This window comes from Medicago sativa, chromosome 8 (assembly GCF_051527215.1).
Source record: "Medicago sativa cultivar Bolivia chromosome 8, Bolivia_mono, whole genome shotgun sequence".
Classification (NCBI taxonomy): Eukaryota; Viridiplantae; Streptophyta; class Magnoliopsida; order Fabales; family Fabaceae; genus Medicago; species Medicago sativa.
Window position 1 is genome coordinate 25,327,953 of NC_140756.1, and position 72,089 is coordinate 25,400,041.

The following is a 72,089-nucleotide window of genomic DNA, read 5'->3' on the forward strand; positions in this document are numbered from 1 at the left end:
AAAGTGTTGTCATGGAGGTGATTTTTGGCTAGATTGAAGGTTTCAATTTGTTTGTATTATGAATGGTGTTGGAATCTTATCGATTGTATGGGAGTTCTGTTTTGTATCGGTATAGGTGGATTTGGGGTTTATTACCTTTCTTATTTTTTTTGCATGGTGTTGTTTTCTTTGTTGTTTAGGCTTTGTTAGCATGTTGCTGGTCCACTACTTTTAGCGGTTGTTTTGTTGTTTGTGTGCCCATACATGCAGGTGTTTGGGGTCTGGGAGCGTAATCGATTTTCGTATATGTTTCCCTGTTGCCATATTTTACTTCTTGTAATGGGGGTATGATAAATAAATGTGCTATTTAAAATAAAAAGGGTGAAAATCCTCTAAAGCGAAAAAAATCAAGAGTTTTTTTATGTAACAAACTTATGATTTACTGTGATATACCTACAATATCTACTTTAATTTATTATGTAATGATTGATATTGTCCACTTTACACTCTAAAGCGAGTTCATCACTTTAGAGGAGCCGGATCTGCATTAACTATCTTGTAATTGATTTCGTCAAAATAAACTTGTTGTGTGGTTAGAGAAAGGTAGAATTTTAGTGGTTTATAAACTTTACTAAACCCTATGGCCCATATTTAGAGTCGGACTAAATAGCTCGGAAAACGTTCACAATAGAATATTAAGGCTTAAATCCTACTTTTTATTCGGATTGGCATGCTGACCTTCATGGGTACGCATATTTTGACAATTCTAATACTTGCATGAATATAAAGATTTGAACATTATTTTTTCTCACACACAAAAAATAGTAGAAAAGATAATAATTTAATGTTATATATTTGTTTAATAATATGAATTGTATTATTTTTTTTTATCAAATGAATTGTTCAAATCTTTGTCTCCACCCACAAATTATATATTATGATTATTATAATATATAAATCTCATAAATTTATGATCCTAATCAAATCATAACTGAAACTACCAAAATCATTAATGCTATTTATTAACTACGTCAAACAGCCACAACTCATGGGTCTTAAGGTTCTTGATTGAAGCCTCGTTATTTTTTTGTGCGGTTTTGATGACAGGTCAACTTACGTGATTTTCAACTTATTTTTCAGTCATTTTAGTTAAGTTTTGATCTACTTCAGAGGAGTTTTTAGAAAAAAATTGCATATGGTTTTCAAGACATTTTGTAATGTTTTGATCCAAGCAATTATTAGGTTTTTGTATGTAATTCAATATAAAATCATGCAAATTGGCAAAGGAAAGCACCTCACAAGGATTCGGGAAGACAATGAATGTTGATTCAAGAGGCCTCTGAAGACATTATAAAGTGGAAAAATTCCATTACAAGTCTCAAGACAAGTTTCAAGCAAGAAAACTCTAAAAAAACCATGAAAAACCAAAAATCCCCTGGGAGTGCTGCCACACACCCCGGGTGTGAGAACCAGTGCTGAAAAAAGCACTAGCGCACGAGGCACACCCTCCAAAATGCGGCGCGCGTGCGACTCCGTGTTGTTTTTAACTGAGGGTCTGTGAGGAAAATCATAGTTTTCCCACCCAAATCACTTGAAAATCAAATTATAAATACAACTCCTCACACTCATAATGATTTATTCAAAATGAAGTGGTTCTAGAGGAAGGCAAGCACTAGGTGTTTCAAGGAAGAAGTCTCTTTCCTCATCCTTAGTCTATAGGGTATGTTTTATTCTTTTGTAATTTTGTCTTTATTTACCATGAGTAACTAAACCCTAAATGGATAGGAATATGAGATGAACCGCTATTTTATTGTTGAATCTTTTTAATTCAATTTTTTTTCTAGTTATGTTCTTATTTATATTTAATTTTCTTATCGTATGCAAAAGTATTAATGCTTTCACTAAACTAACGAATGTGACATACCTAGTTCGTATGATTGAACATTGAAACAGAGCAAACTCAAACTCTCTCTTCCAAACGTTGCATATTAATTTTATTTTTTGCTCCCTTGGTAAGATAGATGAGAGCTGCTCATATGTAGAACTACTGAGATAATAGAGAATATGTTATGAACTTCTAAGATTCCAAGACAAAATTGGAGCCTTTAGATGACAATTTAGGAATCCTTATTCTTTTATGTTTCAATTACCTCTGAGAGAGTGAGACCCCGTTCTAATATTTGATTCGTGTACTTACCAATCTCTGTAAGATAGTATACAATAAAATCTTAGTATGACTATTTTATATACTACGAAAATATTTTCTCTGTGAAAGAGGTATAGTTTGGGACGGAGCTTAGTACAAATAAAAAGGGGCAGCCGCCACCCATGAAATACATAGGACCCCTGTAGTACCCATGTGCATATTAACGTTCACCACCCATGATTTCATATTCACTTGGTTCACTTATACTAAATTTTATTTTTTTTATATAAAGGTCCACTCATATTCTCCTTTTTTGAGTGGCTGGTCAAAAAAGGAGAATATGAGTGGACCTTTAATCAAAATAAAACTGTGGAGTTACTAGTTCTTAGCTCAGCTTTAAGTCCTTCAAAGTTGATGACATATGCAATTTAGTTGAAAACTATTACAACAACAACAACAACAACAACGCCTTATCCCACTAAGTGGGGTCGGCTACATGGATCAAATGCCGCCATAATGTTCTATCAAAGACCATATTTGGATCCAACTCATTGACCTCTAAATCTTTTCTAATGGTTTCTCTAATAGTTTTCTTAGGTCTTCCTCTACCTCTTTTAACCTGACTCTCCTCCATTTGATCTACTCTTCTTACCACGGCGTCTACGTGTCTTCTCTCTACATGTCCAAACCATCTAAGCCTATTTTCTACCAACTTTTCTACTATAGGTGCTACCCCCACTCTCTCTCTAATGATGTCATTCCTAATCCTATCATGTCTAGTCTTACCACTCATCCAACGCAACATCCTCATCTCCGCTAAGCTTACTTTACTCTCGTGTTGGCTCTTAACCGCCCAACACTCCGTACCATACAACATTGCCGGTCTGACTGCTGTCCGATAGAACTTTCCTTTCAGCTTAAGTGGTACTTTCTTATCGCACAAAACACCTGAGGCTCTTCTCCATTTCAACCACCCAGCTTGAATACGATGATGTACATCAGCTTCTATTTCTCCGTCATTTTGTACTATGGACCCAAGATATCTAAACCGTGTAACTTGGGGTAGTTGAAAACTATTATCCAAAGGATTTTATTCGTCAAGAGAAGGTTCACTTGAGGATTCAATTGAAACATTATGAGGGTGATGTAGTAAAGAATTCTGAATTTCAAGATATCTCTACAATGTCCGAGTTATGCAGAACCTGGTCATTTATAGGAAAATCTACAATTTACCATTTGGTTGATAAAGTAATCCGTCTTGTGTTGACTCTCCCAATTTCCACTGCTTCTACGGAGCGTGCTTTTTCAGCCATGGAGCTTGTGAAAACAAGGCTTCACAATAAAATGGAAGATGATTTTCTTGCAGATAGTTTGACTATTTATCTTGAATAGGATATTGCAAAGACATTCACTACTGAAGAAATCATGGAAGAGTTTTATCAACTAAGAGGACGAAGAAAAACATGATTTTTTTTTTAGAGGAAAAGAAAAACGTGATCTTAATGGCTACATTTTGGTATTTTTTTTTGTCATTAAACTAAATTTATACAATTATTAATAGCAGATGCTTGTTATTGTTTATTTTATTTATCGTGTTGTATATTTTCGCCCCCCTCGATAAATTTTTCTGGCTCAGTCCCTGGGCATAGTATTATTTTTTTACTTTTTACGATATTGAAAAATTTGTACTACTAGTTAATAGTTTTCCCTTTTCCTCGTGCTCATTAATTTAAACTTTTGTAAATAATTTTTATCCTCTATCCATACATATATTTTCCAGTTCATTTATTTTCAGATTTAATCTGAACATTTTATTTGCAGGACCCGCTAGTTACTAAAGCACCATGTTTGGTTCCACTATTTGTTATAGATCTTTGGTCCATGTATGCATAGTTGTTGTCACACTATATCAAAGTTGTTTTTTTCTTCTTGAACAGCCAAATATTATGCATGCATGAATGAGAACATTAATGACAGTTTAGACCAACAATGGAGAGTAAAGTCATTCACAAAGCCTAAATTTTTGCAGACAAAGATCAAAAGGAGGTGTTTCACTAAAGACATGGAAAGAGACTAAAGTTAACTCTGTTGGTTAACCTGAAATTACAGAAGGACCACTTGTTTAATGTTGCAAAAAATTAGAGACTATTTTGGAATATCAATAAAGTTGACGACTTCCCTAAAAACCATTTTAAGTGTCAAAAGATGGGGACAAAGTTGAGTTTTAGAAGAACAGCCATGCAAACAAAGTTTATGTCATAATTTTTCCTGCCATAAAGTTTAAAATATCAGTTTAAGACGAACCGCCATGCAAACAATCAAAATACGCGTTGAATAAAATGATGGCTAATTTTTTTTATTATCAAAATTGCAGTTTTAACCTCCATAATGTACACTTTTTAAGCTAAAAAAGTCGTATATTGGCAGTTTGAACCGCTGTCATGACCACGTTTTACAGAAAAATGCACATGTTGAAAATATGTTCAGTATCTTGACAATAATAAGCCTACAACTGAAAAATACAATACAATCAACTGATATACATTAATAGAAAAAAGATCAATTGGTGGAAAGTATAAAAAAAATGTCGATTTAAGAATAATTTGCCAGAATTGCCACTAAATTTAAAATATTGATTTAAGAAGAACCGTCATGCAAGCTGTCATATTACGCGTTGAATAAAATGACGGCTAATATTTTTTTATTATAACGGCGGTTTCAACCGCCTTAATGTACACTTTTTTCAACAAAAAAAAGTGTGTATAGTGTGTATAGTGGCAACTTTTTTACAGAAAAAATGCGCTTGCGGAAAAAAATGCTCAATATCTCAATTTATTTTGATAAGTTAATGAAAATTAAATACCAGGAATGGCCTGAAACCAGTTACAAATTACAGTGACTGTTTTAAGAAAATATAACCCGGTAGAATCTCTATGTAATAAAGGTAAAATAAAACGTGGAGGCTTTGTCCACCATTGAGAATAAAGACTAGGCAGACTATGACCGTTTTTAGCTAAGGCATCAGCGACTGGATTTCCCTCCCTATGAATATGTGAAAAAGTACAAGAAAAAGATTGAGCCAAGGCTAAACTATTCAGCCATCTCACTCTCAAAGTCCAAGGAACATCCAAATGGTTAGAAAATGCCTTAACTACCATTAAAGAGTCGGTTTCAATCCAAACATCCTGCCACTACATCTTATCTGCTTTCTCTAGTGCATACGTGGCTGCGCAAAGCCTTCCAGGAACTTAGCTTCGCAGTGACTAATTACAATGCCAATAGCCCCACAAGAGGGTGAGCCATAAGAAGATCCGTCAATGTTAATTTTATGCTTCCCCTCCGCGTAGGTCTCCAAAAAACCTCACTAACGTGCACCTGCCTGCTAGAATGCGATCTGGAATAAAGGACGAACTTTGAAGTCTAGAGAAGAGGAATCACTAGCTCCAGATTTCAGAGAGGAGCTAAACTTAACTTCTGCAATGATGTTTCTGACCATGTTGGGGATATTGAGTTCCTTGAATTGAAAATACCGGTTGTTATGTTCGATCCAGATTTGCCATATGCTATGAATGATCACAGAAATCAGAATCTGCTGAGAGAATTTGCTCCCTTTGCTGATGCTGCTGCGTAACTGATAGACATTTATAGAAAAAAGATCCATTGGTGGAGAGTATTCAAAAAATCATTTCATTTTTTCAATGTCAAAGGTACCGAGTAAAAGTGCTGCTTCAAATAATTCTGCTTAATTCTATTAAAATGAAAAGAAATCCTCCACAAAGAAAAAATTAACAGAAAATGTAAACAACAGAAAACCATAGTGAATTAAAATTCAACAAAGTTATTTAGTTTCGTTACAAATGAATATAGAAATGCTTAGCTAAGACTAAAACATCAAAGATACGTAATAAACACAATCATATATCATTTTCATACATAATAAAAATTCATATATCAAGCGGCTCATGTCGTTTGTGAGTTATCAATAAAGAGGACACCCTGATTCCACAAATTGAGGCAAGTTTACATGTATTTCCATCAAATATATTTTAAATATTACACATCCAATGAAAGAAACTTAATAAGCATTTAACAAAACCATTCAATACTTCAATAAAACACATTTATAATTCTCAAATTTGATTCTCTTGTCTATATCATTCTCAGATTTGTAAATAAATCTGTAATTATTCCTAAATTACTTTACTCACTTCAAAACCCACAACACATACCTATAAATTAAATGCAATCTCTTGGAAAATATTTAAAACAGGGGAAATTTGCACAAGTTTTTATCATGTGGCATGATTGACAAATGCAACAATTTCTAGACATCTCATTCTTTAAACTACAATTTAACAGAGAAAAAGATTGCAATATCTCAAGAATAAATCAAGTTGTTTATGTTACAAAATATTGAATCATCCAATTGGAAAACAAAATTAAATTGTACTAAGATCGTGTACTTATTCGCCTGCTTGAATTGCTTAGGCATCAAGACAATGTGTATCTAGGTTTTCTCTTACGTTGCAATAAAAATTCGTTACACTCTCAGTGGTAAAAAGACTTGAATAGCAGAATCATTGAGTGGTAAAATATACTATAATTTTGTCAACTGCGTAAGGCCGCCCTTTAAAAAGGCATATGTCTCCGAAATTTGCTGACATGTCGGGGATCACCTTCCAGTTCTCATGTCCGAATTTCAAAAGTACCGAATATGGGGGAGAGATTAACGCGCCAACAATGAGAGGCTTTTTTCCATGGCACGTAGCAGCAACAACCTTTTTAGGGTACAACTATTCACCACTGCAGAGTTGCTTGTTTACTGTTAAGTCAAAGTCCAAGGCATAACAGGCGCTTCCTAAATGGAGAACATGTAATTTGTTGTAATCCAGCACTAAACCGCAATTAAATGTCTGATATTGGGGGAGTAGGTGAAAGTATTTGGTTTGGCCACGTGTGTTTTGGCTAGTACTTATCAACCAAGGGCGTAGGGTTAGGGTCTGTTCTTCTTGTTGTGGCGGTTTGATGAGGAATATATTTTGTTTGGAGAGGTACCAAAAAGATGTGGTGTTGTTGTTGGTATCAATGTCGTTCGGATCAGTAAGAACTTGTAATTTGAGGAGTGGGTATTTGAAAGGTAAAATTTGATAATGATTGGGGATTGAGGATGAGCGCCATGTCGAACAAACCGATCGACATCGAATGAGATTGACTTCGTCGTAGAGTCGTTGTGATATTATATTCAGAAGTTCCGTTGGGAGTTTAGACCAGGAAACCTCCATGGATGCGAGTAGCAAAATCTACAATCAGATCCATTCATTACACTATCAATAAATATAAAAATGAATGTAGAATTCGATGATTAAACCCTAAACATAAACAGAAAATCTAAAGTATAATTTCGCATACCGTGTTTATACCACCATCATTTTGAGCAGCCCATTATGTTGGAATTTCTCACTTTTTTAATCAAAGAAATCACACTCGAGTTGAAGTTGACATAGAAAAATAAAACGATGTCGTCACCAATAAACCACCATAGAAAGCAGATTGTAGATGACGTCAAGAAATTAAAATCATCATGATCAAGGACTAGCATCAGATCTCTCCAATGAAGATGCAGAAAGGAAATTACAGTTTAGTATAAATTAGAACCAGAGAGAAGAGGTAAATGAAATCAGATCTATTGAAGAAGTAAACTGTAACACCCACACTAGACGTATCTAGAAAGTCTAGCATGTGCGTTAGTTTAGTACTGGATACATTAAAAATTTACAACATAAAAACTTTGTATGAATATATGATACAACAAAACGCGTTCGTACATTATCAATACAATTCATCTTTACTAAAGTATCACAAATACGTCCTTGAAATCCATAACCATCATGCTGCGAGTACGAACGAGTTCTTGCGGAAATATCCATCTGGCTACTACCTTGATGTCCAACCTGTTAATCTGCAACAAATAAGGATTGGGATGAGACATAATGTCTCAGTGAGTTCCACCTAATCCTAGGCTATAGGCAACCACGGGGAAACCTACGGTCACCATGTGTCTACAATACAACCTGGCGGTTGATTATACGTGTGTGGGGACTTGCTTTCTTAGACGGTAGTGCATACTATACCGTCATAGGTTCATCTTACTTGTTATAGGTCTTACTATCATCATGCGTGTCATGGAGGTTAAGGAATCCTAGAACCGCAATCTCAAGATACGATATACGCATCAAAACTTAACATACATATTCATGACACGGTCCTAAACCGGACGATAAGGGAAACCTATGATCGTCATCGGTATAACATTCATAACATACTCTAATGCACGACTTGTTCTTAGCTAACATCATATCATGCATAATCATAAACATTCATACATTCACAATATCAATGTTGAACAATCATTCATTATCTTGATTCATTTTACGGAAAGTCCCGGGTGGAGTAACCCCGAGTACAATCCCATACATACCGAAAATACCTAGCTAAGGTAATCAGACTCCCTCAGTGACGTGCGGGCCCCTCTCGAAAGAAGCTTATCCCGTTCTCACGTTACCTACGTCTTACTTACTCATTTACCACGGATCCTTAAGCGATCCTAAGTGTGATAAACTACACATACATATCATGGTCTTAACATTCATAAACATTCATGAAAGGTTTCTAACCTATACATGCATACTCGTTTACCTCGGATCCGGGGTCGATCCGATTAGTAGTAATCTACCTTATATTCATTCATGTTCATATCTATTCATACGTGAAGAGTTTGCTATCAATTCACGGCTTATCTTACATACTTAATCATTCTTAGTCACGTGCGAAGAGAATATACTTCCCGTCTTAACATACATAAGGTTCATGCTTAACTTCTAGTTCTCAACAAGCTATGTCGAGGCTCTACGTTCATTCCCTTTCTTAGTTCATCACTACCCGGACATATTGCATTTCATAACATCTCATGTGCTATTCGTCAATGAAATTCTTGATGTTGTTCATGCATTTCTTTACCAATATCCTTAGGTGTAATGTGCAATGATAACTTGACTTTGAGGGGTTCTTAAAGTTATAAGAGACTGCAGGGAAAAACTTGGTCGAAACCACTACATTTCATGAATTTTCTTGTAAAAAAATTGTTGTGCTGTGAAATCTCGCTTGAGCGAGATTCATCATGCTTGAGCGAGATTCCAAGCGAGATTTCTCGCTTGAGCGAGATTCCAAGCGAGATTTTAATTTGATTCGACATTTATTTCGCTTGAGCGAGATTTTTCTCGCTTAAGCGAGGTTCTTCAGTACCAGACCTGCAGAATTCGTAATTTTGACCTCTAAACCTCAAAATTGAGTTTCCAATGCACACAAGACACCCAGAATACATAGGAAAACAGCTTATAACAATTACATGACAACAAACAACTAATTTCAATGACTAATAGCAAAAGGGGTACCAAAACCCTAAAACTTATACTAACACAATTCATACTTTTCTCACAAGGATTTGCACAACCCAAGGTAGGAGAACTAGCTAAAGAACTCACCTAATCATGATGTGAACTTGATTTCCAACCTTCCAAGCCCAAACAACCAAAACCCTAGCTCTTGGTCAACTTACTTCCTTGGTTCCTAACTTTTACATCTTGATATTTCCTTGCAATCTAAGACACCATCATCCTTGATTGATCATCTTTATTCCAACCCAAACTTCCTTCAACAAAAACCCTCATCTCATGATTATTTCCTTGTGATAATAGAGTTTAAGAACAAGCTCAAATGAAGCTTCTATTTGTTTCCAAGCCTTGGAGGTACCATAATATAAGCTTGATTATGAAGTGGAAGAAGTTTTGGAATGGATTAGTGAAGAAAAGAGAGGAAGAGGGCGTGAGAATGGAGAGAGAAGGGAGAGAAATTCTTTTCCAACAAACTTAGAGAGAGAAAGGATAAGGAAGAATGGGATATTTTGGGTCAAAACCAAATAAATATCTCTTTCGTGTGAAGTTACCAAAATGCCCTTATTCAAGCGTACTTGATACGACACTGATACTTTTCCCCGTAAAAAGCTGACATCTCATAAAATATTATCCATTAACTTACTTTCCATGAATTTAATTCCTCTGGCACGATCAACGGGTAATATACCGATACTGACAGACAGGATATTACATAAACATATTGCAGACCTATATGTAGTTAAACTCCAAGCTCACAAATTGCAGTATTTGGTTCGTTTGATTTGAGATGATAGTGAATGTAAGAAGTAATCTTATTTCTACTCACAAGCTTCTAAGATGTGAAAAATGATTAGATGCCGCTGGTGGAAGGAGGGGAACAAATTGTTGGTGGGTAGCTGCGGCTGCAGCTGGCAAAGAGGGTTCCTTTTCAAAACCTATTCATCAATCTATTATGTATTGGTGTGAAGATGGGTTACCCTACCCGACCTGTTTAGGGCCGACCCTAACAGACGTTAGACTTTATCGGGCTGGGCTAAAACTATATGACCCTATACATGCCATAGGCTAAATGGACCTGCCTTAATTATTTTCATATTTTTCAAAACATTATAGACTAGAATGTTCAACAAAATTTATTATGCGCATTATTTTCTTCTTGCGTTCAGACAAGCACTTCTTGCCCGTGTTCACGCTTTTTTTATTGCAGTAATGCATGTATATTATTAACAATTTTTTTTTTTAATAAAGTTTTTGTTTTGATTAAAGTTATATCTATAATTTTTTGTGCCTTTCAAATTGAAAAAACTATTTTTCTCTTTTTCAATTACCAAACAATATAGCAAATATATGATTAATACTTATATTTTTTAATCACACCAACAATATAGCATTATTGAAGATTTTTTTTTAGTGTAAAATTCTTATCTTTTTTAATGACACCAACAAATAAAATTATATAGAAAAAAATTATTTACGGGTGTAATTGAAAGAATATAAAAGCTAGACCAAAACCTCATATTTCCTTTATATACGGTATCTCATTATATATAATATAGAAAATATTTTGCTCCCTATCTATGCTACGGCCAGTATGACAGCTAAATCACAACTAAAAGGTAGCTAAATGAGTTTTGCTAGTAATTGGCTGCGCGTTAGCTACAATTTGTTTCGTAGCAAATCAGTGATTTTCTTGTAGTGAAAGTTTATGTCATGATTTTTCCTGCCATAAAGTTTAAAATATCGGTTTAAGAAGAACCGCCATGCAAACTATCAAAATACGCGTTGAATAAAATGACGACTAATTTTTTTTATCATGAAAATTGCAGTTTTAATCGCCATAATATACACTTTTTCAGCTAAAAAAGTCCTATATAGTTACAGGAAAAAATGCGCATGTAGAAAATATGTTCAATATCTTGACAATAATAAGCCTACAACAGAAAAATGCAACACAATCAACTGATATACATTAATAGAAAAAAGTTCAATTGGTGGAGGTATAAAAAAAATGTCAGTTTACGAAGAATTTGCCCAAATGACGTTTTTAAAACTGCCATCATTTTTACTGCCACTAAATTTAAAATATTGATTTAAGAAGAGCCGTCATGCAAGCTGTCATAATACGCGTTGAATAAAATGACGGCTAATATTTTTTATTGGGCGGTTTCAACCGCCTTAGTACACACTTTTTCAACCAAAAAAAGTGTGTATTGTGGCGGTTTCAACCACCGTAATGGCAACTTTTTTACAGAAAAAATGCACATGCGGAAAAACTGCTCAATATCTTCATTTTTTTTTTATTAGGTAATGAAAATTAAAAACCAGAAATTGCCTGGAACCAATTACAAATTACATAGTGACTGTTTTAAGAAAAGGTAAACCTGTAGAATCTCTATGTAACAAAGGTAAAATAAAATGTGGAGGCTCTGCTCACCATTGAGAATAAAAACTAGGCAGACTATGACGTTTTTTAGCTAAGGCATCAGCCACTGTATTGCCCTCCCAATGAATATGTGAAAAAGTACAAGAAAACGATTGTGCCAAGGCTAAACAATTCAGCCATCTCACTCTCAAAGTCTAAGGAACATCCAAATGGTTAGAAAATTCCTTAACTACCATTAAAGAGTCGGTTTCAATCCAAACATCCCGCCACTGCATCTCAACTGCTTTCTCTAGTGCATACATGGCTGTGCAAACCTCCGTCACACAAGCAGAAGCATTTACAATGTTATGAACAAAGCCTCCCAGGAATTTAGCTTACCAGTCATGAATTACAATGCCAATAGCCCCACAAGAGGGTGAGCCATAAGAAAATCTGTCAATGTTTATTTTTATGTTTCCCATCCGCGGAGGTCTCCAATAAACCTCACTAACGTGAATCTGCCTGCTAGAATGCGAAGGAATCTGGAATAAAGAACGAACTTTGAAGTCTAGAGAGGAGGAATCACTAGCTCCAGAGTTCAGAGAGGAGCTAAACTTAACTTCTGCAATGATGTTTCTGACCATGTTGGGGATACAGATTGTTATGTTCGATCCCGATTTGCCATATGCTATGAATGATGACATAAATCAGAATCTAATGAGTGAATCTGCTCCCTTTGCTGATGCTGCTTTGTAACAGATTTAGACAGCTGGAAGTGTCCAGGTGTTGCAATATCTCTATAATAAATCATTTCATTTTTTCTATGTCGAAGATACCGAGTAAAAGTGCTGCTTCAAATATTTCCACTTAATTCGATTCAAATGAAAAGAAATCCTCTAAAAATAAAAATTAAAAAATGTAAACAACAACAAACCATAAAGAGGCTAAAACTTCAGAGATACTTAATAAATGAATACGTTCCTTTCTTGATGTTTGAGTCTAAGAAATGAAAATAGAAATTCTTAGCTAAGACTAAAACATCAAAGATACTTAATAAAGAGGACACACTGATTCCACAAATTGAGGCAAGTTTACATGTATTTGGATCAATATAACACCAAACTTAAAAGACAATGTAAATTAATTTTGAACCCATAGAAACTTGTTGTAGTCATCCAGGATCCAAAGTCATACGTGAGGAGAAAATTAGCACCCTTTGTACTTTGTTTCACACATCTTCAATAATGTCAAATTTCTATGAGCGACAATGCAATATACCGCTTTTCGACAAAATTTTCTACTAAATAGTGTATCATGGGATCATATTAATATGTTCAAATCCTGTTACCACTATAGCCTCTATTTTCAGTTGAAACAAACTGATCAGATTTTTCAGCACTTAATTAGCAAACATACATTTACTAGCCAATTCGAAGAAAAAAAACAATATCAGAAGCATAATTTTAATTTGTAAAATGAAATAAACTGAATCACAAACAATGTAAGAGATAATTCGAGGCAAGATCAATATTAATAAATATCAAAATCTTGAATGTCATTACTAGAATTCAAAATTTCACCGTAATCATAAACATAAAATCTAAATTAAATTTGTTAGTATAGATTTTATGGAGCCATCCTTTTGAACTTCTTGAATGTCTTTGAATGTTGATCTTTGGGTCGCACGATGTCTATGTCTTAACCAACGTTCCAGATGCAATCTTTAGGTCCCATGATGTATATGTCTTAACCAACGTTCCAGATGCAATCTTTAGGTCCCATGATGTATATGTCTTAACCAACGTTCCAGATGAATTCTTCTTCCAAAATGGAAAATCAACCGTGGATATTGTAACTTGTCTTTTTTACGAGTTGAGTTGAAACACGAAAAGTTGTATGAAGAGGAGATGATGTTGATGTTGGGAAAGAGAATGTGGTGCTTTGCGTGGGGGGAATTGAGCTTAATTTCTAATGTCCTTCTTTGTGTACACGGCTCTTTGTGTAAGGTGGCCTTATAACCTTTTTATCAGTGTCTCTGTACAGCTCAAAACCATAAGATTAACAAAATGCCTCTCTTTCCATCTTAAACTTCAGCATCCTTCTCTCCATTTCACCACATTCAAAAACCAAAACCTTCGCCGCAGACACCGGCCAGGAACCACCGACAAGGCATTGAAGCATTTTTTTCTCCGACAAGTTCTTATTCTTCTTCACCAAAGCCTTCTTATAACTCCCACACTGCTTCACATAAAATGCATAGGCGCCGTCGTCACTCGCAACTGCGGGGATGTTGACCTTGGCGGTGAAAGGAATTTTCCGGTCACTGTTTTGGTCGGAGATGAAAACGGAAAACTGATGCGGCGAGATTCCAATCTTGTGATCTGAAAATAGAAAGAAACATAAGATAAAAAATTTCGGTTGTCGCAGATAATTTATAACTCAAAACTATAACAGTAGAAACTTTCAGGAGGGTAGCATGTGTAGGAACAAATCTACATAAAGCGAACTTATAAACCTATATGGCAATCAACTACACATGTTGAAAAACGATAAATTAGTATCTAATCTAATAAACTGATATAAATTAAGGTATTTCGGACTCCAACTGAAAAAATTAAACTTGAGGTAGAAAATATAGTTGTCATATACGACATATTAATCATAGTCACTAGTGAGAGAGAGAGAGAGAGAGAGAGAGAGAGAGAGAGAGAGACATAGAGACACACAACAATAAGAGGATTAACATATCTAAATTATGCAATGAGCGAGACGATCCAAAGTCCCAAGAATTTGTCGTACTCTTCATCTCTAACAGTACAATATATGTCAGTAACCACATTGAAAGTTAATAACGCAGTCAACAAAACCGTACGATACTTACATGAAACACATTTAATATATTACATGTCTAAAATGCAAGAAAGTTTCACAAAATTGATGTGATGATTTAGGAAAAATAAAGTTTAACTCACCGGTCCGTAGGCACCAACCCGGTTTTTCTTAGCATAGTTTAAATATCGTATGACCATGCGATATGTGTTGAAATACTGCTCGGTATCTAGACAATAATATGACTGCAACAGAAAATACAGCACAGTAAGTGATAGACATTCATAGAAAAAGGATACATTGGACGAGAGTAATAAAAAATGCATTTCCTTTCTTTCTACATGAAAACTGATAGTAATTTGCTCAATACGATAGGGATATCAAGTAGAATCGCAACTGCAAATATTTCCACTACGATAATTCAACAAGAGGATAATTTATTTATTTTGATAAATAATTAAAAATACTATTTGACAGATGGTAAGAGAAGGTAGAAAACATGGTAGTTATATACAACACATTAGCCATTAGTAAGAGAGACAAAAAAGAGGATTCAACTAAATTATGAGTGGTGGAGATCCAAAGTCCCAAGAATTTGTCACATTCTTGACTCCAACAATACAATAACCACATTGAAACTTCATGAAGCATTCAAACAAATAATTTGATGATTTCATGAAATATATTTCAAATATTACACACCCTGAATGCAAGAAACTTAATAAAGCATTCAACAAAACCATTTAATACTTCCATGAAACATATTTATAATTCTCAAATTTGATTCTGTTGTTTATATCATTCTCAGATTTGTAAATAAATCTGTAATTATTCCTACATTACTTTACTCACTTCAAAACATTCAACGCATACCTATAAATTAAATGCAATCTCTTGGAAAATGTTTAAAACAAGGGATAAATCAAGTTGTTTATGTTACGATATATTGAATCATCCAATTGGAAAACAAAATTAAATTGTACTAAGATCGCGTACGTGTTCGCCTGCTTGAATTGATTAGGCTTCAAGACAATGTGTATCTAGGTTTTCTCATACGTCGCGATAAAAAGTCGTTACACTCTCAGTGTTAAAAAGACATGAATAGTTGATGCATTGAGTGTCTACACACATGATCAATATCAATATACATAAAAATGAACGTAGAATTCGACGATTTAACCCTTAACATAAACAGAAAATCTAAAGTATAAACCCCCCCACATGGTAGCGATCCAACTAAATATTTTAATTCCTGTGGGGACAGCTTTCAAATACCGTGTTTATCCCGCCAACCTTTTGAGCAGCCCATTATGTTGGAATTTCTCACTTTTTTAATCAAAGAAATCACACTCGAGTTGAAGTTGACATAGAAAAAGAAAACGATGTCGTCACCAATAAACCACCAAAGAAAGGAGATGGTAGATGACGACAAGAAATTAAAATCATCATGATCAAGGATTAGCATCAGATCTCTCCAATGAAGCTGCAGAAAGGAAATAACAGTTTAATATAATTTAGAACCAGAGAGAAGAGGAAAATGAAATTAGATCTAATGAAGAAGTCAAAATATTGCACACCTATATGTAGTTAAACTCCAAGCTCACAAATTGCAGTATTTGGTTCGTTTGATTTGAGATGATAGTGAATGTAACAAGTAATCTTCCTTCTACTCACAAGCTTCTAAAATGTGAAAATGATTAGATGTGGCTGGTGGAAGGAGGGGAACAAAGTGTTGGTGCGTAGCTGCGGGTGCAGCTGGCAAAAAGGGTTCCTTGTCAAAACCTATACATCAATCTATTATGTATGGCTGTGAAGATGGGTTACCCTACCCGACCTGTTTAAGGCTGGCCCTAACAGACATTAGACTTTATCGGGCTGGGCTAAAAAGCTCCATTTAAAATGGACTTTAAAAAAACTATATGACTCTCTTCAAAACAAAAAAAAAAACTATATGACCCTATAAAGGCCACAGGCTAAATGGACCTGCTTTAATTATTTTCATATTTTTCAAAACATTGTAGAATGTTCAAAAAAACTCCCATGCACGTTATTTTCAACTAGCTTCCAGACAAGCATCGTGTCAATCTTCACGCTTTTTTTTATTGCGGCAATGCATGTAAATTATGAGCGATATTTTTTTTAATGAAGTTTTTGTTTTGATTAAAGTTATATCTATAATTTTTTGTGCCTTTCAAATTGTAAAAACTATGTTTATCTTTTTCAATTACCAAACAATATAGCAAATATAAGATTAATAGTTATATTTTTTAATCACACCAACAATATAACATTAATATAGATTTTTTTTGTGTGTAAAATTCTTATCTTTTTTAATGACACTAATAAATAGAATTATTTAGACAAATTTATTTAAGGGTGTAATTGGAAGAAAATAAAAGCTAGACCAAAACTTCATATTTCCTTTATATATGGTATCTCATTATATATAATATAGATTTATCCAAAGATATATAATTAAAAAAACAAAACTAAAAAAAAAAAAGCATGAATGTTTTGGCGTGACACAACTTCATTCAAGTTTACCAGTTTGCATCTTAAAGCGGTTACGATCTTCTTAAGTCTTACAATTCATAAAAATTGAATATTTTTAATTTTTTTTAGTATCTATGCATTCAACAGGAAAAAATCATGTAAAGCAATTAAGCGAGTAAAGCGTAAAGCGAGTGAATCAAGGGTTGTTATTGCAACAAACTCATTATTTGTTATGATATACCTACAATAACTACCTTTAAATTATCTATCAACGGTTGATATTGTCAACTTTACGCTCTCAAGTGAGTTCATCACTTTAGAGGAGCCGGATCCACATTCAATTGTCTTGTAATTTATTTCATCAAATAAAATTATCGTGTGATTAGAGAAAGGTAAAATTTTAGTGTTTCATAAATGCTACTAATTTATTATAGCATTTTTAGTTATTTGAGTAAAATGGACTACCCGTGGCCCGTACAAGAAAAGCTAGGAAAACGTTCGGGATAGAATATTAAGGCCTAAACCTACATTTTATTCAGGTTGGTAGGCCGACCATTATGGGTACGCCTATTTTGATAGCTCTTGTACTTGCATGAATATAAAGATTTGAACATTCCATTTGTCACACAAAATAATGTAGAAAAAATAATAATTAAATACTATGCATTTTTTTAATAATATGAATTGTATTTTTTTTACAAATTAAGTTTTCAAATTTTTGTGTCCACCCACAAATTATCTATTATTATTATCATTATCTAGCTCAAAAACACCTTTCTTGCCTTTATCATTATCATCTCATTACTCATTTTGAACCATGTTCTCAATAAATGTTTGCACCTCCGAATCAGTTTTTACCTTCATTCTACCTGCAGCTGAGGCATCTAAAAACATTCCAGTGTTTTCCTTCAACCTTTCAGTAAAAACTTCCATTTGTGTCAATTTAATATAAGAACCAACAACTATACTAACCGATCAAGATCCATGCATGAAAGAAGCAATCTCAAAAGAGTTGCCATCGACAAAACATAGTTTCTGCATATGGCACATAACTTTCAAGTTTAGTAGTTGGTTTAATGCTATACTTCAAGACAAATATGCAAAATGGTGTTCTGATTTTTATGAGTTGTATAAGTTAGAGACATGTGAAGAATTTGAGCATCAATGGGCTGTAGTTATTGCTAAGTATAACTTGCAGTCAAATAAACATGTGAAAGGGTTGTATGAAATCAGAAATTATTGGGCACTCGCTTATCTTCGTGATCATTTCTTTGGTGGGATGACAACCACAGGAAGATCGGAGAGTATTAATGCATTCATTAAAAGATTCAGCAATTCTCACACAAGTTTATCTGACTTTGCAAAGCAGGTATGTTGTATTGATCACTATATTAGAACTCATTAGTTTGGAAGTTATGATGCATTAGTATTTATTCCCAAACATCCATATTAATTCTTTTAAATTAACTTTAGGTTGATGTAGCAATTGATGATATTAAGCAAAAAGAAGACCACGATATAATGTTAGAGAAGTGCAAAGGATCAAATATGAAGTTGATCTCACCTTTACAAGAGCAAGCTCATAGTGTTCTCACTTAATTTTCTTTTCAAAAGTTTCAAGAGGAGTTTGAGAGGTCCACACAATATTCAATTGATCATGAAAATGGTAATGTGTTTGTGGTGCGGTTTTATAAAGATGTTAAGAGTAGCAAACATGTAGTGTTTTTGGATGGTAAGGTAGCTACATGTAGTTGCAAGCTTTTTGAATTTTGGGGGATATTATGTTGTCATATTCTTTGTATTTTTCCTCATAAAGATTGTCATAAAATCCCTCCTAACTACTTGCCTTCACGGTGGTTTCTTCAAGCATCATACGATGATAATGATGTGGAATCTCTAGTTAATGTTGTTGTTGTGGAGCAGGTACTAGATTGTAACAATGAACCTCACCCACAACACGTTGTCCTCCAAACCTAAAGGCCGTCCCAAACGGCGACGACTTAAATGTGGAAAAGAGTTATCACATAAAATGAACACTTGTGGATTATGCAAAGGTTTAGGACGGAACATTGTCACATGTCCTCTAAAGGAAAAGACGAAGGAAAACAAGAAAAATAAAATTTGTAAAGATGCAAATTGAAATCCAATTCTCCTTCCAAAAGTTTAGGTACACATTTATTATTCATTTTATTTATAAAATTCTTTAGACTTCTAATATTTGATCATATTGTTTGTTCTTTTAATTGGAATATGCTGGTGATATAACATGGAGTAGAATTTCCAAGAGTTTTGAAAAGGAAGCTGACGATACAAGCATGGAATCCTATTTTGTTTTGAAGAGGATCTAATTAAACATTTGATGATTTTATTTTTCATACTTTAATTGGATATGTTTTATCTTTGGAATTGCAAATTTATTTTGGACTTTATAATGTCAGGAAAAAATGATTAAAAAATGCTGACGATAAAAGCATGGACTTTATTCTCTCAAAAAAAAAAAAAAACAAGGACTTTATAATGGTTTGAAATAAAACGGTCAAAGTGAAACTCACAGGAACAAAAAAAAATTGTTACAATGTGAAAGGAAGCAAGTGGATTAAAAAAAAATGATTCAAAAAAAGTTATGAAGAAAAACAAAGAAAGGAAGCGCGTTATGAACCCTTTCATATCTAAAGATATCTAAAGGAAAGATGATAAGGTTTGTTGAATCATCTACTTCAAGCTGTTCAGTAATTTGCACATATTCTCAACAATTATTCTCCTTGTTTCACGATAATATAACAAAATAGCTCTCGTCAATCTCTTGATTCTGAACCCTCTTCTCCAATTATATAACCCTAAACTCTTCCGTGAGTTTGTCACCGTCAAAGGCTTTATAAACGTTAAATTCTTAATCACAACCCAACAATCCATTATCTCAAAAGTGACCTGTTAGATTGAAGATTATTTTAGATTGAATTCAACATCTAAGGCTAATAGTCAATTGATATTTGGGTTCCATTCGTACATTTATCAATATATATATATATATATATATATATATATATATATATATATATATATATATATATATAAAAGGCATTACGAACAAATATGATGAATAAAGACAAGGATGGCAATTGCGTCGAATAGCGTTTCACAATTACTATAGCCACTATTTAACAACACTTCACATTTTAAAAAAATTAATTTCTCTCGCTATGGTGAACATGACATTTACTAGTCAATTCGAAAAAGAAAACAATATCATGAGCATAATTTAAATTTATAAAATGAAATAAACTGAATCACAAACCATGTAAAATATAATTCGAGCCAAGATCAATAGTAATGAATATCAAAAAGGTGAACGTCATTAATAGAATTCAAAAATTTCACCGTAATCATAAACATAAAATCTAAATTAAACTTGTTAGTGCCATTTTTATGGATACATCCTTTTGAACTTCTTGAATGTCTTTGAATGTGGATCTTTGGGTCCCATGATGTCTAAGTCTTAACCAACGTTCCAGATTCAATCTTCTTCCAAAATGGAAAATCAGCAGCGGATATGGGAACTTGTCTTTATGATGAGTGGAGTTGGAACCCAAAAAAATTGTATGATCAGAAGATGATGTTGATGTTGGGAAAGAGAGTGTGGTGGATTAATTGTTAATGACCTTCTTGCTGTACATGGCACTTTGTTTTTGGTGGCTTTATAACACTTTATGACACTTGTATTTTAGTAAATATGTTGTTTTCAAAAACATCCATTATGTGGACTTTCTTCTCCTTCAGATAGACTTTCTTTATCCTTAAGATCTAGAAGTAGAAAGAAACATAAGATTAACATTCCAGGTTGTCGCAGATAACTTATAGCTGAAAACCATAACAGTAGAAACTTTCAGGATGGTAGCATGCGTAAGGAACAAATCTTCACAAAGCGAATTTATATACCTGTATGGCAATCAACTCCACAAGATTAAAAACAATAAATAAGTATTTAATATAGTAGTATAAAGTAAGTAATAGTAGACTCCAACTGAAAAAATTAAACTCGCAGTAGAAAACGTAGTTCAAAGAAATTACGTAACTAAATTATGTATAATCCTTTATTGTGTATTTCTATTACAGTGGAATTTATGCAATGAGTGGAGGAGATCCAAGGTCCCTAGAATTTGTCGCACTCTTCGTCTCCAGCAGTAGAGTGTCAGTCAACAAAACCATTTGACACTTCCATGAAACACATTTAAAATATTACATGTTCGTAATGCAAGAAATTTACCCTGATCAGCAGCTAATGAACCTAAGCTTGATTGGCGTGGTCCCCCAGGAATTGACAAGGCATATGATTTCTTCCTAGGACTGGGAACAAAGGGAGTTCGTATTTTAGTTGATTTCAACAACTGCGAATAGAAAGAAGCATGAGATTGTTGTTCCAGGTTGTCATTGATTGCTTAGCTCGAAATCAAATATAAACAGTAGAAGTTTTCAGGAAGGATACGTGATGGGATCAAATCTTCACTAAGGGAATTTATTAACCTATATGGCAATTAACCCAAAAGTTGAAAAACAATAAATAAATATCTAATGAACTGATATAAAGCAAGTTATTGTAGACTCCAACTGCAAAGATTAAACTCAAAGTAAAAAAGTGTAATTGTCATATACAACACATTAGCCATTAGTGAGAGAGACAAAAAAGAGGATTAACATTACTAAATCGTGAGTGGAGGAGATGCAAAGTCCCAAGAATTTGACGCATTCTTGACTCTAGAAATACAATAGAAAAGGTTTTTGGTTGATTTGGCATGCCGCAATTTGGACGATTTGGAAGGAGAGGAACGATAGGATTTTTAGTGATTGTGTCAAGGATGCGCATGATTTTTTTTATTCTATTAAGGTTTTATCTTGGTATTCTAAGTTTTATGCATTATGAGTGGTGTTGGAATCCTAGAGATTGTTTGTCTAGGTAAGCTGGGTGGTGCTTTTGGTGTTTTATTTGTGATCGGTTCTGCTGTTCTGTTTTAGAGGTTGGAGTTTTTTATCGCTTTGCGGGAACCTGGTGTGAGAATGTAGTTTTAGCAGGTCAGGCAAGTTGTGTTTTTCTTAATGTTTCCAGCAGTTTAGGTGTTTCATGTTTTTGCCTCCTTTGGGCTAAGATGAGTAGGACATTGGAATCTCATCTAGAACCTTAAGGTTAGGAATTTTGTATGGCGAGTCTGTCGCAATTGTCTCCCTATAAGGCTACGTTTGCAAAGCCGGGATGTTCCATGTCAAGGCTCTTGTGCAGTACTCCCTCCGTCCCAATTTATAAGCAAAAAACACAAATTCACACTTATTAAGAAAACAAAAACATAGTAGTTTGATGTATAATTTTTTGTGTTCTTCTTGGAATAAGTTTCATAGAAAGATGTAAAAACAATTCTTATTGGTTAATGATTATGGAGAGAATAGATAGAAGAACAAATTGAATGCAATTTGCATTTAATTGTACTTTGGAAAAGATGATTTTTTTGAAGTAACATAAAAATTGGTCTTTTTTGCTTATATTTTGGGACAAAGAAAATGAGATTTTTTTGCTTATAATTTGGGACGGAGGGAGTATGTACAGTCTACAACGAAGATAGTTTCCATCTTTTCTTTGAGTGCGACAATAGTTTTGCTTGTTGGTAACATACTGGTATTGGGCCCTCCCTCCATTCTATTATTGATCAAAATGTCAGCTTTTCTTCGGTTGTGTTTGCTGCTATAGAAAATTTAGACGCCCCGCTAAAACAAATTGTTGGGGTGACTTTGCGAAGATGGACTCAAAGGTGGTGACTGTATCTAGGGTTGTACACTTGGTTTCTCAGATTTTACGTCAATTATTAATGACTGTCGACGCCTTATTTCTTATGATCTAGCTCAATGTTATGTTAGTTTTCGTATTTTCATTTGAGTTCTATCATGTATCACTATTCTTATTTTAACTAAACTGCATTAAATTCTCTCTTCTAAGAAACAAAACAAACCTAAGATAAATTATACACGCAACATATGACCATATCAACCATTAGAGAACACGAAATTCCCCGACTTTCTTTCAGGAAGTTGGAGAAGCTAAAAATATCTGCACGTTATATTTATTATCAAGAAATAAAAGAGATAAAGAAATACTTAGACATATAATACAAAGACATTAAAATTCAGAAAATGCAAGAGCAAGAAAAAAAAATGATGCTATGAAGAAACTATCGATCCTTCTTCCACCAAACATTTTAGAATTAAGCATGCTTGTTTATGATAACATAAATATAAATGCATTTTATTCACAAACAAAATAAAAATCATGCACTTAAGATCTCTAAACCAATTAATCCTCCTGGCTCAAGATCAACCAGAATATTCATCATTAGAAAATATTATTGGATTACAAACTGTTACAAGAACTCATAATTATCTAAATTTTTTTCCATGTGTGTATGCTTATTTTTATACATCCAATCCTTAACGCTTCACGACTATATCGTTAAAAAACTCCTGAACAACATTCTAATCATTATTTTAAATCTTCCAACCTAATATCATAGCAAAATCCAACATCTTCTTCCTTTGCTCATGGGTGAACTTAGTACCAAACCTTTTATATCTCGTTACAAAATTGTTCGACAACATTCTCATCCTTATTTGTAATCGTCCAACCTAATTTCATAGCAAAATCCAACATCTTCTTCCTTTGCTCATGGGTGAACTTTGTACTAAACCTCTTATATTTCATTACAAAAGTCCTCTACAACATTCTTATCAGTTTCTGTTTGCCCAGATAACTCACAAAGACGAGAATGTACTTTTTGCAGCGCTTTGTAATTCTGTGACTCATTCCTGCTCATCTTGAGTGGATAGGGCTCTGTTTCGAATAAATTTTAGCAATACAAAAAAAAAAAACCACATTTAATTTTCAGGAAGCATTCAACAAAATCATATGATACTTCCATGAAATATATTTAAAATATTACACATCCTGAATGCAAGAAACTTATAAAGCATTCAACAAAACAATTTAATACTTCCATGAAACATATTTATAATTCTCAAATTAGTTTCTCTTGTTTCAAATTTGTTTCTCTTGTTTATATGATTTTCAGATTTGTAAATTAATTTTTTATTAGACAAGATTTAAACGACCATCTAACACAAAGAAAGAGATTGCAATATCTCTAGAATAAATCAAGCCGTTTATGTTACGATATATTGAATCATCTCATAGGAAAACAAAATTAAATTGTACTAAGATTGTGTACCTGATTCGCCTGCTTGAATTGATTAGGCTTGAACCCAATGTGTATCGGCATTTTCTTATACAGCAGATGCTTTGAATGTCTACACACATGATCAACATCAATAAATATGAAAATCTTCAATGTAGAATTTGATAATTTAACCCTAAACATGAAAAGAAAATCTAAAGTAGATTTTGGAGTACCATTTTTACCGATCCGTCCTTTTGAACAGCCCATTCTGTCAGACTTTCTCACTTCTTTAATCAAAGAAATCACACTCGAGTTGAAGTGGAAATAGAAAATTAGAACGATGTAGTCACCAATAATCCTCCAAAGAAAGGAGATTGTAGATGATGACAAGAAATTAAAATCAACATGATCAAGGAAAAGCATCAGATCTCTCCAATGAAGCTGCAACAAGGAAATTACAATTTAGTAGAAATTAGAACCAGTGAGAAGAGGAAAGGGAAATCAGATCTAATGAAGAAATCAAAATACTGCATACCTTTATGTAGTTAAACTCCAGGCTCACACATTGAAGTGTTTGGTTCGTTTGATTTAAGATTATAGTGAATGTAACAAGTAATCTTCTTTTTTCTCATAAGCTTCTAAGTTCGATCATGAGAAAGTGATTAGATGTTGCTGGTGGAAGGAGAGGAACAATATGTTTGTGGGTAGCTGCGGCTGCTGCTAGCAAAAAGGTTTTCAAAACCTATAATATCAGTCTATAATATATATAGGTGTAAAGACGGGTTACCCTACCCGACCTATTTAGGGGCGGCCCAAACATACATTGGACTTTATCGGGCTGGGCTAAAAAGCTCTATTTAAATATGAACTTAAGAGAAACTATATGACCCTATACGGGCCACATGCTAAATGGACCTGCTTTAATTATTTTCATTCATTTTTTGAAAACATTATAGAATGTTCAACAAAATTTCTTACAATTTTTTTTTTTGTAAACAAAATTTCTTAGAATTTAGTAAGAAAAAAAAAATTCTTATGAGCACTATGTTTTACTAGTGTTCAGACAAGCAATTTGTGCCCACACCTTTTTCTTATTGCGATAATGCATGTAAATTATGAACATTGTTTTATTTTAATGAAATATGTTTATCTTTTTCAATTACCCAACAATATTAAAAATATAATATCAATTTTCATATTTTTTTAATGACACCAATAATATAGCATTATTATAGATTTTTTTTTTTAAATTCTTATAATTTTTAATCCACCAACAAATAGAATTACTATAGACAAAGTTGTTTAGGCACTACTAGAAAAATCAATTTTAGAGAGGGTAGAAATCCGTCACTAAACTACCATAATTCCCTCACTAACGAATTTAGTGAGGGATTTAGTGACGACCGGTAATCCCTTAAGAATATTGGCCTTGCTAAATTTTTGTGAGGGATTTTGGTTTCCGTCCCTAATTGACACGGATACAATCCGTCCCTAATCATATAAATCCGTCACTAAATATGAACCAGAAATGTGCTAAACCTTGGACAAATCCGTCAGTAATTAGTGAGGAATTCTTGTTCCCTCTCTAATAGTGAGGGACTATTCCATCAATTTTTACCAATATTTCCGTCAGTAATTAGTGACGGATTGGTTTTCCCTCTCAAATTTTGAAGGCATAAATTGTGATGAAATTGAATTCCCTCACAAACTACAAGTTTAGTGAGAAATTTATTTCCCTCACTAATTCAAACAGAAATTTGCATCAGCGGATTAATGTTCCATTTCAAACCAGATTTCATTAATTGATTATATTAATATTGTATATGCATTTACTATATTAAACCATATTGAACTTGTTGGAAATTATAAATATACAACAAAAACCACTTCATAAATTGTCTTCATAGCCAACACATACATTTGTCACCATAAAAGTCATAAGGAAACTCTCAATAAGTTTACAACCATTGTTCAACTCTCAAAATACATAAAGAGACACAAGGAAACTTTCAAAAATACATAAAGAGTCACAAGGAAATTTATTCACGTCGAGCCATTGCAAGAAGCAAAAAAACTCGCGGATACAAGGGAAAAATACAATTGTAGCCGCAAATATACGGAACTACCAACAACCCAAAAAACCAAAAATAAGGTGGCATCAATCGCTGAGGTAGTAGAATACCTACGAGTACCAAGCATACCCCTGCCTCACCTATGAACAGGCCATAAAACACCAAACTAAACACACCAACAGCCGCTCAACAGAAAGGAGAGGGAGGGAAAAAGCAGAACAGCAAACCCCATGACAGAAAAACAAGCTGCAAAATAGCAGAGTGAATAACAGATGAATAACAGCAACAAACAAACAAACAAAATCCACCGCCTAAAACCTTATCTAAAAACAATGTTGTTGATTTTACCCGGTATGTTGTCCTAAAAACTTATGACGTGTTCACTGCTTGCCTATATCAGTTTTCCAGAAGCATCAAACAAACTAACATTCTAATATATCGTCCTATCAAGACAATTCATTATTTTTCTCAATCTGCTTCTTAAATATGGACATAGTTTCATATGGAGTTCTTTATGTCAAAAAAATAATCAAGTGGAGTTAGGATTGGTATGGAAGAAAAAAAAAAGAAAATTGAAATGGTAGTGCTCAATCTACGTCATAGGTACATTTATATTATTTCTTAATACGTGCTTAACAATTAGCATCAGTGCATAACCTCCATAAAATAGCATCAGTGAACAATTATTTCAGTGCAGAACTATTAAAACAATTAAAAATAGCATCAGTTCTTAACAATTAGCATCAGTGCAGAACCTCCATATCATAGTTCAACTACTTTAAAAATAGACTAAATATTCATCAAGTTCAATAAGGTCATGAAGTAATAACTTACAGCAATATCCTTTGATTTTGAGGAAACCCACTTGCTTGGATCAATGACTTAGTTTGAATCTATATCTTCATACATATCTTCATCTTCCTCCCTCTCATATTCATCTTCCTCCTCCTCCCCTTCATATTCCTCCTCCTCCTCCTCCTCCTCCTCCTCCTCCTCCTCCTCCTCCTCCTCCTCATCATCATCATCATCATCCTCAACAATGGGTTTGGCACTTCTCCTCAACAAAGAGTTTGGCACTTCTTCGGCTACACCATTAACGTCAACAAGACATTGCTGAAAATCATCATTTGAAACAACTATAGGTAGTGTATTAGCATCATCATCTTGATATGCATCTGTTGTTTGCTGTTTTTTTTCCACAGTTTGAATGTTACTGCGGGCCTTGGTTTTTATGACACCTAGCCAACCTTGTTGCCCTTCAGGAAAAGATGTAAAGTAAACTTGATCTGCTTGTTGGGCTAATATAAAAGGATCATAATTTTGATATTTCCTAGATTTTTTTATTTCAACATTGCCATAGTTATCCGTCTTGGTCCCTTGAGAGCTCGGATCAAACCAATCACATTGAAACAAAACCACCTTCTTTGTAGGGTGACCGGTGTACTCTAATTCGACAATGTCAGTCAAAACACCATAGTAATCATTTTCTAAAGAATCTAATTGCCCTCCCCGAACACATAAATTGCAATTGGTTGTACTCATCCCTTCATTTCGAGATTTTGTCACAAACTTGTAGCCATTAATAACATAACTATGCCACTTGATAACATTTCTAAAGAATCCTATACCGCTCCTCTCCACAGATTTTACAACTTTGGAGCGCAGCATTCTCCTTATAATACAACATACATCCTTTCGGGCAACATTCAATCTTCATACTTGACAACCCTAGTTCAGCAACCGTCTTCTTTGCTTGATAAATTTTTTTTGGCATGCGGTTATTATCTGGCAATGCATTTCCCATAAATTGCATCAATGAATTAAAACAACCCTCGGAAAAACCATAGTCTGCTTTCAAATTTAATGCTGTTAAAGAAGCTGACAACACGGAATATCTATCACAACCATCCCATAAAGGAGATTGTGCGGCCTTCAACAATTCAAAGAATCCTTGAGCTTCTACGTTAGGAGATTTGATAAGTGTTTAAAAGTGATATATTTCGCATAGGAGTTTAGTCGTTTTAGTGACTTGTTTTGCAAGATTCTCTATGGAAAACTCCAAATATTGTGTTAATATGTCATTTATGCTTTTGAGCCTTAGTCTACCCTTTTTGTGCAGGAAATTACAAGCAAGGAGCAAGAAATGTCAAAGTTCATGAAGCTACGCCATTAGCGTGTCCTACGCTATTGGCGTGATGAAGAAATACCCAAGGCCAGAGGGATACGCCATTAGCGCACCTGGGGCGTGGATCTGGAGCTCTTTTGAAGAGCTACGCTATTAGCGTATTTCACGCTATTAGCGTAAATGCTCCAGAGAGCCACGCTATTAGCGTGGCTGGAGCGTAGCAGCAGGGCAAGAACAACGTGGCAGGCTCCCATTGGCCAAATTATAGGCCGCCTTACCACGCTATTAGCGTGAGATGCGCTATTAGCGCAGGTGCAAAAACACAGGCCATTTAAATAGCATTTTTACCTCTCTTTTAGGTATTCACTATTCCATTAAAACATTTGACACATTTCTAGAGAGAGGTTAGAGCTATTTCATAGAGAGAAACACAAAGCAAGTGATTAAGGAGTAGATTCAACCCTAGATTCATTGAGACATCAAGGATCTTGGCATGGAATCTTCATCTTTCCTTCATTCCTTGCATTAGTTTACATGTCTATATGTAACTAACCTTCTTTGTAGTATTGAGGTAACTATCAAGCTATTATGTAATCTTTTGATCTTTTAATATATAAGGTTCTAGCTTAATGATTCAATATTGTTGTTATTCTTGCTTTTAATGCTTTCAAAGAGATTCAAGATGATTTGGACACAAACCCTTGAATCTAGACCTAGAATAACAATCTATCTTATGTTATATCATTCTTGACAAGTTTGTAAACCTTTGATAATTACTTTTAATCAAGCTTTTAATGCTTTCGGATACTTAATCAGGCTGGACACGGTCGATTAAGTCATCCGATCGACTTTGTTATCGTTTAAGGAATTTGGACACGAATGTTTAAACGATAACCTAGAAATAACGATGTCACTTTGGACACGAAGGATATTGTAGAAATGATTGTAATAATATTGGTTATAAAGCTAGAGTCTGTTAATCGATCGAGAGATTGCTGCTGTTATGCTTGCTCGTTATCTTATACCGCAAGCGAAATAGTTCGATCCCCTCTCGTTTTTACTTAAATGTCAAATATGGATATAGTGTTACAAACAAACAATTTATATCCAAACCCTTAATGTGAACGATTGTGTAAATGCTTATGATTAACGTAACTCCCTGTGGAAACGATCCTATATATACTCACGTGTACATAGTTATATGACGTGTAGGAAAAACCTTACATCAAAATGGCGCCGTTGCCGGGGAGTAACGGAAATTTTTATCATAAGTATTGAAACAATTTTGTCATGTTAAGTCAATTTTGCACAAAATTCTTTCATGCATATACTTATACACTTATGTCATTCATTATTTTTTATGCTAACCACCTGGTATAGTCTTGGTGAACTTTGTTTATGCGAGGTACCGTTGATAAGGAAGACCTACAATTTGATCCTGAAATTGAGAAAACTGCTAGGTTACTTAGAAAGCAAGCAAAGGAAGCTAGGAGATTAGCCAGGCTGGCTCAGCCGGAATCTTTACTTTTTATTCCTTCTCCGTCAGGTTCGGTGCATACTATATCACTAGGTGATTCTTCATCACATTCTTCTGCACATTCATCTCCGAGGAGTGATCCAGAAGTAGTCATGGCTAATGAAGATGAGAATGCTCTACCTATGTGGGTTAGTCCGAGGAGGCTAGCTAATCTTGGCAACCGTAATGCCAAATCTTTTGAGCTTAAGTCTGGGTTGATAAACTTGATAACTCATAACCAGTTTACCGGTATGGATCATGAGGATCCATATAGACATCTTACCAACTTCTATGTTACCGCCGGTACACTTGGTATGAAAGAAGATGAGGAAGAGGGTGTGTTTGTGCAATTGTTCCCTCATTCTTTGATCGGGAAGGCTAAGGAGTGGTATCTTGATCAACCAACTTCTTTGATGGAAAATTGGGGTGAGCTAGAGAAAGCATTTCAAGAACGGTTCTTTCCGGAGGATAGGCATCTTGAGGCTAAAACTTCAATTACAACTTTTGCTCAAGGCCAAAGTGAGACTCTTTGTGAAGCTTGGGAGCGCTATAAATCATTGCTAAGGAATTGTCCAAAGCATGGTTTTGATAGCCAAATGCAACTATATCTTTTTCGTCAAGGGCTTCAAGACATGTCCAAGACGATGCTAGATGCAAGTGCTGGAGGTTCTATTGCTTTGAAAAACCCAGCTGAAGCTGTCAGAATCATTAACCAAATGGCGCTCAACACAAGAAAATCTTCTCACAATCGGAATCCTAATCAAAGGAAAGCCGGTATTCTTGAGCTTGAAGCAAATGATGCGGTCTTAGCTCAAAATAAGCTTCTCACTCAACAATTAGAAGCTATGCAAAAGGAGATGAAAGCTATGCCTAAACAAATTCTTGAATCTCTCAAGCAAGAAGGAGGAACCGCTCAAGTCTATACTTGTGGACTATGTACGGGGGATCATCCCACCGGCTATTGTCCCGAGCCCGGTTCTTTTGAAGGGGAAGAGGTCAACTATGTGGGAAACCAACAAAGGCCTAACCAATCACAACAAGCCGGAACCTCACAACAAAATCCGGGTACTTCCAACTTCCAAGGAAGGTATCCGGCCAACCAGAACCAACAAAGACCTTGGAGAACACCGTACAATAATAACTATCAATATCCACCATCAAACTACTACCAACAACCTTACCAACAACCATTCAATAATCAATACCAAAATCCACCACCAAATAACCCCCAACAACCAAATAATTCCCAAAGCACCGAGGAGGTCTTGAAACAATTCATGCAAGTGTCCATGGCTAACCAGAAAAACACCGACGCGTCCATCAAAGGCCTTGAAACGCAAGTTGGTCAGTTAGCTCAACAAATGGCTCAAGGTCCTCCGCAAGGTGGAGCTTTCACCGCTAACACTCAACCAAATCCTAAGGAGCACAACAAGGCATAGCAGTCAAAAGCTATAGCTACAAGAAGTGGGAGAGTAGTAGGTATAGGGGTAGGTGATGATATTGTTGTTGAGGAAAAGGATGATGAGGTTGTCAATAAAGAGGAGTTCGAGGAGGATAGTGTAGAGATAGAGGAGGAAGTGTATATAAAGAATAAAGAAGCATTAGTTGAAAAAGAAAAAAATCAAAAAAGAGATCTAGAGTTACAAGAGGAGATGGAGAGGAAGAATAAAGATGTGGGGAGAGATAAAGGGAAGAAACAAGTAGTTGAGAAGCAAGAGGTGGCTCAACGCTTACCATACCCACATGCTCCATCGAAGAAAGACAAAGAGCGGCAATACGCAAGGTTTCTTGAACTCTTCAAGAAGTTGCAAATTGATATACCATTCTCGGAAGCCTTGGAGCAAATGCCGGTCTATGCAAAGTTCATGAAAGATATCCTTTCCAAGAAAAGAAGAATCAACGATGAAGAGACGATCCAAATCGATGCCAATTGTAGTGCTATTATTCAAAGAACATTGCCAAAGAAAGAGCAAGATCCGGGAAGAGTCACTCTACCGGTAGCTATTGGCGCAACACATGTAGGTAAAGCACTACTTGATCTTGGATCAAGCATCAATCTCATGCCTTTGTCCGTTGCCAAAAGAGTTGGTGACCTTTGTATAAAGCGGACTAGGATGATGTTGCAATTGGCCGACAAATCCTTTGCAAAACCACTAGGTATGGCCGAAGATGTTCTTGTAAAAGTGGACAAATTTATTTTTCCGGCTGATTTTGTGGTTATGGATGTCGAAGAAGATGAGGATGTGCCTATCTTAATGGGAAGGAATTTCATGCAAACGGCTCGGATGATGATTGATCTTGATGATAATATCATGAAGGTCAAGGTAAATGATGAAGAGGTTACCTTCAACATCCGAGAAGCTTTGAAGTACTCGAAAGACAAGGGTGCATGTTTCAAAATGGATGCAACCGAAGAAGTCATCTTGACTACTCGGAAGCAAATGCACAATAGAACACCCCTTGAGAGTGCTTTGGTGGACGCACTCAATGCTATTGATGAAGACGAAGCAAGTGCCATTGAAGAGTGTTTGAAGGAGCTAGATTCCTTGAAGGAGGTTCTTCCTAATCAAGCCATACTTGAAGATTTGAAAGAAGAATCCAAGGAAGAAGCCAAAGTTGATGACACCAAGGTAGAATTAAAAGTTTTACCATCTAATTTGAAATTTGTTTTTCTTGAGAAAGATGGTACAAAACCGGTGATCATTAGTAGCTCCTTGTCCATCGATGAAGAAACAAAGTTGGTAGAGGTTCTCAAGGCCAACAAGGAAGCAATAGGGTGGAAGCTATCCGACTTGAAAGGGATAAGTCCATCTTATTGTATGCACAAGATCATGATGGAAGAAAACTTTAAACCGGTAGCACAACCGCAACGCCGCTTGAATCCAAACATGAAAGAGGTGGTGCGAAAGGAAGTAGTGAAGTTGCTTGAAGCCGGCATGATCTATCCTATCTCGGATAGTGCTTGGGTAAGCCCGGTTCAAGTAGTTCCCAAGAAAGGAGGAATGACGGTGATCACTAATGATAAAGATGAGTTGATCCCAACTAGAACCGTCACCGGATGGAGGATGTGTATAGATTATAGAAGACTCAATCAAGCAACAAGGAAGGATCACTTTCCCTTGCCCTTCATGGACCAAATGCTTGAAAGACTCTCCGGTCAATCCTTTTATTGCTTCCTAGATGGTTACTCCGGTTACAATCAAATCGCCATGAACCCAGATGATCACGAGAAGACGGCTTTCACTTGCCCCTTTGGTATTTTTGCTTATCGAAGAATGCCATTTGGCTTGTGTAATGCACCCGCAACTTTTCAACGGTGTGTTCAAGCAATCTTCTCCAAACTTATTGGAAAATGCATGGAGGTGTTCATGGATGATTTCTCAGTTTTCGGTTCGTCATTTGATACGTGTTTGAATAGCTTGGATACCGTGCTGAAGCGGTGTATTGAAACTAGCTTGGTGCTCAATTGGGAGAAATGTCACTTCATGGTTACCGAGGGTATTGTCCTTGGTCATAAGATTTCTGCTAAGGGTATTGAGGTAGACCAAGCAAAGGTCGATGTCATAGGAAAGCTTCCACCACCGGTGAATGTCAAAGGTGTTCGGAGTTTTCTTGGTCATGCCGGTTTCTACCGGAGATTCATCAAAGACTTCTCAAAGATTGCAAAGCCTATGAGCAACTTGCTCAACAAAGATAAGTCTTTTGTTTTTGATAATGAATGTCTTGATGCATTTGAATCTTTAAAAGAAAAGTTGACCACCGCACCAATAATCATTGCTCCTAATTGGGATTTAAATTTTGAATTAATGTGTGATGCAAGTGATTATGCTGTTGGTGCGGTCTTGGGTCAACGTAAGGATAAAATTTTTCATGCTATTCACTATGCAAGTAAGGTTTTAAATGAGGCACAAATCAATTATGCCACAACTGAAAAAGAGTTACTTGCAATAGTTTATGCAATGGAGAAATTTCGTTCTTACTTTGTAGGTTCCAAAATTGTTGTTTATACTGACCATGCAGCTATCAAGTATCTCCTTACTAAGTCCGACTCAAAGCCTAGACTCATCCGGTGGATGTTGTTGCTTCAAGAGTTTGACTTAGAGATCAAGGATAAGAAAGGCACGGAGAATCTTGTAGCTGATCACCTTTCAAGGTTGACAAACAATGAGGTAACCAAGAATGAACCGGAGGTTCGTGAAGAATTTCCAGATGAACGGTTGCTAGCAATCAATGTGAGACCGTGGTTTGCCGACATGGTGAACTACAAAGCAACCGGGTTCATTCCGGAAGATTTTGAATGGCAACAACGCAAGAAGTTCCTCCATGATGCTAACCACTTTGTGTGGGATGAGCCCTATTTGTTCAAAATTGGAGCGGACAATCTCTTGCGTAGGTGTGTGGATGATGAAGAGGCAAAGAAGATCCTATGGCAATGTCATAATTCGCCCTATGGAGGTCACTTCAACGGGGAGAGAACAGCCGCAAAGGTACTTCAATCCGGGTTCTATTGGCCAACTTTATTCAAAGATGCCAACTTACATTGCAAGCATTGTGATGAATGCCAAAGAACCGGATCAATGTCAAAAAGAAATGAGATGCCTCTACAACTCATCCTTGAAGTGGAAGTGTTCGATTGTTGGGGTATAGATTTTGTTGGCCCTTTCCCTTCATCATATTCAAATGAGTACATCTTGGTCGCTGTTGATTATGTGTCAAAGTGGGTGGAAGCCGTAGCATCGCCTAAAGCCGATAGCAAGACGGTGGTGAAGTTCCTAAAGAAGAATATTTTCACCCGGTTTGGTACACCAAGAGTGCTTATTAGTGATGGAGGATCACACTTTTGCAACGCACAACTTGCCAAGGCCCTAGATCATTATGGAGTCAAGCACAAAGTAGCATCACCGTATCATCCGCAAACGAATGGACAAGCCGAAGTTTCTAACCGGGAGGTCAAACGCATACTTGAGAAGACGGTCTCTACATCTCGGAAGGATTGGTCGGCTAAACTTGATGAAGCTTTGTGGGCATATAGGACTGCATACAAGTCTCCTATAGGCCTCACTCCTTTCCAAATGGTTTATGGCAAATCTTGTCATTTACCGGTCGAGCTCGAACATAAAGCCTTTTGGGCATTGAAGTTCCTAAACTTCGATCAAGAGAAAGCCGGTGAAAGAAGAAAAGTTCAAATGCATGAGCTTGAAGAATTGAGAAATCAAGCTTATGAATCTTCAAAGCTCTACAAAGAAAGGACCAAGAAGTATCATGACAAGAAGATCACTCTGAGACAATTCATGCCGGGACAAATGGTATTACTTTTCAATTCAAGACTGAGGTTGTTTCCGGGCAAATTGAAGTCTAAGTGGTCCGGACCTTTCATGGTTAAAGAGGTCAAACCATACGGAGCTGTGGAACTTGAGGACCCAGTCACCAAAGCCAACTGGATTGTTAATGGGCAAAGGCTTAAGCCCTACTTCGGTGGTGAAATTGATCGGTGTTTGACGACAATTTCACTAATCGAGCCATGATTTCTTCAAAATGCGTCAAGCTAAGGACGTAAAACAAGCTCTTGCTGGGAGGCACACCCAGTTTTGTAAGTATTTTTATGGTTATTGCATATAGTAGTAGTACATATACATTTACAGCAGAAATGAAAGACTTTGAAAAACTGATCCTGAAGCCTCACGCCAATAGCGAAATTTGCGCTATTAGCGTGAGAGCTCCAGAGAGCCACGCTATAAGCGTGAGTTTGGCGTGGGAGAAAAAAATTTTGTGGGCCCAGGGGATTAACTCCCCTTAACTTCCCACAACCCCTCTTTTTCCCCTTTTACGGTTTCATTTGTCCATTATCTCATAACCACACATAAAAACTTCTCTCCCATTCCCTAACCCTAGAAATCAAACCCACTTTTCATTTTGGTTCAAGCATCCATTTTTGCATCATTTCTTCTTGCATTTGTGTTGCTTCTCTCTGCATTAACAAGGTTTGATCTTCTCTTCCTATCTTTGTTCTTAAATTTGAAAAATCCATGTTTTTGACATGATTAGAGATGGTTAGGTTAGGGTTAGAGTTTTGATTTGTGAATAGAGATTGTTCTTCATTGATAATAGTTGGAAAAGGAACAATAATCATAACCCACATGCAACAAACATTCATCTTTTGATTTTGACCCATTTTGTAAATTTGAAAAATAAGGGTTTTGAATGATTTGTATGCCAATGATGTGATTTTGATTCCTTTTCATGATTCTATTGTGTTTTAGAGACATAGGATGAAACCTAGGGTTGAAATATGCTGGATTGTGCTGAGAAATTGCAGGAACAAAGATTTTGAAAATTTGAAAATTGCAGGTACGAAGAGCTACGCTAATAGCGAAAATTACGCTAATAGCGCAACTTTTCCAGAAAATTTCGCTATTAGCGTATTCTACGCTAATAGCGAAAGTTTCCCAGAAAAATTTCGCTATTAGCGTGGCAGGCGCTAATAGCGTAGATCTTCTTACTTGCCCAGATTTTCAAAATTTTTGATATTTTTAAATGACCAATTGTATTTTGTGCTAATATTTTCTATGCAATATGTTGGTGTTTCCTGGTTTTGTTGCAGATGGCACCGAAAAATGTTGAAAAAACTACCGGGACTAAGCGTCCTAGAGGCAAAGGTGCCTCTTCCTCTGCTGCACCTGCAATCCCAAACCGTTTCCCCACCCCTGCCCACTCTGCCAGGTTTAAGAAAATGGTGCAGTACAAAACCTGGCACGAGAAAACTTTTGATATTCATCCTAGTGGTGAGCATTCTGATATGCTCCACATTTTCACTGGTCGCAAATGGACCAAACTCCTCGTGCCTGCAACCGAGATTAACACCGACCTAATCAGGGAGTTTTATTGTAATGCTGTCCCTGATGCCTCACCCGCTACCTTTGCTGAGACTTTCTCTTGGACTTCTTACGTCCGAGGAAAGCAAATCCCTTTTGATAGGGATGCAATCAATGATTTCCTTGAAAATGCTTTAAACCTTGAGCCATCTGAGGACCCCACAATGCCCACCTTGTGTACCTATGCTAAGAGAAACGCTCAAGGAAATTGGAAATATCAGCAAATTGAGCGTGATATAATGAACAAGGGTAGGCTATTTGTCAAAAATGACAAGGGAGAGATTAGGCATGCACTTACCAAGGAGATGACAGCTACTGCCCGCTTAATTTTCCAATTCCTTGTCCACAATGCCCTTCCAAGAGCCCATACTTCCGATGCCCCAAAAGCCGTTCTACCACTCATCTGGTGCATTATGAAAGAAGTGCCTGTTGATATTGCTCGCATCATTGCTAATGAGATGAAGGCTGTGGCTTTGAAAGTAGCCACTGGTGCTAAGAAGGTGGCTTTGTTCTACCCGGGTTTGATTATGGGATTGCTGAAGGCTTATGGAGTGCCTATTTCTGGACCCTATGATGAAGATATTGAAGGGGTCATTACTGACACTCATATTCGCACCTGGGAGAAAACAGAGCAAAGGGCAGCTCAATACCATTTCTCTGATGATGAAGGTGGCCCATCTGAGGCTGCTGGTTCTTTTGACTTTTCAGGTTTGCAGACCTTTATGCTGGAGCAGCAGATGCATAACCAGTACGTGAGGGACCAGAACAGCTTCTTGATGGACCAGAATGAAGCAATTTGGAGGAGTAACATGGGCATACACCAGGACCTCTACAATGCTCACATGCATCCGGGAAATGCTGAGTACCCGGTTATGACTCCTGAGCAGTACCAGACTTATGTTCATTGGCCTGAGGGCAGGCCAAATCCTTATGTGGGGGTGGCTGATGCTGTTGATGATGAGGCGACACCTGATGATGCTGGAGTCGTGGGTGATGATGATGATGTGTACCAGGATCTTGATATGGATGATGCTGGAGAGGATGATCAGTGAACTTGAGTTTTTAGTGATGTTTTTCTTTTTGCTTTATAACTCTATGTTTTTATTTCATGTTGGAACATCTGTTTATTTTGGTTGTATTTTGTACTCTTCAAGCACTGTGGTTTTTAGTGCTTGATTTGTTACTTTGTTACTTTGTTACTTTATATTTGGTTTAATAACTTAGCTTTTTAGTTTAATAACTTATGCTTTGGATGAAATTTTTGTTACATCTTGCTTGTGTCTCTCAAAAGAAAATTGCTCATGAACAATAAATCTTAAAGTGCTCCATGGAGCCATGTTTGAGCAAAAGCAGGTGAGTGATAATGATATTACTTGTGATAAAGCGTAAGGCCAAGGTATTGGTTTTCTTTTATTCTAGGTTTTTAATAAGAATTTGAAACTTGTACTTTGCACAAATATATATCATTTAATTCTTTTCATAGACATAAATATTTTTGAACCACTTAGTACTTAACATAAATGTGAGGTAGCTTCAATCTGTTGTATATATGCTGGAGACCAATAATCACCGTCTAACTTGTTTTAGTTATGTTAAATCTGATAATTATTTTGAATTGTTTGAAAGCATGGAAAGGATCAAGGCACTTTTTGAATTGAGAGTAACCAACTTGACCACATAAAGCCTACCTGTGAGAAGAGCGAGTATCTGATACCCCAATCCGAGCCTAATGAATCAAGTCCTCAAACATGAACTGTCAATATTCATAAGCACAATGCTTGTTGAATTTGCCTGGAATTTTTCAAAAAAATCCAGTTCATGCTTGAATCTTATAGGACTTTGATATTTTTACTTTGTTGAACCCTTAACCTTTTTGTACTTTGTCCCTTGCCTTAGGATAGGGGAACATTCAATTAGAGTTTTTGTTGTATTCAAGTTGGGGAGAAAAAGGAGGCATTATATGTTAAGTTCTGGTGAAGTTGTAAAATAACCTGACAACGTTGAATCAAAGAAAAAAATTGTACATTTGAAAAAAAAAAAAAAAGAAAAAAAAAGAAAAGAAAAGAAAAAGGAAGTGAAAAATCAAAAAGAGAATAAGTTGTCAAGGTTATAAGTTTTATTGTTAATCACCAAAGGTTTTAATTCTTGGTAGGGAAGTATATGGATTTCAAGTTGTGATACAAAAAAATGTTCCTCTTTGATAGGCTTTCTGATCAATTGCCCCACATATGACATTTCTTTTGTAGCCCGGCCAAGTTATAACCCTTGCAAGACCTTTTGATCCATGCTTTTATGCTTTTTGAGACGATATTAGGATGGACACCTAACTTAAATAGGATGTTAGCATGATTGTTGGATGTGTGTTCATTACCTCATTCATTGTTATCATTATATTGCATTTACTTTCAAAGAAGTGTGTTAGGTGTGGTTCATAGATAGTTATGTTTATGTATTGAAGTTTATGATGTATAGTTTGTGCTTAGGACATTTTTCGCATTCTTAGTTTGAACCTAGAGTAGCGGAGGACTTCATGCTTGTCCACGCAATCATTTTTGAATCACCATTTGTTTATTTTTGTTTTGAATTGTTTGACACCATGTTGAAAACCTTGTCCAAAGCCTTGTTAGTTTCCTTTTCAATTAATTTGTTTGAGGACAAACAAAAAGCCAAGTTGGGGAGAGTTTGATAAGTGTTTAAAAGTGATATATTTCGCATAGGAGTTTAGTCGTTTTAGTGACTTGTTTTGCAAGATTCTCTATGGAAAACTCCAAATATTGTGTTAATATGTCATTTATGCTTTTGAGCCTTAGTCTACCCTTTTTGTGCAGGAAATTACAAGCAAGGAGCAAGAAATGTCAAAGTTCATGAAGCTACGCCATTAGCGTGTCCTACGCTATTGGCGTGATGAAGAAATACCCAAGGCCAGAGGGATACGCCATTAGCGCACCTGGGGCGTGGATCTGGAGCTCTTTTGAAGAGCTACGCTATTAGCGTATTTCACGCTATTAGCGTAAATGCTCCAGAGAGCCACGCTATTAGCGTGGCTGGAGCGTAGCAGCAGGGCAAGAACAACGTGGCAGGCTCCCATTGGCCAAATTATAGGCCGCCTTACCACGCTATTAGCGTGAGATGCGCTATTAGCGCAGGTGCAAAAACACAGGCCATTTAAATAGCATTTTTACCTCTCTTTTAGGTATTCACTATTCCATTAAAACATTTGACACATTTCTAGAGAGAGGTTAGAGCTATTTCATAGAGAGAAACACAAAGCAAGTGATTAAGGAGTAGATTCAACCCTAGATTCATTGAGACATCAAGGATCTTGGCATGGAATCTTCATCTTTCCTTCATTCCTTGCATTAGTTTACATGTCTATATGTAACTAACCTTCTTTGTAGTATTGAGGTAACTATCAAGCTATTATGTAATCTTTTGATCTTTTAATATATAAGGTTCTAGCTTAATGATTCAATATTGTTGTTATTCTTGCTTTTAATGCTTTCAAAGAGATTCAAGATGATTTGGACACAAACCCTTGAATCTAGACCTAGAATAACAATCTATCTTATGTTATATCATTCTTGACAAGTTTGTAAACCTTTGATAATTACTTTTAATCAAGCTTTTAATGCTTTCGGATACTTAATCAGGCTGGACACGGTCGATTAAGTCATCCGATCGACTTTGTTATCGTTTAAGGAATTTGGACACGAATGTTTAAACGATAACCTAGAAATAACGATGTCACTTTGGACACGAAGGATATTGTAGAAATGATTGTAATAATATTGGTTATAAAGCTAGAGTCTGTTAATCGATCGAGAGATTGCTGCTGTTATGCTTGCTCGTTATCTTATACCGCAAGCGAAATAGTTCGATCCCCTCTCGTTTTTACTTAAATGTCAAATATGGATATAGTGTTACAAACAAACAATTTATATCCAAACCCTTAATGTGAACGATTGTGTAAATGCTTATGATTAACGTAACTCCCTGTGGAAACGATCCTATATATACTCACGTGTACATAGTTATATGACGTGTAGGAAAAACCTTACATCAAGATTCTTCCATTAGGTCTCCTTCGTCTTCACCTTGTTGATCCAGATAGTTGCCAATGTCTGGTCCCGCGGCATCCATTACTAATTGCTCATAATTGTCAAACATTTCCCTTTGATCTCTACTTGCATAATAAGAGTGATTAACAGCCACTTGCGGAATCGGGGGAATTTCCTCACCATGGTTCGTCCAATGATAATAATTACTCATGAATCCCTTCAAACATAGATGTGCCCTCACAGTTGCTGGACTTTCATGTTTCAAACACTTGCATGTATTACATGGGCATCTGATATCCCCTCCTCCAATGTTATCTTTATCTTGTTCCAAAGCAAACTTAATAAACTCCAGAACTCCAGTATTAAATTCTGCAGTAATGTTCTTGTAACAATCAACTCTGTTATACATCCACTTTCTATTTTCAGGTACTTCCATTGGTGGTGTATTATTTAAAACGAATGGTTCAAGAACTGCGAGTGAGAAAACATCCATTCAATCAAAATCCAAATTAATAATCAAATATAACATTAAAAACATGTAAACATCACCAAATTATTAATAATCAAATATAACATTAAAAACATGTAAACAACACCAAATCTTGTTCCAAACACAACAACAGAGCATGTAAACAACATGGAATAGCACATCAACAGAGCATGTAAACAACACCAAATTATTTTTAAAAACATCTAGAAGAAGCATTTGTTTACCTGAAAAAGTAGAAGATTATGAAGTATATAAGTGGAACATTATACTACCAGTAGGCTCATTTTGCATTATTACTACAGTAGGTAAAAAAACTTTTAATTTCTTCAAAAAATTATATCAAACACAACAAAAAACACCAGGCGCTGATCACGCAACAAAAAAACAACGACAACAGCAGCACATTTTGCAGCTGCGGCAGCTAAACAGGTAAATACTATTAAGGCTCATATAGAGAGGTACCTTTAATATTAACTACCATCCTTTTGCTAGTATTTAATTACAGAGAGACATTAGTTAATCTTATAAAGTTACCTGTATAATATACCAACACAAAGTTTAGTCCAAATTCAACTTTTCTTCTTTTTTTAAAACCTGTATAATATACCTAACAACTTTTGAAGAAGTAACTACTAAGCTTGGTTGAGTGTCACAAGAAAGAACTAATGCAACATCAGTATTAGCTCCACTCAAATGCATGAAGTATGCACAGTGCAAATAAGAGAGATAGGCATACATATTAATTTCGATTTGACGGTGCAATATATGATATGTCAGCTGGCTATCTTGCTAAACATTATGTTTGAAAGTGAAGATCCGTCACATAACTAGTTGGGAGGTAATGCTAAAAAGACATCCCTGCACACAACTAGAAAGTACTTTTTTTTTTGTTGAAAAGCCAATATTATTAATAGGCACCAAAACTCTCAAGACAAGAGTCGGTACGAAAAACAAACAAAATACACCCCAACGCATAAGCATACAGGGCAGGAGCAAACAGAAAAAATAGCAGCACAAAAACGCTAGCTGCATAAAGTAAAAACAGCCCCTAATGCCCAGGCAATCAAAACAGCACCCCATTAACAGTTTCTACAGGCACCAAGCTGTCTAATTCAAGAAAAGACAGTACCAAAACAGCCACAACAGCAGCACTGTTACAACAGTCCCAAACACCCTCACTTGTTTACATGCTCTATAATGTCCATTAGCTTATGCAATACAAATGTATTATGGGAAAACCAATAAATGAATAAAATAGGACTGCAACAGAGCATGTAAACAAGCAGGAAGCAAAACCTACTCAATTTTCATTTACTAGACCTGCTTACATCTATATATTTTTTTGCTACAAGCCTACATGTCTTGTTATAATTTTTGGTGAAATATGAAGAACATTTGGATCACATTATTATTTATAACTGAAAATGGGTTTAATCTATCACAAATAGACAATATATTGGACTGTCGGTCATGTTCATATAATAACTTGACAGAGCTTGAATTTAACTTTATGTTTTTTAAAGTATTATATGAACAAAACAAAAAGTTAAATTCACCAACATACTAGCAGAGGCAAAACTCCAACAAGACACGTAACAGTAACCATAAAGACACAACATTCACCAACATCAAAACGCAACAATACAAATCAGGGAAAGCTAAACAAACTCAAAAAAACCTGCTAACTGTCATACAACCATAGTGCAGCCGACTCTTATTGCTACATCAGGGAATGATCATGCAGCGGTTGAGCGACTTTTGGGAAACTCTGGACAGTAGCAGGTAAAATTGGCTGATTTCCTTTGGTGAAGGTTCTTCAGTGGATTGAGTTTGATCCATTCAAACTCAGTTGCGTTCAACCGCCTTGTTTGGCATTTAAATATAATTTCCAAATTATAATGGTTGAGACACAAAACTGACTGGCGATAAAGGTTATACGTTGGGCTGAATCTGTGATTATCACTTATCCTCTTTCAATTTCTGATGACATGTTTACTTCATGTACATATGTTAATAATTGTTTTAGACACCTGAAATTATATTTTAAGACCGTTCATGTATTAATATATTTTTTGGTTATTCATTTAATAATACTTCAATAACTTGACATAGGTTGTTAGCACTAGGAGTCTGTGTGCAGGCTGTGGCGTGACAGTTTTGGTTGCTGAGAGGTTCTGGCCGGCTGTTTCGTGTTTGTTTGGCTGTTATCAGTTTGGTTTAGGTGTTGTTTTTGGTTTGCTGTTGTACTGTTGTGGCATCTCAGCCTTTGTTTTTGGCCTTCAGGATGTGCACTAACTTCCTACGGTTGAGTAGTGAAGTTATGCCATGCCTTCTCTTTTGTATCATTCTCAGCCTGTCGTACTTCTTGTGCAAGACAATTAATATACGTGCTGTTTCAAAAAAAAACCATAGTGCAGCCTAGGAAAATTATTTAAAACCATATATGATGTAGTTAAGTTAACATTTCTAAAAATTATTTAAAACTTTCTATTGTGTGGTAGTTTAAGGACACATATTTCATCAATGTAAATTCTTCTAGCCAAAACTCGATTGATTGAAAATCTTGGTAACTAACTTTGTTTACAATTTTTTTCATTTCTGTTTGCATTTGTTTTACAATATCATCCTTTTTTAATGTTCTAACCTTGCAATATATACCATGTAAAATTGAAGTAGCAGTTTAGCTGCAAAACCGTTATTTTTTTAAATTGTAACCTAACAGCTTACAAAACCAATTCTAGCACAAGCCTAGGAACTGAAGGATAGCTGAAAAACAGAAAGTCCAACACGAATTCATTGAAAAACAAGTCTTATACTACCAATTTTCAACAAAATCAAAAGTTAAATAATCTCAGTCTTCAACAACAATCATTCAAAATACAAAATTAAAAATCAAAATTAATAACAAACATAGGTAAGGGTTTGGATTCACCTGTTTCAGAGAATGTGTGTGAGCAAGTTCACTGATTCACTTTTGGATTCAGAAAGGAGAGTGAGTTCACTGTTACACCACAAAACCCAAAACAAATTGCAATAAAATATAAAAAATAAAAAAATAAATTAAATTCTTTGATTGATAGAGAGAGAGAGAGAGAGAGAGAGAGAGAGAGAGAGAGAGAGAGAGAGAGAGAGAGAGATGTTACCATGAGTGTGAGTTCATCGATGAGAAGGAAAGATTTCAGAGAAAGAAATTCTGAGAGATTCGGTGAGATTCGGAGAGATTCAGCGAGATTAAGTGAAGATTTGAGAGATTTTTGGTGAAGATTACGATTCTGGGAAGGATTACGATTCTGGGAGAACAAACGAAGGAAGGATTCTGAGATTAAGTGAAGATTCAATGAATTTGGGGGAAAATTTTGGAACGAGAGGGAGTATTAAGTGATTTTGGTACTGATTTCATCTTTGTGGGTTCAATGAATTTGAGAGAACATTCTAATTTTGGGTTCAAAACTTGGAGCCAAATTTTGGGGAAAAATGTTATTTTAGGGTTTGTGAAAAAAAAAGAGGGGGAATATTTTAGTATAAGAGAGGGAAAGCCAAAACGTGAAACAATTGGGGGGAATAATTCACTTTTCTCATTAATTGTTTGTGAGGGATTAATTGCCTCACCAACTATATAATTGACATAAGTGACGATTTTAGTGAGGGAATCGTTAGAGAGGGCTCAGTTCCATGACAAATTCCTTAACAAACATTTAACTCATCAATTTTGCAAGGGATTTAGTGACGGATGTTTTGTGAGGGATATTTTGTGAGGGATGTTTAAACCATTCCCTCACTAATAATTGGCAATTAAATATTTGTATTTAATACTAAAATCCGTCCCTAATTCCGTCACAATTAGTTAGGGAATTTTGTCCCTCCCTAAAATCCGTCTCTAATTCGCGTTTTTTTAGTAGTGAGGGGTATAATTAAAGCACAACATAATAAAAAAACAAAACTGAAAATAAAAAAAAAAACATAAATGTTTTGACGTGACACAACTTCATTCAAGTTTACCAGCTTCCATCTTAAAGTGGTTACAATCTTCATAAGTTTTACAATTCATAAAAATTGGACATTTTTTTTCTTGATTTTGTTTAGTATATAACTATGCATTGAACGGGCAAAAAGTTCGTCTCTCTTTTGTAATTGATGGACTTTCGTCCAATTCTTTGCTACGGAGCTTCTATAAGCTTCTTTTAAAGAGAATTAAAGTAAGGAGATCCTCTCCTTTGTTTTTTCTTCTTGTGGCGGAGGGATATAGTGGGTAGATGATAAATGTGGTGAATCTAAATATGTGCAAGGTGTTTAAGTTTAGATCGAAAGGGATGGAGATATCGCATCTTCAATATGCAAGTGATACTCTTTGTATAAGTGAAGCAAAGTGGATAACTCTCTTTGTAAATGTATTATTAAGAAGGTTTGAGATGGCATATGGTTCGAAGGTCAATTTTTTCAAAAGTTGTTTGATTGGGGTTAATGTATCAAGAGAGCTCATAAGTATGGCATGTAATTTTATGAATTGTTGTGAACCCGATTTACCTTTTAAGTATTCGGGGCTACCGGTGGTGGCAAATTGAAAGAGTATTTTCGAAAAAGTTGAGGAGGAATCTTGTATCGTGCGGGAAGCATGAATCATTTGTTTTTTGCTAACAAATCAAAATGAATCATGGCTCATTTGTAAAGTAATACATAGAGGATTAGGTGTGTGAGATGTTATGGTAGTTAATTTGAATTTTTATTGGTAAAATGGCGATGGCGGTTGTTAGAAACCAATTATCCTATATGGAAAGTAGTGTTCATGGAAAAATACGGAAGTGGATTGGGAACCTTGTTTGAAGGTAGTGGTGTAGAGTGTCTGTGGTATGCTTCTCGGTGGTGGAGAGTATTTGCTCCCTTTGTTGATGCTGCTGTGTAACTTATAGACATTCATAGAAAAAAGATCCATTGGTGGAGAGTATTCAAAAAATCATTTCATTTTTTCTATGTCAAAGGTACCGAGTAAAAGTGCTGCTTCAAATAATTTTGCTTAATTCGATTAAAATGGAAAGAAATCCTCCACAAAGCAAAAATTAACAGAAAATGTAAACAACAGAAAACCATAGTGAATTAAAATTCAACAAAGTTATTTAGTTTCTTTACAAATGAATATAGAAATGCTTAGCTAAGACTAAAACATCAAAGATACGTAATAAACACAATCATATATCATTTTCATACATAATAAAAATTCATATATCAAGCGGCTCATCTCGTTTGTGAGTTATCAATAAAGAGGACACCCTGATTCCACAAATTGAGGCAAGTTTGCATGTATTTCCATCAAATATATTTTAAATATTACACATCCAATGCAAGAAACTTAATAAGCATTTAACAAAACCATTCAATACTTAATTTCAAAAAAAAAAACCATTCAATACTTCAATAAAACACATTTATAATTCTCAAATTTGATTCTCTTGTCTATATCATTCTCAGATTTGTAAATAAATCTGTAATTATTCCCAAATTACTTTACTCACTTCAAAACCCACAACGCATACCTATAAATTAAATGCAATCTCTTGGAAAATAATTAAAACAGGGGAAATTCGCACAAGTTTTTATCATGTGGCATGATTGACAAATGCATCAATTTCTAGACATCTCATTCTTTAAACTACAATTTAAGAGAGAAAAAGATTGCAATATCTCAAGAATAAATCAAGTTGTTTATGTTACAAAATATTGAATCATCCATTTGGAAAACAAAATTAAATTGTACTAAGATCGTGTACTTATTCGCCTGCTTGAATTGATTAGGCATCAAGACAATGTGTACCTAGGTTTTCTCTTACACTGTCAGTGGTAAAAAGACTTGAATAGCAGAAACATTGAGTGGTAAAATATACTATAATTTTGTCAACTGCGTAAGGCCGCCCTTTAAAAAGGTATATGTCTCCAAAATTCGCTGACATGTCAGGGATCACCTTCCAGTTCTCATCTCCGAATTTGAAAAGTACCGAATATGGGGGAGAGGCTAACGCGCCAACAATGAGAGGCTTTTTTCCATGGCACATAGCAGCAACAACCTTTTTAGGGTACATGTTGATGATGAATATATTTTGTTTGGAGAGGTACCAAAATGATGTGGTGTTGTTGATGGTATCAATGTCGTTCGGGTCAGTAAAAACTTGTAATTTGAGGAGTGGGTACTTGAAGGGTAAAATTTGATGATGATTGGGGATTGAGCAAGAGCGCCATGTCGAACAAACTGATCGACATAAAATGAGATTGACTTCATCGTAGATTCGTTGTGATATCAGATTCAGAAGTACCGTTGGGAGTTTAGACCAGTCAACCTCCATGGATGCGAGTAGCAAAATCTATAAGCAGATGCATTGGTTACAATATCAATAAATATAAAAATGAATGTAGAATTCGATCATTTAACCCTAAACATAAACAGAAAATCTAAAGTATATTTTCGAATACCGTGTTTATACCACCATCCTTTTGAACAGCCCATTATGTTGGAGTTTCTCACTTTTTTAATCAAAGAAATCACACTCGAGTCGAAGTTGGCATAGAAAAAGAAAACGATGTCGTCACCAATAAACCACCAAAGAAAGCAGATTGTAGATGACGACAAGAAATTAAAATCATCATTATCAAGGAATAACATCAGATCTCTCCAATGAAGCTGCAGAAAGGAAATTACAGTTTAGTATAAATTAGAACCACAGGGAAGAGGAAAATGAAATCAGATCTAATGAAGAAGTAAAAATATTGCAGACCTATATGTAGTTAAACTCCAAGCTTACAAATTGCAGTATTTGGTTCGTTTGATTTGAGATGATAGTGAATTTAACAAGTAATCTTCTTTCTACTCACAAGCTTCTAAGATGTGAAAATGATTAGATGCGGCTGGTGGAAGGAGGGGAACAAATTGTTGGTGGGTAGATGCGGCTGCAGCAGGCAAAGAGGGTTCCTTTTCAAAACCTATTCATCAATCTATTATGTATAGGTGTGAAGATGGGTTACCCTACCCGACCTGTTTAGGGCCGACCCTAACAGACATTAGACTTTATCGGGTTGGGCTATAAAGCTTCATTTACATATGGATCTTAAAAAAACTATATGACCCTTTTCAAAAAAAAAAAAAAACTATATGACCCTATACATGCCATAGGTTAAATAGACCTGCCTTAATTATTTTCATATTTTTCAAAACATTGTAGACTAGGATGTTCAACAAAATTTCTTATGCGCATTATTTTCTTCTTGCGTTCAGACAAGCACTTCTTGCCCGTCTTCACGCTTTTTTATTGCGGTAATGCATGTATATTATGAACGATAATTTTTTTAATAAATTTTTTGTTTTGATTAAAGTTATATCTATAATTTTTTGTGCCTTTCAAATTGTAAAAACTACTTTTATCTTTTTCAATTACCAAACCATATAGCAAATATAAATACTTATACTTTTTAATCACACTAACAATATAGTATTATTATAGATTTTTTTTAGTGTAAAATTCTTATGTTTTGTAATGACACCAACAAATAAAATTATATAGAAAAATTTACTTACGGGTGTAATTGAAAGAATAAAAGCTAGACTAAAACCTCATATTTCCTTTATATATGGTATCTCATTACATATAATATTGATTTATCCAAAGAAATATAATTTAAAAAACAAAACTAAAAATAAAATTAAAGCATGAAAGTTTTGGCGTGACACAACTTCATTCAAGTTTACCAGTTTCTATCTTAAAGCGGTTACGATCTTCTTAAGTCTTACAATTCATAAAAATTGAATATTTATTTCAAGGGTTGTTATTGCAACAAACTCATTGTTTGTTATAATATACCTACAATAACTACCTTTAAATTATCTATCAACGGTTGATATTGTCAACTTTAAACTCTCAAGTGAGTTCATCACTTTAGAGGAGCCAGATGTGCATTCAATTGTCTTGTAATTTATTTCATCAAATAAAATTATTGTGTGGTTAGAGAAAGGTAAAATTTTAGTGTTTTATAAATGTTACTAATTTATTATGAGCAAATAGTCACTTTAGACCCTGACTCTGCACATCGCTGTCACAAAGATTCTCGACTCAGGATTAAATACAAAAAAGTCTCTGACTCTGCATGCCTTCATTAATCTTCTTTTTAGTATACAATAAAAAGATAATGAAGGATCATACAAGCATGCCTTCAATCTAGGTAAAGGATCATAATACTGAACCTTCAAAAATTTGTCTTGACATATCCTACGGCAAAAAGAAAAAAGACAATAAGAAAAAGATCCTTATGACTTAAACCAGACTCTAACCACAAACAAGGACAGCTCCTTATTATGCTTTGTTAGAAACAGAAAATACTAAAACTGCCATGGCCCAACAAATAAAACCAAAAAACATTAGACCAGAAATATTACAATGCTTGTACAACAAGAAATATCTCCACTAAATATGATACTCCACTTATATATCACCAAAATTGCAACACAAACAGAACCTATGTGTGTGTTATATATATATATATATATATATATATATATATATATATATATATATATATATATATATATATATATATATATATATATATATATATATATATATATATATATGGGGGCTGTTAACTTGCACCCACCCAAAAACACTAAGGTGCAAGTTAAGAAGCTACACCTACTAGTTCTTTACCAAATAACCTAAATATCACTATTCTAAATGACTTTAAATGGAAGGATAGTATTGTAATTTAGTTAATTACATGATTGTTTTTTGTTTTTGTTAATAGTCATGGCTTTAGAACATGTACAAAACATCCTTAAAAAAAAATGTACAGTGAGGTAGCAATATTTTGTTTGTTTAAGAAATAAAATAAAAGCAAATTTACAAGTTTATACTTTACTTAAAACATATTTTAAAAGGATAGTAGTGGGTAATTTGGTAAAGAACTAGTAGGTGTAGCTTGTTAACTTGCACCTTTGTTTTTAGGTGGGTGCAAGTTAACAACCCCTATATATATATATATATATATATATATATATATATATATATATATATATATATATATATATATATATATGGCCATTCAAGAAATCTCTCGTACAAGTAAAGCTAGGAAAACATTCTAGATAGAATATTAAGGCCCAAAGCTACATTTTATTCGGGTTGGCAGGCCGACCATTATGAGTAAGCCTATTTTGACAGCTCTAGTAATTGCATGAATATAAAGATTTGAACATTCCATTTGTCACACAAAAAAAGTAAAAATAACAATAATTAAATATTAAGCACTTTTTTTAATAATATAAATTTTATTTTATTTTTTATCAAATTAATTGTTCAAATTTTTGTGTCCACCAACAAATTATCTATTATTATTATTACTATCTAGCTCAAAGATACCTTTCTTGCCTCTTTACTCATTTTGTTCCATGTTTTCAATAAACGTTTGCACCATTCTACTTGCAGCTGAGACATCTAAAAACACTCCGGTGTTTTCCTTTCAACCTTTCAGCAAAAACTTCCATTTGTGGCAATTTAGGTACCGTTTGGCCTGACTTATTTTTAGCATAAAAGTTACTTTAAACTTAAAGTCAACAATAAGAGCTTTAAAAATAAATTTAAAGTTGTTTGGTAAATATTGTTCTTTATTTTAAAATATTTTTTGAAGTGTTTGATAATATTTTCAAATAAAATGAATTTATTTTAAGAAAGTCTTATTTTATTCTAAGTTATAATCAATAAATAATTTTTCAATGAAAAACTAAATTAAAGATATTATATTTAAAGACGTAATTTTTTTTTTAAAGTGTTTGATAATATTTTCAAATAAAATGAATTTATTTTAAGAAAGTCTTATTTTATTCTAAGTTATAATCAATAAATAATTTTGCAAAGAAAAACTAAATTAAAAATATTATATTTAAAGACGTGATTCGTATACACACACACCCATTGTCATATTAAGTAATTTTTGAAGATATTTCATAAACAATAAAAAAATTACGATGTTTTTTCTTTTATGGATGAAAAAGCCTTAGGATTTAACGATTAAGTTTTTTTAAAATAAAAGAAAAAAATATTTTTAAATCTATATATTATATGTTATAAAATTTAAAAACCTATAAATATTTATATTCAAATATTCAATGCAATATTTTACAAAAGAGAAATCATTTAACGAGAATGTAAATTATATCAAAAGGCCTGAATAAAAATAATTATTGATTAAACATATATAAATAATGAACCTTTAAATTTACGAGGTATTTTTTCTTTCAAAGAGCAAGTGCTAGAGTGATCTCATGAGAAAAATATTATTTAAGTACTAGTATATCATTTTTCAAAAACAAAGTAACAGTACCAAATTGTGAATAGGTTTTTTTTATAACCAATTTGTGAACATGGTTAACAAAAGATAGCCAATTTTAAGATAAACAAATTATAGCAATATATCAACCAAATGATATATTGTTAAAACAAAAAAATAATACATAGCAATAGAGGAGCACACGTCGTACGAAAGAAAAAATAAAAATAAAAATAAAAATAAAAAAACATAAAAGGTTTCCTCACGGGAATCGAAGAGGAGAGTATGGAAAATAAGTTAGACGAGGCTTGTAGAAGTAGCTTTCATCTCCTTCTTTTTAAAGTTCTTTTTCCTTATTTTTCTTCTATATTAAAAAGTTACTTTTTAATTAAGGAGCTTAGTCTAAATTGTGTTTGGCCCAACTTCACCTTCTAAGGAGAAGATAAGTTCTTCAAAATCTGGGCCAAACAGTACCTTAATATAAGAACCAGAAAACACCTCGGTAACACTACACAATGCAATATAAGGAATAAACACTATTTTCTTCTTCTTATAAGCACTATTTATTATTATTATTATTATTATTATTATTATTATTATTATTATTATTATTATTATTATTATAATTATAAATAAGTCTTGTAAATTTATGATCCTAAGAAAATCATAACCGAATCCTATCAGATGGTGATTCCATCCAGGTTGTAGGTTTTTGATAAAGGCCATTTCCTTTCTAGAAATTCCCCAGATAGTTCACTTCCTCCTTTGGAACAATTTCCCCATTTGCATGACCTTCACCATGAAAACAAACCTCATGACTTGGACTTTTTGAACATGTCGTCCTTGTCTCTGTGCAACACTTACAACTTGATGTTTCTTACATAAGGGCTTCCATTTGTTTAGCCATCGTGTTATGGCCTGCCAGAAGTGCATTCTTACAAAGGGCTTTCATTGCCTCTAGCATTATCGGCTCTTTACTTATTTTTGACCATGTCGTCAATCAATGTTTGCACCTCCAAATCCGTTTTTGACCATGTCGGCTCTTTTCTATTATTGTTACCATTGTTATCAAAAACCTGACTTAAGTCTCAAAATCCTGGTTTTTGCAACTTTGCGTAGCTTCAACGACTCAAATCCATAGCAAAGTCCCAAAAACAGGCAAAATCCTATCAAAATCGCACAAAATCGAACAAAATCGTGAAATCCATTCAAAATCGCAGGATTTTGATGGATTTTGAAGGATTTTGTTCATTTTTTTTGATAAGGGTCAATTTTTGACCTGGTTCGTAAATTGACCCAGTTTGAATCCATGACCCGTTCTATAAATACCCGAAAGGCCAAAAATTTTCATTCCTTCACTTCTCCGACATTTATGTATATGTATTTTGTGGACTTTGAACTTTAGACATTTATGACCATATGCAATTTATAACATATATTTAACATTATTTTTGTTTTGGTTGAATCCTCGATTTTGATTGCGATTTTACGAGTCCCGACTCTGCTATCCTACATCGATTCTACAAAAGTCCTTGAGTAAAATCCGTCGATTTTGATTGCGATTTTACGAGTCCCGATTTTGCCACTCCCTTTCGACTTGAAGTAAAGTCCCGATTTTGATAACCTTGATTGTTACTATCTAGCTCAAAGACACCTTTCTGGCCTTTATCATTATCAGCTCTTCACTCATTTTGAACCATAATGTTTGCACCTCCATATCAGTTTTTACCTCCATATAAAAGCATTAAAGTGTTTGCCTACAACCCTTTGGTAGAAACATCCATTTGGCTCAATTCAATATAAGAATCAGAAAACACCACAGTAGCACTGCACATTGGAATATAAGAATAAGAGCACTATTTATTTCTTATAAATCTTTTAACATAATTTCAAAAGGATAGAAATCCTAAATATATAATATCACAATTACCTTGTTGAAATAATTTAGGTTTGTTGAATCATCTGTTTCAAGTTGTTCGGTAATTTGCACATATTCTCAACAATTATTCTCCTTGTTTCACGATAATATAACAAAATAGCTCTCGTACGTCAATCTCTTGATTCTGAACTCTCTTCTCCGATTATAACACCCTAAACTCTTCCGTGAGTTTGTCCCCGTCAAAGGCTTTATAAACGTTAATTTCTTAATCACAACCCAACAATCCATTATCTCAAAAGTGACCTGTTAGATTGAACATTATAATAGATTGAATTCAACATCTAAGGCTAATAGTCAATTGATATTTGGGTTTAATTCATACATTATCAATATATAAAAGGCAATATGAACAAAGATAATGAATAAAGACAAGGATTGCAATTGCATCGAATAGAGTTTCACAATTACTATAACCATTATTTAACAACACTTCACATTTAAAAAAATAATAATTTCTCTCGCTATGGCCACACTACTCCTTATGTGTTATGTATTTACAGTTGAAAAAGTTGATCAGATTTTTCAATACCTAATTAGCAAACATGACATTTACTAGCCAATTCGAAAAATAGAACAATATCAGAAGCATAATTGTTAATGTCCTTCTTGCTGTATAACACTTTGATTGTTTTTGGTGACTTTATAACACTTTTGTTAATGTCTCTGCACAACTTGTACATGACACTTGTGTTTTAATAAACATGTTGTTTTCTAAAACATCCATCTTGTGGACTTTCTTCTCCCTCAGATAGACTTTCTTCATCTTTTTTTATTTTTTATCATTCTTAACATCTGGAAGTAGAAAGAAACATAAGATTAACATTTCAGGTTGTCGCAGATAACTTTAGCTCAAAACCATAACAGTAGAAACTTTCGGGATGGTACCATGTGTACGGAACAAATCTTCACAAAGGGAATTTATATACCTGTATGGAAATCAACTCCACAAGATTAAAAACAATAAATAAGCATCTAATATACTAATATAAAGTAAGGTATAAAATGATTTTATTTCCACGCTATGGCCACACCAATCTTTTTGTGATATATATTTTCAGTTGAAACAAGCAGATCAGATTTATCTGCACTTAATTAGCAAACATACATTTACTAGCCAATTCGAAGAAAAAAATCAATATCAGAAGCATAATTTGAATTTGTAAAATCAAATAAACTGAATCACAAACCATGTTAAAGTTAACTCGAGCCAAGATCAATATTAATAAATATCAAAATCTTGAATGTCATTACTAGAATGTTCTTATGGAGCCATCCTTTTGAACTTCTTGAATGTCTTTGAATGTTGATATTTGGGTCCCATGATTTATATGTCTTAACCAACGTTCCAGGTGCAATCTTTGGGTCCCAAAATGGAAAATCAACCATGGATATTGTAACTTGTCTTTTTTACGAGTTGAGTTGAAACCCGAAAAATTGTATGTAGAGGAGATGATGTTGATGTTGGGAAAGATAATGTGGTGGTTTGCGTGGGGGGAATTGAGGTTAATTTCTAATGTCCTTCTTTGTGTACACGACTCTCTATGTAAGGTGGCCTTATAACCTTTTTATCAGTGTCTCTGTACAAAACGCCTCTCTTTCCATCTTAAACTTCAGCATCCTTCTCTCCATTTCACCACGTTCAAAAACCAAAACTTCCGCCGCAGACACCGGCCGGGAACCACCGTCACGGCATTGAAGCATTTTTGTCTCCAACAAGTTCTTATTCTTCTTCACCAAAGCCTTCTTATAACTCCCACACCGCTTCACATAACAAGCATACGCGCCATCGTCACACGCCACTGCGGGGATGTTGACCTTGGCGGGGAAAGGAATTTTCCAGTCACTGTTTTCGTCGGCGATGAAAACGGAAAACTGATGCGGCGAGATTCCAATCTTGTGATCTGAAAATAGAAAGAAACATAAGATAAAAATTTTTGATTGTCGCAGATAACTTATAACTCAAAACCATAACAGCAGAAACTTTCAGGAGGGTAGCATGTGCAGGAACAAATCTTCATAAAGGGAGCTTATAAACCTTATGGCAATCAATTACACATGTTGAAAAACGATAAATTAGTATCTAATCTAATAAACAGATATAAAGTAAGGTATTACAGATTCCAACTGAAAAAATTAAACTTGAAGTAGAAAACATGGTTGTCATATGCGACATATTAATCATAGTCAAAAAAATAAGAGGATTAACATAACTAAATTATGCAATGAGTGAGACGATCCAAAGTCCCAAGAATTTGTCGCACTCTTCATCTCTAACAGTACAGTGTCAGTAACCACATTTAAACTTAATAACGCAGTCCACAAAACCGTTTGATACTTACATGAAACACATTTAAAATATTACATGTCGAAAATGCAAGGAACATTCACAAAATTGATGTGATTATTCAGGAAAAATGAAATTCAACTCACCGGTCCGTAGGCACCAACCCGATTTTTCTTAGCATAGGTTACATATATATTGTATGAGCCTGCGATGTGTGTTGAAGTATTGCTCGGTATCTGGACAATAGTAAGACTGCAGAAGAAAATTACAACACAGTCAAGTGATAGACATTCATAGAAAAAGGATACATTGGAGGAGAGTAATCAAAAATGTATTTAAATTCCTTTCTTTCTGCATGAATACTAATAGTAATTTGCTCAATACGGCTGAGAAATAAAGTAGAATCGCTACTGAAAATATTTCCACTACGATAAATCAACAAGAGGATAATTTATTTATTTTGATAAATAATTAAAAATACTATTTGAAAGGATGGTAAGAGACTAAACTCAAGGACGTAGTTGTCATATACAGCACATCAGCCATTAGTAAGAGAGACAAAAAAATGGATTCAACTAAATTATGAGTGGTGGAGATCCAAAGTCCCATTGAAACTTCATGAAGCTTTCAACAAAATCATTTGATACTTCCATTAAATATATTTAAAATATTACACATCCAATGCAAGAAACTTAATAAAGCATTCAACAAAACCATTTAATACTTCCATGAAACATATTTATAACTCTCAAATTTGTTTCTCTTGTCTATATCATTCTCACATTTGTAAATAAATCTGTTATTATCCTTATATTACTTTACTCACTTCAAAACTCACAACGCATACCTATAATTTAAAGGCAATCTCTTGGAAAAGCTTTAAAACAAGGGAAATTCGCACAAGCTTTTATCCTGTGGCATGATTGACAAATGCATCAATTCTAGACATCACATTCTTTAAACGACAATTTAACAGAGAAAAATATTGCAATGTTTCTATAATAAATCAAGTTGTTTATGTTACGATATATTGAATCATCCAATTAGAAAACAAAATAAAATTGTACTAAGATCGTGTACTTATTTGCCTGCTTGAATTGATTAGGCTTCAACGCATTGGGTATCTAGGTTTTCTCTTAAGTTCCAATAATTAATAGTGTTGAATTCTCGGTGGTAAAAAGACTTAAATGGCAGATGCATTGAGTGTCTACACACATGATCAATTTAAAAAAAAAAAAATATAAAAATGAAAGTAGAATTCGATGATTTAACCCTAAGCATAAACAAAAAATCTAAAGTATATTTTCGAATACCTTGTTTATGCAGCCATCCTTTTGAACAGTTCATTATGTTGGAATTTCTCACTTTTTTAATCAAAGAAATCACACTCGAGTCGAAATTGAAATAGAAAAATAAAACGATGTCATCACCAATAAACCACCAAAGAAAGTAGATCATAGATGACGACAAGAAAATAAAATCATCATGATCAAGGAATAGCATCAGATCTATCCAATGAAGCTGCAGCAAGGAAATTACAGTTTAGTATAAATTAGAACCAGAGACAAGAGAAAAATGAAATCAGATCTATTGTAGAAGTCAAGATATTGCATACCTTTATGTAGTTAAACTCCATGCTCACAAATTGAAGTATTTGGTTCGTTTGATTTGAGATGATAGTGAATGTAACAAGTAATCTTCTTTCTACTCACAAGCTTCTAAGATGTGAAAATGATTAGATGCAGCTGGTGTAAGAAGGGGAACAAAGTGTTGATGGGTAGCTGCGGCTGCAGCTGGCTAGAAGGGTTCTTGTTCAAAACCTGTACATCAATCTATTATATATAAGTGTGAAGATGGGTTACCCTACCCGACCTGTTTAGGGCCGGCCCTAACATTAGACTTTATCGGACTGGGCTAAAAAGCTCCATTTAAATATGGACTTTGAAAAAACTATATGACCCTCTTCAAAAAAAAACTATATAACCTTATACAGGCCACATGTTAAATGGACCTGCCTTAATTATTTTTCATATTTTTCAAAGCATTCTAGAATGTTCAACAAAATTTCTTATACGCATTATTTTCTAGTAGCGTTCTGACAAGCACTTCGTGCCCGTCTTCATGCTTATTTTATTGCGGTAATGCATGTAAAGTATGAACGATAATTTTTTTAAATAAGTTTTGGTTTTCATTAAAGTGTTATATCTATAATTTTTTGTGTCTTTCAAATTGTAAAAACTATGTTTATCTTTTTCAATTACCAAACAATATCACAAATATAAGATTAATACTTATATTGTTTAATCACACCAACAATATAACATTATTATAGATTGTTTTTTGGTGTAAAATTCTTATCTTTTTTAACGAGACCAACTAAATTTTGTACGAACAATTTTTTTTACTGGTGCTCAAACAAGAAATTTGTGCCCGTCTGCACGCCTTTTTTTTTTTATTCTGGTGATGCATGTAAATTATGAACGATGTTTTTTTGATGAAATTTTGGTTTTGATTAAAATTATAGCTATAAATTTTTGGGTTTCTCAAACCGTAACAAACTATATTTATCTTTTTGGTTTTGATTAATATTTTTGGATACCAACAATATTGAAAATATAATATCAATTCTTATTTTTTTAAAGACACCAACAATATATCATTATTATAGATTTTTTTTGTAAAATTCTTATATTTTTTAATGACAACAACAAATAGTATTATTATAGACAAATTTGTTTATGGGTATTATTGGAAGAATTAAAAAGTTTACCAAAAATCTTATATTTCCTTTATATATGGTATTCATTTATATATAGTATAGATTTATCCAAAAAAATATAATTAAAAAACAAAACAGAAAATATAATTAAAATTCTTCATTTTTTTAGTATATATCTATGCATTCAACAGGCAAAAAATCCATCAAAAAGTCCATCTCTCTTTTGTAATTGATGGACTTTCGTCCATTTCTTTGTTACGCAGCTTCTATAAGCTTCTTTCAAAGGTGCTAGCATTGAGATTGTCTAGGGTGATGAATTCTTTTATTTCTCCTAAAAGGGCGAAATTTGGTAGATTGAGTGTTTGGTGGTAAATGAGGTGGTAGATTTCGCGAAAAAGTATAAAAGGGAATATTTGTTTCTTAAAGTTGATGTTGAATGTGGGTGGCTTGGGGTTTTGGAGTATATGATGGTGAGAGTGGGGTTTTGTCCAAAGTGGGTGCAACACCCTAAACCCCATATGCAATAATCGTGGAATTAATCGAATAAATCAAAGAGTTTAGATGTTACACCTACATTTTTCCAAAACATGCATAATTTGGTTTTCATAAAAATTCGCAACGGAAGACAATAGTCATATATAATATGTCATCAACATGCGAAATTGCTCAAAATACATGAGTAATAAATCCAAACATCGTAACTCAAACTCCAAATACATATCCATAATCTCCAAGATAAAACTCAACAACAAATAATGTCAATAAACACAAATGCCCGACACCCTAATCAGTGCCTAACTAGACCCGAGCGAAAGAAAGGAGGTAGCTCCACGCTATTCTCAAGTAACTCACTAGCAAAGCAAACTCAATTCTGCAAGCCGTCTACCAATTCATACAAATAGGCAGGCGGTCAACCAAATGACCAATAGGGGTTAGATAATATTCCACATAATAAACATAATCAAATAAAAGCATTCAAGAGTTTCAAATAAATACACAGGTACATTTAACATTACTAGAATATTAACTCCACATGAATATTATCAACCTCCCATCATTGCATAACAAGTAATATATATAAGTCCACAATTTCACATAATCACAACATTAACCAAATTTCACCAATGCACATATATCACCGAGTCACATATTCATGTATGACACATTTCAATAACTTCAAGTGCATGCAATGTTCTGGACACTTCTACATGCATGTGGTACCAACTGGATTTTGGAGATAATTTTACGTAACAAACACCGGCAATTATTAAACATGTTAAACTACAAAATTCAAAAGCAATAGATTGAGTTGATTAATCACAGACATATCATATTAATATAAAAACCCACGAAATAAAGCAGAAGAAATGAATAACTACTAAATATTTGTATGGTAGAAAATAAAATTTGAAGTTAATCATAGTTTTACAACTCAATACCTTAGATCGAGCGTAGCCCAAAGAAAATGCGGCGAAGCAGCGAAAATCAATTGAGAATCAGAGAACCAGTGAGTTAGCGATTCAGATGCGAGATCAAGTCAGAAATTAGATTTTGTGCGAGTGGTGTGAACAAGAACGATCCACAATTCTGAGGAAGTTAAGGAGGTGCGAACATGAACCAAAGCAATTTTGAGTAGCGATTTTGTGATGAGGAACGAGTGTTAGGGATTTTAAGATTGAAGTGAAGAATGAGTTACGGATTTTGTGATAAAGAATCAGTTACAAATTTTGCGGTTGCAATGAAGAACATGAAAAATGGATTTGTGATTCTGCGAAGAAGATGAAGAACGAGTTACAGATCTTTCTGTTAGAAATTTAGGACTTGTTTGGAGATAAGTAATTTGTTAATAACTAATAAGTAATTGGAAACGATCTCAAAAAATAAAAGGGTCTTTTAAGAGAAAAGACACGTGGGCCAGTGTCACTCAACAATCTTGGGTAGTTCTAGTAAAATAGTAGTATTATTAATTGAGATTGACTATGAACGCCATTCGTAGTAAAATTTGGTATCAAATGCTACGTTTTCTTGTAGAGCAAGAAATGTTGAGGGGTTATTTTCCATGGTTTACCTCTATATCTTCATACACCTCGAGCCAAACATTTCAATTATTCAGATAAATCTTCTTCAACCTGTTCTTCTTTTAGCATTAAAATGTAATTTAAATCCAATTGAAAGGCTAAACAAGGTTAAATTCGTATAATCTTCTTCAACCTTGAGTTTTAGAAGAACAGCCATGCAAACAAAGTTTATGTCCAAAATTTCCCTGCCATAAAGTTTAAATTATCAGTTTAAGAAGAACCGCCATGCAAACTGTCAAAATACGGGTTGAATAAAATGACGGCGAATTTTTTATTTTTTATTTTTTTATCAAAATGGCAGTTTTAACCGACATAATATACACTTTTTGAGCTAAAAAAGTCCTATAGTGCCAGTTCGAACCGCTGTAATAGCCACGTTTTTACGGAAAAAAATTCCCTTGCAGAAAATATGTTCAATATCTTGACAATAATAAGACTACAACAGAAAAATACGACACAATCAACTGATAGAATTCATAGAAAAAAGAACCTTTGGTGGAGATTATTCAAAAAATCGTTTAATTTTTTCTATGTCAAAGATGAGAGTAGAAGTGATGCTTCAAATATTTCCACTTAATTCGATTCAAATGATAAGAAATCATCCAAAAAGAAAAAAATAACAGAAAAAAATGTAAACAACAGCAAACCATAGTGAATTAAAATTCAACAAAGTTATTTAGTTTCTTTACAAATGAATATAGAAATGCTTAGCTAAGACTAAAACATCAAAGATACATTGGGGGTTTTTTTTTTGTTGCTGCTGCTATTATTGTAGGTCGTTTCTTTCGCGATTTTGCTTCTGCCAGCGGCTGTTCCTTGGTTTGTTCAGCGGTTCCACTGTGTTGTTTCCTCTTTTGTTGTTTTTTCCTCTTCTTTTGGATGGTTATGTTTTCACCTATGCTTGCTCTGTGCGTTTGTGGGGCCTAGGAAGGTTTTTTTCCTGTAGTTTATCATTTTCATTGATAATAAAAATTCTTATACTGAGTGGCTCATGTCATTTGTGAGTTATCAATAAAGAGGACACACTGATTCTAAAAATATGATATTTATGGAAAAACAAATTGAAGCAAATTTAAATATATTTGGATCAATATAACACCAAACTTGAAAGACAATTTGTACATCAATTTTGAACCCATAGAAACATGTTGTGGTCACCTAGCTTAGTCCAGGATCCATGATGACATATACAAAATAACACCAATAAAAGTCATACGTGATGAGAAATTTAGTACCATGCTATAACACAGCTTTTTGATAAAATTTTCTACTAATATTAATATGTTCAAATCCTGTTACCACTATAGCCTCTATTTAACAACACTTCACATTTAAAAAAAAATCAAAAATTATTTTCTTTTCAAACTATGGCCACACTAATCCTTATGTCTTATGTATTTTCAGTTGAAACAAACTGATCAGATTTTTTAGCACTTAATTAACCAATTCGAAGAAAAAAAACAATATCAGAAGTATAATTTGAATTTGTAAAATGAAATAAACTGAATCACAAACAATGGAAGAGATAATTTGAGGCAAGATCAATATTAATAAATATCAAAATCTTGAATGTCATTACTAGAATTCAAAATTTCAGCGTAATCATAAACATAAAATCTAAATTAAATTTGTTACTATAGATTTTATGGAGCCATCCTTTTGAAATTCTTGAATGTCTTTGAATGTTGATCTTTGGGTTGCACGATGTCTTAACCAACGTTCCAGATGCAATCTTTAGGTCCCATGATGTTTATGTCTTAACCAACGTTCCAGATGCAATCTTCTTCCAAAATGGAAACTCAACGGTGGATATTGCAAGTTGTATTTTTTACAAGTGTAGTTGAAACCCAAAAAAATAGTATGAATAGGATATGATGTTGATGCTTGGAAAGATAGTATGGTGGTTTTCATGGAGGGAATTGAGCTTAATTTCTAATGTCTCTGTACTGCTCAATACCATTAGATTAAAATCTGAAAATAGAAATGTGTAGGTGTAGGTACAAATCTTAACAAAAGGAATTTATAAACCTATATGGCAATCAACTACCCAAGTTGAAAAAGGATAAACTAGTCTCTAATCCAATAAACTGATATAAAGTAAGGTATTGCAGACTCCAACTGAAAAATTAAACACGAAGTAGAAAACGTAGTTTTCATATACCACATATTAATCATAGTCACTAGTGAGAGAGAGAGAGGGAGACACACACAAAAAAAAAAAAAACAAAGAAGAGGATTGACATAACTAAATTATGCATTGAGCGTAGAGGATCCAAAGTCCCCAGAATTTCTCGCATTCTTAGTGTCCAACAATAGAGTGTTAGTAACCACATTGAAACTTAACAAAGCAGTCAAGAAAACCATTCGATACTTACATGAAACACATTTAAAAGATTACATGTCCAAAATGCAAGAAACTTTCACAAAATTGATGTGATGATTCAGGAAAAATGAAATTCAACTCACCGGTCCGTAGGCACCAACCTGTTTTTCTTAGCAAAGTCTACATACCATATGAGCCCTGCAATATGTGTTGAAATACTGCTCGGTATCTAGACAATAATATGACTGTAACAACAAAAAAAAGAACACAGTCAAGTGATATACATTCATAGAAAAAGGATACATTGGAGGAGAGTGATCAAAAATGTATTTCCTCGCTTTCTGCATGAATACTAATAGTAATTTACTCAATATGTTGGAGATATAGAGTAGAATCGCAACTGCAAATATTTCCACTACGATAATTCAACAAGAGGATAATTTATTTATTTTGAAAGAATGGTAAGAGATTAAACTCAAAACGTAGTTGTCATATACAACAAATTAGCCATTAGTAAGAGAGCCAAAAAAGAGGATTCAACTAAATTATGAGTAGTGGAGATCCAAGTCCCACGAATTTGTCACATTCTTGACTCCAACAATACAATAACCACATTGAAACTTCACGAAGCATTTAACATAAGAGCATTGCTATGTGGTGCGAAATAGCAGGTGTGAAGTTCGACGAAAGTGCAATTCAAACACGTTACTTGCCTTAGTCTTAATAGAAACATACTAATATAACTTCCTTTTTCATGAATACACGGACGGTTGGTTAAAATTAATTTTTTATAAAAGAATAATAATACAACACTCACATGTTTGGGTGGAATACATTGGGTGATAGTCTTTCGTCGAAATTCGTTGGTATATTTTTCGCACCAACAAGAATTAGCCTTAACATAATCATTTGATACTTCCATCAAATATATTTAAAATATTACACATCCAATGCAAGAAACTTAATAAGCATTTAACAAAACCATTTAATATTTCAATAAAACACATTTATAATTCTCAAATTTGATTCTCTTGTCTATATCATTCTCAGATTTGTAAATAAATCTGTAATTATTCCTAAATTACTTTACTCACTTCAAAACCCACAACGCATACCTATAAATTAAATGCAATCTCTTGGAAAATATTTAAAACAGGGGAAATTCGCACAAGCTTTTATCATGTGGCATGATTGACAAATGCATCAATTTCTAGACATCTCATTCTTTAAACTACAATTTAACAGAGAAAAAGATTGCAATATCACAAGAATAAATCAAGTTGTTTATGTTACGAAATATTGAATCATCCAATTGGAAAACAAAATTAAATTGTACTAAGTCCGTGCACTTATTCGCCTGCTTGAATTGATTAGGCATCAAGACAATGTGTATCTAGATTCTCTCTTACATTGCAATAAAAATTCATTACACTCTCAGTGGTAAAAAAACATGAATAGAAGATGTATTGAGTGGTAAAATATACTATAATTTTGTCAACTGCGTAAGGCTGCCCTTTAAAAAGGCACATGTCTCCTAAATTCGCTGACATGTCGGGGATCACCTTCCAGTTCATCTCTGAATTTCAAAAGTACCGAATATGGGGGAGAGGCTAACGCGCCAACAATGAGAGGATTTTTTCGTGGCACGTAGCAGCAACAACCTTTTTAGGGTACATGTATTCACCACTGTAGAGTTGCTTGTTTACTGTTAAGTCATAGTCCAAGCCATAGCAGGCGCTTCCTAAATGGAAAACATGTAATTTGTTGTAATCCAGCACAAAACCGCAATTAAATGTCCAATATTGGGGGAGTAGGTGAAAGTATTTGGTTTGGGTTAGGGTTAGGGTTTGTTCTTCTTGTTGTGGCGGTTTGATGATGATTGGGGATTGAGGAAGAGCGCCATGTCGAACAAACTGATCCACATCGAATGAGATTGACTTCGTCGTAGATTCGTTGTGATATCAGATTCAGAAGTTCCATTGGGAGTTTAGACCAGTCAACCTCCATGGATGCGAGTAGCAAAATCTATAAGAAGATGCATTCATTACACTATCAATAAATATAAAAATGAATGTAGAATTCGATGATTAACCCCTAAACATAAACAGAAAATCTAAATTATATTTTCGAATACCATGTTTATACCACCATCCTTTTGAACAGGCCATTCTGTCAGAGTTTCTCACTTTTTTAATCAAAGAAATCACACTCGAGTCGAAGTTTACATAGAAAAATAAAACGATGTCGTCACCAATAAACCACCAAAGAAAGCAGATTGTAGATGACGACAAGAAATTAAAATCATCATGATCAAGGAATAGAATCAGATCTCTCCAATGAAGCTGCAGAATGGAAGTTACAGTTTAATATAAATTAGAACCAGAGAGAAGAAGAAAATGAAATCAGATCTAATGAAGAAGTAAAAATATTGCAGACCTATATGTAGTTAAACTCCAAGCTCACAAATTGCAGTATTTGGTTCGTTTGATTTGAGATGATAGTGAATGTAACAAGTAATCTTATTTCTACTCACAAGCTTCTATGATGTGAAAAAGGATTAGATGCCACTGGTGGAAGGAGGGGAACAAAGTGTTGGTGGGTAGCTGCGGCTGCAGCTGGAAAAAAGGGTTCCTTTTCAAAACCGATACATCAATCTATTATGTATAGGTGTGAAGATGGGTTAACCTACCCGACCTGTTTAGGGCCGACCCTAACAGACATTAGACTTTATCGGGCTGTGCTAAAAAGTTCCATTTAAATATGGACTTTAAAAAAACTATATGACCCTCTCAAAACAAAAAAAAAACTATATGACCCTATACATGCCACAGGTTAAACGGACCTGCCTTAATTATTTTCATATTTTTCAAAACATTGTAGAATGTTCAACAAAATTTCTTATGCGCATTATTTTCTAGTAGAGTTATGACAAGCACTTCGTGCCCGTCTTCACGCTTTTTTTTTATAGCGGTAATGCATGTAAATTATGAACGATAATTTTTTAATGAAGTTTTTGTTTTGTTAAAATCTATAATTTTTTGTGCCTTTCAAATTGTAAAAACTATGTTTATCTTTTTCAATTACCAAACAATATAGCAAATAAAGATTAATACTTATATTTTTTAATCATACGAACAATATAACATTATTATAGATTTTTTTTTTGGTGTAAAATTCTTATCTTTTTTAATGACACCGACAAATAACATCATATAGACAAATTTATTTAATGGTATAATTGGAAGAATATAAAACCTAGACCAAAACCTCATATTTCCTTTATACAAAAAAATATAATTAAAAAAAACAAAACTCTAAATAAAATAAAAGCATGAAAGTTTTGGCATGACACAACTTCATTCAAGTTTACCAATTTCCATCTTAAAGCGGTTACGATCTTCTTAAGTCTTACAATTCATAAAAATTGAATATTTTGTAATATTTTCAGTGTCTATGCATTCAATAAGAAAAAATCCTAAAAAGCGAGTAAAGCGTAGAGTGAGTAAATCAAGGTTTGTTATTGCAACAAACTCATTATTTGTTATGATATATCTAAAATAACTACCGTTGATAGATAATTTAAAGGTTTTTTTTTTTTACTTCAAAAAAAAAAAAACCTTTAAATTATCTATCAACGGTTGATATTGTCAACTTTACACTCCCAAGTGAGTTCATCACTTTAGTGGAGCTGGACTTGCATTCAATTGTCTTGTAATTTATTTCATTAAACAAAATTATCGTATGATTAGAGAAAGGTAAAATTCTAGTGTTTCATAAATGCTACTAATTTATTATAGCATTCACTACTACAAAATTGGGAAAATATAGCGCCTCATAAATAGCGCTTTTAACTCTAAAGCGCTATAAATTAAAACACGGAGGTCTTAGCTAGCGCTTTTTTGAAAAAGCGCTATCTATCATTTTAAGTATATATAGCGCTTTGTATTGAAAGCGTCAGTATAGGTTAAATAAAAATAATAGTTATTTAAATAAAAAACATGATTAATCGTATATGGCACTTTTTATGAAAAGCGCTATATATAAATCAACCTTAAATAGCGCTTATAGGTTAAAAAAAGCGCTATTGTATGCTTGAGAAAGATAGCGCTTATAGGTTAAAAAAAGCGCCATTTTATTAACTGATTTAATGTACATTAACTAACAGGTCCCCTGTTCGATCCCCTGCATAGCATATTTCAAATATTTTTTGAATTTTTATGAAAAATGGATTGCATCTTTCAAAAAAAAAATGAAAAATGGATTGCAGTAACAAAGCACACCTTTTTTTTAAAAAAAATTTTGGTACAAACCTTTTTTAATTCTTTTATCATATATATAACAAACCTTTGTTATGTATATTATATATAACAAACTAAATCTAAACTTAAAAAAAAACAAATCTAAACTTTTTCCCAAAAAACAAATCCAAACTAAAAAAACAAATCAAATGTCCTGGTCCCACTAAATCCTACTTTTCCATAAATCCTACTTTGCAAGTTGCGTTTTTTGTTTTTTTATTTATATTTGAAAAAAAAAACGCTTTATACACTAACAACAAAGCGTAACTTATTTTTGTTATATACTCAAAAGTAACAAAGAATCCCAATTTTAATGGAAATCCCTATTTTAATGCATCCTAAAGATAAAATAAAAACTATAACATAATTTTCATGAAGTTTGCGTTTTTTGTTTTTTTTATTTATATTTGAAAAAAAATGCTTTTTTTTTTGTTACACAAAAAAAACGCTTTATACACTAACAACAAAGCGTAACTTCTTTTTGTTATATACTCAAAAGTAACAAAGAATCCCAATTTTAATGGAAATCCCTATTTTAATGCATCCTAAAGATAAAATAAAAACTATAACATAATTTTCATTAAAAGTATTTTTTAAAGCAATTAATAACATAACCCAAAACTACTTTACTCAAAACTTTCATTAGATCGTGTGCAGGAAATTCAGTCCAGAACCACCACCTCTATTGATTCATTCATCACCAACCACCTATATCTATCAATTCATTCATCACCATCACTCGCTTCCTTCGATCTATTCCAAAACCATAACCGTCTCTTTCGATTCATTCCAGAACAACCACCTCTATCTCACTCTTAATTGCGGTGCATCAAATCGTCGCTGCCGTCGACCGGTTACAGCTTTTTAAATACTCAATTCTTCATCTCAGGTACCATCTTCATTCTCTCCTTACCTCAATTTAACTCAAATATTCTTTAATTTTTTCATATTTTCATCTGGATATTTTAGGTTTTCAAGGTTCAAACTAAATTTAAGACTTCACTGTTAGTGATTAGGATGAATTTGACAATCGAAAATTCAAAATTTTTGTTTGATGAATAATTACTGAAATTTGACAATTGTTTATTAAAGATTTTGGGTTTAATTAAACTCTACACAACTAGTAAGATGAATAATTTTTCTTTTGGTTCAATTTTTTTATATATATATAAACAATAACACTTTTTGTGTGTGACTAGAATTATTTTCTAATAAACTAATTGAATGATGTGATAATATGATATACACTATGCATATGCCTTTTGTATAACCTACTAATCAATTCCATAATCATCCATCGTGACTTCTACATGGCATACCAAATAAACTAACTTATACAATTACTTATTATTTTATTTTTTGTAGTGTCCTTGCCAAGAAAATGGTATAGATTGCGGGTACTTTGTGATGAGGTTTATGAAAGATATTCTCATTTCAAAACTAAATGAGATTCCAAAGTTGGTATGTTTTTTTATATTAAAGTATAATATCTATGTATAATTAAGTTTATTAAGTAACATGGTTATTTTTAATGTTATAATATATACAGTACATTGATGGTTTCAAGTGTGTGACATACTCAAAAGATAAACTAATAGAAATCTAAGAATGGTGTCGGATCATGATCAGCCTAAAAGTTATATGATTTTTTTTATAATAAGGTGAGTTTAATATATTTGCTAGAAGTGGTACGTAGTTGTTTTAATTTATAATCTTGCTTTAATTTCTACTCATGATCAGTAGTACTTTGAATTTATCTCTAATATAATATAGTGTTATTGCTTAATGGCGTTTTCTGGTATATATTCAGGTGGAGGAGAGTAAACGAAATTTGGAAATGAATGATGATTTGCGTGCTTGTTTTGGATAAAAATGTTGAGAAGACCAAGAAGATAGATGAAGACTGCATGATACCATAGAAGATTTTGATCTTTATGTCAACTAATTAGTTGTAACTCTTAGAGATATCCATGTTACCATATTAGAGGCTATACATTTCTGACTTTAATGCTATATATACATACATTTTTTATGATATGGTTATGTTTTATTCGATAAATAATAGTCTCAATTATAATGTGCCTAAATTATATACATTTCCCATTAAATTTCAGACTTTATATATATATATATATATATATATATATATATATATATTACTTTAAATTAATAAAAAAAACGCTATCTGGAAAAGAATTTATTTTGACAAAAATAAAATAAAATAAATGCTTTTCCTAGCGCTTTTTTTCCTTTATAAAGCGTTATCTAAACCTATTGTTACATAGCGCTTTTAAAATAAAAACGCTGTTTTTAAACTTGTCTTAGATGACGTTTATTTTTGAAAGCGCTATCTAAGGATAACCTTTGCTAGCACTTTTTGACATAAAAGCGCTATATAAACCCTACTATAGCTAACGCTTTATACAGAAAAAAAAAGCGCTATATTACCTTTACCAGCGCCATTTACAATAGCGCTTCAAAAGCGCTACCTAAAGCCAAAAAAAAGCGCTATATAAGCCCATTTTTGTTGTAGTGATTTTTAGTTATCTGAGTAAAACATACTACTTGTGGCCTGTACAAGAAAATCTAGGAAAACGTTCGGGATCAAATTAAGTGTTCAAATTAAGTGATCAAATCTAGGAAAACATACTACCTGTGTCTTTTTATCAAATTAAGTGTTCAAATTTTTGTGTCCACCCACAAATTATCCACTATTATTATTACTATCTAGCTCAGAGACACCTTTCTTGCCTTTATCATTATCAGCTCTTTACTCATTTTGAACCATGTTCTCAATAAATGTTTGCACCTCCACATCAGTTTTTACCTTCATTAACTACGTTCAACAACCAAAACTCATGGGTCTCAAGCAGGGGTGGATCTACATCATGGCCATGTGTGGCTACAGCCACACATGAATGAGAAGAAAAAGATCGGTCTGTAATTCGTTTCGCAACTGTAATTTGTTTTGAATTCGGTTGCTACTTACTTTATAGTTATTATCAAGAAATAAAAGAGCCAGAGACAAACTTAGACATATAATACAACGACATTAAAATTCAGAAAATGTAAGAGCAAGAAAAAAATGATGCTATGAAGAAACTATCCTTCTGCCAACAAACATTTTAGAATTAAGAATGCTTGTTTTTGGAAGAATAGAATTAAGCATACTTTTTGATAACATAAATATAAATGCAACTTCTTCCCAAACAAGAAAAAAAACATGCACTTAAGATCTCTAAACCAATTAATCCTCTTGGCTCAAGATCAACCACAACTTTCATCAGTAGAAAATATTATTGGATTACAAATTGTTACAAGAATTCATAATTATCAACTTTTTTCCAAGGGTATGCTTATTTTTATACATCCAGACCTTAAAAACAAGACACTTCACCGCTATCTCATTACAAAACTCCTCAACAATATTCTCATCATTATTTTCAATTTCCAACCTAATATCATAGCAAAATCCAACATCTTCTTCCTTTGCTCATGGGTGAACTTTGTACTAAACATCTTATATCTCGTTACAAAACTCCTCAACAACATTCTCATCATTGTTTTTAATCTTCCAACCCAATGTCATAGCAAAATCCAACATCTTCTTCCTTTGCTCATGGGTGAACTTTGTCCTAAACCTCTTATATCTCGTTACAAAACTCCTCAAGAACATTCTCATCATTATTTTATTCTTCCAACCTAATGTCATAGCAAAATCCAACATCTTCTTCCTTTGCTCATGGGTGAACTCACTTATTCGAGTTCGATGTCCCTTCTTCAGCACCATCACGACCATCACCCTTGATAGGCTCAACAGTAGATGAAGGCATTAGATGAAGGCATGACAAGAGTAGTTGCAGGTACAGTACGATGAAAGTTTCGGTGACATTTACAAGCAGCACATTTAAAGAAATCGGTGGTGCCTTCGGATCTAGCTGGTAAAAACTCACAACAACCATCAAGAGAGTAGCCTCCAATACTAGACACGTTGTTTTTTGGACATTCATTGAATGTTCTTTTGAAGCTATTGTGTCAAAAATTTGTTGGAGATTCTTCACATTGAGTTGACATATTCATTGATGATGATTTAATTTTCATTGGATCAACATTAGTGGCTATCACCATCTCTTCAGTGCCTTCCTCAAAAGTTGATCCAATGAACAGTACCGTTTTTATGGATCTGTCCTTTTGAACAGCCCATTCTGTCAGAGTTTCTCACTTTTTTAATCAAAGAAATCACACTCGAGTTGAAGTTGAAATAGAAAAATAGAACGATGTCGTCACCAATAATCATCATGATCAAGGTATAGCATCAGATCTCTACACTGAAGCTGCAACAAAGAAATTACAGTTTAGTAGAAATTAGAACTAGCGAGAAGAGAAAGCATAATCAGATCTAATGAAGAAATCAAAATATTGCATGCCTTTTGTAATTAAACTCTAGGCTCACAGATTGAAGTGCTTGATTCCTTTGATTTGAGATGATAGTGAATGTAACAAGTAATCTTCTTTCTTCTCATAAGCTTTTAAGGTCAGTCATGA

At 33.8% G+C, this 72,089-nt stretch overlaps 5 long non-coding RNA genes and 1 pseudogene across 5 annotated transcripts; 1 reads left to right on the forward strand and 5 right to left on the reverse strand.

Annotated features, from left to right (window-relative positions):
* The first annotated feature begins 6,726 nt into the window (after positions 1-6,726).
* LOC146897872 (uncharacterized) lies at positions 6,727-47,969 on the forward strand. Its single transcript, XR_015021284.1, has 2 exons — positions 6,727-7,176; positions 47,706-47,969. It is a non-coding gene; the product is annotated as an uncharacterized LOC146897872 (long non-coding RNA).
* LOC146897873 (uncharacterized) lies at positions 13,441-16,541 on the reverse strand. Its single transcript, XR_015021283.1, has 4 exons — positions 16,345-16,541; positions 16,043-16,250; positions 14,911-15,012; positions 13,441-14,319 (listed from the first exon to the last, which is right to left on the reverse strand). It is a non-coding gene; the product is annotated as an uncharacterized LOC146897873 (long non-coding RNA).
* LOC146897874 (uncharacterized) lies at positions 23,604-25,208 on the reverse strand. The gene is made up of 4 exons (XR_015021282.1): positions 25,007-25,208; positions 24,705-24,912; positions 24,523-24,601; positions 23,604-24,126 (listed from the first exon to the last, which is right to left on the reverse strand). It is a non-coding gene; the product is annotated as an uncharacterized LOC146897874 (long non-coding RNA).
* Positions 26,344-27,509, reverse strand: LOC146897875 (uncharacterized). Its single transcript, XR_015023601.1, has 2 exons — positions 27,378-27,509; positions 26,344-26,789 (listed from the first exon to the last, which is right to left on the reverse strand). It is a non-coding gene; the product is annotated as an uncharacterized LOC146897875 (long non-coding RNA).
* A 7,633-nt stretch (positions 47,970-55,602) lies between the features above and the next one.
* On the reverse strand, positions 55,603-58,076 carry LOC146897876 (uncharacterized). Its single transcript, XR_015021285.1, has 4 exons — positions 57,742-58,076; positions 57,440-57,647; positions 56,273-56,378; positions 55,603-55,743 (listed from the first exon to the last, which is right to left on the reverse strand). It is a non-coding gene; the product is annotated as an uncharacterized LOC146897876 (long non-coding RNA).
* Positions 58,077-70,764: 12,688 nt separating this feature from the next.
* LOC146897877 (zinc-finger homeodomain protein 7-like) overlaps positions 70,765-72,089 on the reverse strand; it is a 13,354-nt pseudogene continuing 12,029 nt past the window's right edge.